A 60,948-nucleotide genomic window follows, 5' to 3' on the forward strand; every position below is an offset into this window, starting at 1 on the left:
CTGAGCAGGCGTCGAAGTCAATCAGAACGACATTCATATTCACAACTCACTAAATGGCTCCCCAAAAAAAAGAGCTATTATCGCACATGAATCACGTCAATCTAGGACGCTCTAAACGATCTCCGTCATCTCCATCAGAACTGCAGTCGGAGCAAATCCTCGCCAAAAAAGGACGATTCTTATCTATCGCACAGCTCAACATTCAAACACACGGGAAGCTGCGAACTCTGAATTCGACGGAACAGGAGGGAAAGACACAGACAAAGGCAGAAAAGAGCGAAAAGAAAGTAACAGATAAGACAGAAAGGAAGAAAGAGAGAGAGAGATGCGGGGAGAGAGAGAGAGGCTTATCTTTTAAACATACAGTATGCCTGCTCTCAGCAAATGTTAGGGGCAGATCCACGCATGTGTTGACATTTTGGAATGAGCGTCCGAGCCAGCAGCCCGGCTTTTTTCTGCCATTTGATGCGATAGGAACCAGAAGGAAAGACAGTGATATCACATCTGGCTGTATGGGCATCATCAAAACTGGGTTACGTCCATCTGAGAATCCTCATAGCCACTGTAGAAGCAACGTTTTATGATATGCGATGCTGATTTAGCTCTACTTTACAACGCTTCAGACAATAATTGGCTGTAGTTGCATTGATAGACGCACAATGGGGGGAAAACTATAACAATATAGCACATTGTTATACTGTAATTACCTCTGTATAACTGCAGAGGATGTGTGTTTATTCTGTTTATTCGTATAACCACTAACAAACACATAACCAATGTGTGTGTGTGTGTGTAGGTGTGTCTATGAATGCATGTGTATGTGTGTGTGTATGTATCCATGCATATAAAATGCAGTATTGGGGGTAATGCATTACTTTTTTCGTGGCAACTAGTAATGTGTTCGTTTTTCAATTCTTGTAATGCGTAATTAGTTACTTTTTAAAATTAGAATGTTGTTCCTGCTGCACCTGATGCCAACAACAAAACAATGATGAACAACACACTTGACACACAAATTGCTATGGCAAGTTTTTGAAGTGGCTAACACAAAAGTACTCTAACAAGTTCCTTTAAATAAAGAGTAACTTTAACTAAAGTCATTACCTTTTAAGATAAGTAACAAAGTAAAGTAACTAATTTTAAGAGTAACTTTTCCCAACACTGGCTGATTTAGCTCTACTTTACAACATTTCAGACAAAAATTGGCTGCAATTGCCTTGATAGATGCACAATGTGGGAAAGCTTAACACCGACCACTGCACATTGTTATACTGTGTGTGTGTGAGTGTCCATGCATATCAGATGTGTGCGTGTGGTGTGTGTGTGGGTGTGTGTGTGTGTGTGTGTGTCTGACCTCCACCCGTCGCGCTGCAGGTAGCTGAAGGCCCCGTCGATGAGGCTGGCGGTGAACTGTCCCCCAGTGATGAAGAGGGTGTTGACGGTCACCAGCTGCCCCCTGAGGTGCGGCGGAGAGGCCTCGGCGATGTACACCGGCACCGTCATGGAGGCGATGCCTGCGCAGCGGGAGAAGAGACACGTTACACAATGGCTAGTCTCAGCCAAGCAACCTGATTGGTCAAAAAAGGCTTTCTAAGCATACAATTCCTTCATTGGTTTCTGTGCCTTTGGTAACAAAGCAGCTTGTTACCAATCTGTTTTGTGTTTTCCTGTTTTTTGTTTTTTTTTCTTATTAAGGATGGGACGATATATCCAAATTCAATATATTGCAATACAAAAATGTGACAATACGTATTGTAGGGCAGAAAAATGAATCGTGATATTAGCTCCATTTTTTTCTGTTGTAGTAATCACAAATGAGACGCTTGACCATCACAATTTCACAAGCTCTCCATCCAAATTTTATTATTTGGACTTTGTAATGACATTTTTAAATTGTTGTTTACGATTGCTAGAAAGCTTTGTGGCTCAGAAATAAACGCAATTCTGCACAGTCAGACTTTGTTGTCATTGAACTTTTATTTATTACATCGTATCGTGGTTGTATTGAATCGTTACTCAAATGCACCTCGTATCTGTTGTATCAGCATCATATCCATAATCACTGTAAAAAAACATGTTTTCAGGTGTTATTATTACTATATTCATATTCATATTGTATTGATTTTGGAGCTGAAATATTTGAAAAGTTACAGCTCAACTCAGCTCTATTTGAATAGCGCTTTAAAATCACAAAACCAATGTGTGCCAAAGTGCTTTGCAAACTAGTGGGGATACACAGCAGGGAAAAGTAATATGTTTACTGAGTTTGAGTATTCCAGTCATGCACGTTCCTGACTATATTACTGATTAGAATTATTTCTCAGCATGTAATCAGTAACCAGGGTGACATTCTGAAAGGGGCCGTGACCCTTGACCCTGACATCAACAACAGCGACGGTAACAACGGCAACAAACAACTTGTGGATGTGAAGCGAATCCAAGACACACAGAGAAGCACTACAGTCCGTCTCGGTAATGGGCTCTGCACTACTCAGACCTGGAGACCGTCCAATCACACACACACACACACACAGAACAAACAAAAGTGTGTGTTTGCTCAGGATTTATCTGACGAGCTGCCATGAGACCGCCACTCTCTGCAGCTGGCTCCTGATAAGCTCTATTAATAGTCTCCCACTGCTTTCTATATCGCTCAACCCCCCCCCTAACTCTCCAACTCCTCCCCTCCCCCTCCCCCAACGGCCGCCATGACGACGTGGCTACCTGTTGCTATGGTAACGGCTCGCTGGGAAAACAGGCGCGCCGTCTCTCCGAGCGGGCACCGCGCTGTGGCAGCTCAGGGAAAACAAATCAATAACCAAGAAGCAGGAGGGTTTCTTTTCTGCTGTTTCACTAGAAAAATCTTTATTTGTGTTTTGAAAAGAGCTATACAAATGATGATGATGATGATGATGATGATGATGATTGTTATTATTTTATACTTGCAGGTTGGTGGGTTGCCATAGTTACCAAGCATTTCATACATACAGAAAATCTATTACTAAACAGTAAAAAGCAATGTAAGTGAAACGAAACACATAAAAGCACATCGATGAATATGAAAGCAAAACACAAAACTGGAGGTCAAGGAAAATTAATAAAAGATCATTACATAAAAGCAATTACATCAATATATTCCCCAGGCTGATAAAATAACAATTAAGAAGAGCTTATTGCACTGCACACACACACACACACACACACACACACACACACACACACACACACACACACTTCTTTCCATTACTCAACTGCACAAGCCTTTCCCACACCACTAATATCCTGTGGGGAAACCTAAAGGGAGTGGTTGAAAGCCTTTTGGTCAAGTCTCTGCCTGCTGTGATCAACCAGAAGACACTCAGAAAGCAAACAACCAAACCTAAACCAACGCTGAGCCATTCTCCAACTTGCTGTTACACCCAAAAACATAATTCCTATCACTTACATTTGAAGTTAAATTGATTTCTTGACCCTGCAAACATTCCCTGCTGGAAGAGAGCGCCGTGTATCTATAGATTCCTGTCATGCGTGTACCGATTGTTGAGATCAATATCGATTTTAAGGCATAAAAAGGCATCAAATGCAATAAATTGTTGCTTGAAAATGTTAGAAAATGCAGGATTCTAACATCATCATCACCTCAGGTTTTCTCGTAGGCAGTGCCGGGGGAGAGTTACTTTTAAAAGTAATGTGTTACTTTACTTTGTTACTTACATTAAAAAGTAACTGGTTATGTTATGTTAAGTCACTCTTAATTAAAAGTAAGTTTAGCGTTACCCACTTCAAAAACATGTGCTGTCCATGATTGTTTGAAAATGCAATGCAAGACTATCGCTCTGTTTTTAAAACAGTAAGCCAATCTCATATCAAGCAGACTTAGATTCTGTTTTTTTTTTTTTCATTTAGCAACAGGTTGTCTGCTCAAGATGCCGTGAGAATTTCACTTTTTTTCCACTTTTCAACATCAAAAATGAAACAATATGACAGAAAAATGAAAGTAACGACATTCTAATTTTAAAAAAAGTCACTAGTAACGGCATCCAAAAATTGAAAAACCTATGCGTTAAGTTACTAGTTACCACAAAAAGTAATCTGATTACACTGAGTGCTGTGTAACACGTTACCCCCAACACTTCTCATAGCTTATGGGAAATTCTAGTGGTAACCCAGCTGATCACGGTCTGGTTTCACTTCATAAACCAAATGCAATGCACAGAGGAAACGCACAGTAAATAATATGCTGTAAATCATTAAATGTGGTTTCATTCAACAAAGAGAGGAGTTTGAAGAGAGCTTTTTCATGTTAGAACCTGGATCAACTTTGAACTTTTGGAGCCGTGGATGTTTCAGATACAGCATGTGATAATTCCACAGGTAGATAGAGCAGTAAGTGGATTTCATGCCAGTCCAACCAGCAGCTCGACAGAGGAGACAGGAAACACGTTTCACCACCAGCCATGAAATCTGTTTACACTGCTGTCCGACTGACAGCTACATTGTGATTGTTTGTGTGTGTGTGTGTGTGTGTGTGTTACATTATGCAAATGGTGACACAGACACACACATAGACAGACACACACAGAAAGGTCCTCAAGATCCTTATCTGCTGTAACGCCCCTATCTGTATTCACCTCGTACAGCCCGGCCACTTCTCCCTCCCTCTTTCATCTGCGATATAATCCTGTTTTATTTCTTTCTCTATCTTAGCCATATGTATCACCAGCTTGTCTCCCTCCCAGCCACATCTGCTGCCATAGACACACGCGGCTCATATGCTTACTAATGGGGTTACAGCAAATGTTTATGCACCTTCTGAGTAACGCAACAACTACAGTTTTGCATTTTGTTGCGGGCGGTGACAGCAAAAAAAAATATGTTAAGAGTCGACAAAGCTAACGTCGTTACAGGCCGGTAAAAAGGTCAAATAGATGTTTAGTTTCAGTTTATTGACTTGGCGGAAAATAAATGGCCTTGGCTGGGAGTCTATTAGTGGGGAAGGAAATGTACACTGCAAAAAATGTCCGACTTCACACATCATTTGATGTTGCATTTTTAATCTTTAAACGTTTAATAATACTGGTTTAAAAAATCTGACAATGAGGTGAGATATTTTCACGTGTTTCTGATTTAGATAAACGTCATTAAAAAGTGGTAAATGTGATTTTTTACATTTTATTTTGGTGACATCGTTGGTGCTAAACAGTCACTGATGTTTTTGCACTGCACTTCCATTACTGCAAAGCCTTTTTTCATGGAGTTTCTGTAGGTGGCGCTCTTTTCTTCATCTGTTCAGCCATGGTGGCTGTCGCTGCTCATGCTAACTACCCAGTTCTTCTTCTTCTATTGATTCCAAACAAACGCATCACTTCCTCTGCGGCAGATTAATTTTCCCAGGAAAGAGCTACCAGGCACCAGATGTTAAGAACAGCCAATGTCAAAGCTTTCATCAACTGGATATAGGTTGAATCACTGTTGTGTTACATCAATCATTTATATGAAAATCTTAAGTATAAGTCTGGTATCAAGTGATATGATGTTGATAAGAGTGTAGTGATCTCAGGTATTCAAATTCTTCCGAAATTCCCTTCTGAAAGTGAAACTGCACTGGAAACAAGTGAAATCACCTCAACCCCACTGGCATATTTGAAGAAAAATACGATTTTAAGGCTCAGCTCAAGATTAAAACAACCTGCTAAGACGGACATTTCTGACAGCGTTCCCTTCACGGGAGCGTGGCGGTGTGTGATTCCCGTACGAAAAAACCCCCATCTCATTGTGTGTTCCCATTCTCTGTAATGAGCTCTCCTTTTCAGCACCAGGGACAGCTCCCCACTCCCCACACACACACACACACACACACACACACAGTCTGAAGTCAGCGTCTGGTCAGGCCGGGGCCTCGCAGCAGCACAGTACAAAGGGATCTGTCTTGTCTTGAGACGGCAGCTTTTAAGCACACAGAACAAAGCCTGAGACTGACTCACTTGATCAGAGAATGAAACACTGCAGAGGAAGATACTCGACTAGACTCCACATCACCGAGGGAGTAAAGAGACGGTCAGGAGGAGGAGGGGGGAGGAGGAGGAGGGAGGGTGGGGGGGAGGCAGTGGGAACATGGCACTAAGTAGCTGGTCGCTGATGGAGGAAGCTAATTAGACACTAATGGAGGATTCTCGGAACTCGGAAACACAGACTGAGGACAGGAGACGCAGAGCAGATACAAAAATAGCAAAAAATTACGACTTCCACGCAGATGAAGAGCCGCATAAAGCCGCTGTTGATTTTTAGATGAGTGACGCTTTGTCAGATTTCGTGGTCTAAAGGCTGAGCGCTGGGTGAATTCATTGACGAAAGCAGAAGAGGTTGTGTCCTTTCACAGTTTAAGGTAGTAGGGAGTAGGTTCCTGTATGGGTTGAGACAATTCTACGACCCCTTTGGCTTATGAAACCCTTTAAAACCCCATTGGATAAACTCAGAAATGCATAGTGATCAATCTGATAACAAGGCTGCTTTTTCAGTTTCTGAAAAGTTGACATTTTGGAGGTTTTCACACGACAGCAACAATATATAAATACACAAATTCATCACCAAATGGCCTGGTTAGGACAAGAAGTATGTCTTAATTACATAAATCAACCAATTAATTATTATAGGCCTCTAGGTAATAATTAAACGTAATCACAATGTAATTAACAGCACTATTTTTATCCAGACCCCTAATCTTGTGTTTCCAAGAACAAAAGGCTTGAGCAACAGCTAGATGTGTTAGCAAGAACACCTATTATTATACACACACTGTTTGCATGAATGTGTGCGTGTGTGTGTGTGTGTGTGTGTGTGTGTGTGTGTGTGTGTGTGTGTGTGTGTGTGTTTCTCTGTGACAGTGTGTGAGTGAATGGGTTACGACAAGTAAAGGTTGCGGATTTAGGGGATCAGAACTGAAATATGTCTGCTTCATTAGACTGTATCCAGAGGAGAGAGACAGGGAGAAGGTCAACATCATGAATACATGCTACGCTCAGCGACTGCTGCCGACGTGCCTCTGAGCAAGGCACTAAACCAATCAGAGGAACTGCTCTGTAATGCCAACAGTAGAAGACTGTGGTTGTGCTGAGAAGCTCTCAGGTGTGAAGCAGGATGTTGTTCAGCCAATCTTCCCTGAATAAATAAAACTTAAGAGGAAAAAAACACTCCAAAACACTGTTAAAAAAACAGCTATTGCCGATGTAGTTTGCATCCCTGGGCCCATTTAGCTGTTTGTGTATTTTTCTTATTCCCCAAGTAGATGATGTGACATCATGTTGAGATATTTTCCAGTGCAGCTACAATGAAGTTTGATAGCAGACAGAAAAACTGTCAGCGATCTAAAACATCAATGGTAAAAGTCAGGTTTTGGTGTCAGTCCCTCAGAATCAAAGAGCGAGGGCTTCTTTCTAGAGCTGCCATTTTGCACCAAGAGACGTTCAACAATCATACAGGGAGAAATCCATTAGAAGAGGCAGAGAGACCAATTTCTGCAGCCTCAATAGACCAGAATGCAATGCAGCCACAATGTTGTTCTCTCTCTACTCTCACTTTTACTGGACTGTCGCTATCTCTCTCTCCACTTTCATGTATCCAGCACAGAAAACTCCCTTCACTGGAGGCTGTCAAAAGTCGTTCTGGGGAAACGTAGGAAAACACTACCTGAAGTACAAGTAGAAGAGGCAAGCTGAGGGAAAGGGAGTACACCAAAATATTACACTTCATCGCAAAAAACATCTCCTGGAACGCCCCGAACATCACAAATCGATGAAATCTAACAGCGTAAACGTATCTGACGGTGGATTTCCCCCTTTCAGATTGAAACATCTTTGCACCCTGCGCAGCTAGAAAAACCTCCCGATTGAGATAAGCGGTGTTATGAAATAGCCGAGTTATGTACTAAAACCCTGTCAATAGTCATTCTGACAGTCTGGCTCAATACCGTCTGCTCAAACTAGCCAAGTCTGGTATCACACAGCAGACCCCGTGTGTTCAGGCAAAGGTCAGCTCACCAATAATTGGCTAGGAGCAGAAAACCAGAGGCTTATGGGAAGAAAGGGAGTGTATGGGGAAGGGTTGGTGGAGGGGTGTGTGGCATTTCCTGGTTTGACAAACAGCTCCGATGACCTTTTTGGCGCGTTCTGCTCAGAAATGCTAAGCAATTTCGCTTTTCCTGAGAGCCGGCCGTCGCGCAAACGCGAGCGGTCGGGTGACGGGTCCGGGCCAGAATAACTGCGGCTCGTTAGCGTCTCCGCCGACTAATTGGGGTGCGAGAATGTTCTTCATTATCTAGCGGGGGCCGGGTCGCGCATGCTTGTGTAATGAAGATCGCTGTGTGGGAAAAGACTGCGATGGTGAAAGGGAGGGGGTTGCCACTTATAATTTAACAGCCTAAATGACCTGGGTGATTAGTTTTCTCCCAAGGCCGGGGGACTATATTAGCCACTGCAGCTTGAGTGAGTAAATGATTGTGTCTGGATGCAGCATTTTCATATGTGTTCATTTTGAAGTGGAACAGGCAATGTGGCCTCCTCGCCGCCTGTTTTTTGCCTCTTTTTTTTTATTTCAATCTCTGAAATGAGTTGCCTTGGGGATCCACAGTTTTTTCTTTCATTATTGATAATTCCAAACAAAAACAAACCATTACCTAGGCATCTTTAGCCATGGTTGTTTGTGTTAGAAGTACAGTGTGCTTTATGGGCCACTGGTGGTGATTACAACACAGTCTTGTGATGGATGACTGTATAAAAGGTGTGCGCACTAAAACAACGGCGATATTCAAAAAGTTGACAGGATGACAGCGAGCAAAAGGAGGAGAAGATAGCGATGGGATTCAAGAGGTGGTTATGGATTTTTCATTAGTCTACTTTATCATAAAGCAGCACTCATTTCATGACACATAAAACATGTTTTTCACCATTTCAGCGTTCCAATTTCTGGAAAATTGGTATCATCAGGCTGTCTTTCTAATTCACTGCTTTGCTCCACATGACACAAGACATTCTATTTAGTTCCATAAGAGAAATTGGTAGCAGTTTGCTGTTATTAACTGAACCTTTTCTCCACTTGGAGCCGAGCAATTTTTTGTTCTCAGAATTACACTTGAGTTGTTCTATTGAGGCGTGCAAAGCAAATAAACGATTGGAGAGTGACAGGAAAGATAAGAGAGAGAGAGGGAGAGAGAGAGAGAGAGAGAGAGAGAGAGAGAGAGAGAGAGACAGGATTAACCAGAACTATACAGAACTATACTTTTGTTTGGGTGAATTTAAAGTTTTATATCAGTGGGTTTTTTTTTTTAAGTTTGTGTGAATGGTCTAGGTTGCCCCTCTACATTATTCCTGGTTTTTCTGCACACAGTCAGCGTAGTTAGAGATATCAGCGCTTGTTTTCCCTCAGAGGAAGCCATTTGATGCCATTCAGTCTTGTCCAGTATGAAAAATAACTTCCACAGAGCGAGAGAATCCATCACAGTAAACATGAAGCCTTCATTTGATTTTGTTAAAGATTCCCCTTTAACTTTATTTCATTGTGCCTGAGTTGAGTGTTTTCATATCATTGCATGCATTACGTTACGCTCTGCTTACTGTCAATCACCTGACACCCGAAATAATCTCTCAAAATGTCTCCTTACAAACTTTATTGTCACATCCATGTCTTTTTATTTGGGGCGTTTTTGATAGCGGTGGACGGTTACAGTAATTTCAAGCTAGGTTTGACACGGCGAAGTTGGTATTTGTAAAACAACGAAAAACGAGTAAATGTTAAAAAATCAAATTATATACGGCATATATTGCATAATGACTGAGAGAAATGTAAATTAGACGTAGACAGTAGTAAATGAACTATAACTCTTCCTGTTTTTTTTTTCTATTTATTAAGCAGCGATGCCACTAAATCCCCACGCTGGAAAATTCACCAAACTCCTACAGTAATGTAAAGACAATGCACATTCATCATCTGCAGATTGCTGATTGCCCCAAACAAACAAATATAGGGTAATTACAGTAAAGTTTGCTCATATATCACACAGTAAGAATCCAAATTAGAGCCATTTATCACAACAGGCACTGAAAATGACACTGGAAGTAGGAGTTCCAGTGATTCCGGCACCAATATTATTGTGTTTCTAAAGGAAGCATGCAGGGTTTCTTTACTTCAACAGTCTCCTAGCGAGCACAGCCTCCTTCCCTCTCTCATGATGGTTAACTGAACGGGGGGAAATGCGTAATTGGTCGGCCTGCAATTCCTCCACGTATCACCGAGGAGAGCGCTTACTATTCTCAAAGGAGGCGGCAGATGAGCGCCATCAGTGTGGAGCTCGGCCCGGAACGCCAGCCTCCACAGCCGTATCCGATGCAGCGTGGAGGATGTGACTCATGAGTAAGTGCGGTTACTATAAATAATTTTGGGTACATTGAATGCTGATCAAAAGGCGAGCAGCATGTGAAAGCATGCAAGCTAAAGAGAGACAGAGGAGGCAGGAGGAATGGGGGCAGACAGCTAGTCATTCAGATGTACGTAACCTTGACAACGGTCTCTCAGGCTCGGAGGCGACCTCAGTGACACTAAAAGTCTTCAGCATGCGATGTAGGTTCACTTTGACTTGGTTTAGGCATTTTAAGATGGCATCTTCCCTTTATTTATCATTTTTTAGTTTCCCTATCTCACTTAATGCTGAACAACCTCATAATAATCATCATAATCATAAAAACACCCAATGGCATGCAACTTGAGTAAGCAAATATCAGTGCTGAGTGAGTGAGTGAGTGAGTGAGTGAGTGAGTGAGTGAGTGAGTGAGTGAGTGAGTGAGTGAGGGAAGGAGGGAGGGAGGGAGGGATGGATGAAGGGAGGGAGTGAACGAGTGAGTGATTGAGTGAGTGAGTGAGTGAGTGAGTGAGGGATGGAGGAAAGAAGGGAGGGAGGGAGGGGAGAAGGGAGTGAGTGAGTGTGTGAGTGAGTGAGTGAGTGAGTGAGTGAGTGAGTGAGTGAGTGAGGGAGGGAGGAAAGAAGGGAAGGAAAGAAGGAGGAAAGAAGGAAGGTAGTGAGTGAGGGAAGAAGGGAGTGAGTGAGTGAGTGAGTGAGTGTGTGAGTGAGTGAGTGAGGGAGGGAGGACAGAAGGGAAGGAAGGAAGGAGGAAAGAAGGAAGGGAGTGAGTGAGTGAGTGAGGGAAGAAGGGAGTGAGTGAGTGAGTGAGTGAGTGAGGGAGGGAGGGAGGGAGGGAGGGAGGGAGGAAGGGAGCGGGAAAGGGAAGGAAGGAGAGAGGAAGGAAGGGAGGAAGGGAGGGAAGGAGAGCTGGAGGATGGTAGGAAGGGAAGGAGGAAGGGTGAGCAAGCTAGAGTGAGTGTGTAAGTGAGAGAGAATTTTTTTAAATCCAAAAAGTCACTTCAAGTTTATTTGTATGGCCCTTAGTCACAGTTACAGTCTCAAAGGACTTGACAATGATAATGGCCACATCATGAAGCAATAAATGAACCTTAGACCCTCAAAGAGAACGAGGAAAAACTCCCACGGAACCTCATTAGGGAAAAGCAAGCTCCCGAAACAGCTCCTCTAGCCTCCCCACTGGGACTTTCTCTGATCAAATTGTCACGCTGCCTAACACAAAGAGAACAAAAGTAATTGGCCAGCCCAATTAACCGACAAGTGGGTGTTCGCCTATGTGGGACGACCGAGCGGCTACGGGCTAGAGATCGTCCTTCAACAACGATCCAGGTTCAAACATACATGTCAGCAAAGCTCCGCCCCTTGAGCAAGACAATAAATCCCTCCCAGCCGCAGGGGCTTCAGCTGACCCTGGCCCTGACCTCTGACCTCGCTGAAGACAGAACCCCCCTCACAAATCGATATTTCATGTTATCATTACGGCAAAAAATTGATAATTTCACTTGTTTCAACTTGAATTTTCTTGAAATCAGTAACAACATCTTGAAACGCGCAGTGTGATCTTTCCCTATTTCAAGATACTGTCGCTTGAAACTGCATTGGAACGAAATGGAATTACAATACTCAATCCAGTGGCAGAATTGTTTACTTGTTTTCAGGAAAATATGATTCAAGACTCAATTACCTGCTGGATTGCATAACTTGATAGGATGGAGATATTTGTATGTGTCACAGGGGAAAAAAAAAAACATTAAAAACAGCCATTTAAGTGTACAATCACAAGCTGGGGGATGTGTCACACACAACATACTGAACACCTGTCGTCTTACCAAGCCCCACTCCGACGATGAGCCTCCCCACAAGGAGCACCTCCTTGCTGGGGGCGGTGCTCAACACAATCCCCCCGACGGTGAAGAAGAAGCTGGCCAGCAGTATGCACACCCTGCGCCCGAACAGCCCGTTGAGGAAGCCGCCCAGCAGGGCCGACAGGGCGGCCGCGGCCACAGTACTTGATATGAGCAGCTCCTGCCACAGGGCGCTCAGGTCCAGCTCCCTCTTCAGCAGGAGCATCGCCCCGGAGATCACCCCGGTGTCGTAGCCGAAAAGGAAGCCCCCCAGGGCGGAGAAAACGGCCAGGACGTACACGAACCCGGGCGTGACATCCTGCTGGAACTGCTTACGGGCAGCCCGCTCCAGGTCCCCGGTGGAGGAGGCTGTGGCTCCGGCGGCGGACCCCCCGGACGCCCCGGACCCCCCGGCCACTCCGGCGGAGGCGCCCTGGCTGCTGATGCTGGCGCTGGACGGAGCTTTGATCAGACTCCGCTCTCCTCCGTCGTTCACTTTCTTCCTCCGCTCGCCCATCAGGTTGCTCATACTACGGAGATTATAGTCATGGTCGCCCGGCTTTCGCGACATAGGGGAAATACAGTTGGGATGTAGGAGTTGTAGGCTGTTTGATGATTAAAAAAAACAAACACACACACATACACAACTAATTTATTCCCCCCCTCAGACTGAAGTTACTGCTGCGTAAAAAGCGTGCGCCACGCCGGTTATCCAAGCCACTTTATTCCCCAAATAACGCTCGCTGTTGAATAAAGTTGTCTGTCTCCAGCCTCGTGTACAGGCTATCAGCGCATCACATCCCTGTGGTCCTGATGGGGGAGTTGAAGAAGAGTGGGGAGGAAAGGTAAGATAATATAGGAGGAGTGTAGTGGACCAGTTCGTCACTACCAGCGTCGGCGTGACGCAAGAAATATTGTTTTGGAGGCATGATGCTGGAGTGGAGAGTAGGTCATCTGTGATGGAGATTTAGTCTGCTTTGTTTGAATGCCATTACTAAACTGAATTACAGTAATCCTATTATACATTTTATAAGGATACTATACAATTATCACAGCAAAATCATAAATCACTCTAAGAATATAGGATATAGGAATCAGTGATACCATAGGAGGTAAATAAATACCATTATAAGGTCACTATAAACCTACTATTGAGTATCACATACACACTATAAGTCCTTGTTGGAATATTATAGCAATATTTATGGCGATTTTTCGTTTTTTTTTATTTTTTATATATATTTTTCAACTGATTATAATGCATATAGAAAACATAAAATAATGACAATAATACTGTCATGTATTGTAATTTCTGTCCTAACAGCAGAATTTGTCTTGGTTAGAGCATTATTGATAGATTATTATTATTATTGAAAGCACACAATGTAGATGGAGAACAGATACTACCATTTTTTTTTTTACCATTAGTTTATACATGTGATGTATAAACTAATGCCTCTATAGACAGAAAACGGCTGCCCTCTGCAGGCTTGGCTGTAGTAGTACAAGTCCAAGTCTATTCAAGTCATGTAGAAATATCATGGATGTATTAAACTAGAGAAATACACATAAGACATAATTTGACCACCATTGACTACATTCATTCAGGTGATGTAACACGCCCTCTGGCGGCCATATTGGAGGTCCACAGCTCTTGGGCAACAGAGGACAGTTGATTGGGCAATTTGGCCATCTCAAAAGAATTGAATTGACCAATTTCTCTGCTGCTTTTGACAAGGAACTGATCATTTCGTCACCGCTGATACACCTTGATTTTGTGGTTAGATAATGAGCTTTGGTTTTGCTTCGCTGGTCAGTCAGCTAGCTAACTAAGCCATAGGCGCCGATTCCGTGGGTGCTTCCGGCCCTTAACCCCAACCGCTCCAGTGGAGCTGCTCAGTGGCCAGCAGATCAGACTGTGGTTGTACTGGTCAGCTTCCAGGTGTGAATGTGTGTGTGAATGTGATCAGGGCGTTCCTGAAAAAGAGAGCATTGCTCTCAGTGAAACTCCCCTGAATAAATAAAGGTGAAAAAAAAAAAAAAAAAATCAACCTTATCAGACTATTCACCTTTACATATAACATTACTGAATAAAGTTATAGCCACACCGCAACAATCTTATTCATGTTTCTCAAATTTAGCCATTATTTGCCCACAGCCAATGCTCCAGTGGTTGCTGGGAGATTTGTGGCACAACTGCAAAGCCTCTTCTGCACATCCCTAATCTTAATCCACTAATTTAATACTGATTCCACAACTAAACCCAAACCCTAATTCTAAAATTCACTAATTTTCAAGCTCAAGACCGAACAAAATGTCCCCACTTTCCCATAAAAATCTTCACCTTTTATGTCCAGAACTCTGACTCTTCCTCACAAGAATCGCAATGCAAGTACACACACAAACAAACCAATGCTCATCGTCACTACTGAAACCCTCTCCATTATTGATTAAGCTGAAAACACAGAAAAAAAAAATGTCTCATCTCTTTCAAATTCCTTCCACGCTGCCGGCTGCAGTCTGAAGAAATTACGTGGTCGTAAATGGATTGATGTGTGCAGGCGATCAATATGTGGATGGCGGTTTCACACAAAATGGAGAATGAGAAAGGCCTGATAATGGGCCCATTAGGGAGAGAGAGCGTTAATGGGAGATAATTCCTTTTTACAGATACGTTCCCTACATGGATCCAGGGTGGGATGGGGTCAGAGGTCAGCATCTATCAGACTGTGTAAACCATTTATGCCGGTCAAAGGGAAACCTACCTTGTGACCTCAATTGTTTTTCTTTTCAGTTGAATTGAACCCCAGGACCTATGAAATCCATTTAGAAAGCAATTGTTTTTTTAATGTGTGAATGTCAATGAGAAAATCACATATTTCTTATTTCCTGAGGAGTCAGAGAGAAATGGGAGAGAGTGAGAGAGAGAGTGAGAGACTGAGAGAGAGAGAGAGAGAGAGAGAGAGAGAGAGAGAGAGAGAGAGAGAGATGGGGAGAGAGTGATAGGAAGAGAGTGATAGGAAGAGGAAGAGAGATGGGGAGATCGGTAGATAGAGAAAAAAGAAGAATACTTTGTCATAAAGTATTAACTTGTGGGTACAGTCAATAGAAACTCTTAAATGCTATAGAAAAAATGAAAATGTATTTATAATTTAACAATTACTCTCTTCTCTTCTCTTGTATTATGTCACTTTAATATTTCAACTTACCATATGGTACTGGAACCTATACGTGGGTGGGTTTGGGTGGGGCACGAACGGGGTGGTGGTATATGTGGGGTGGAGGGGTGGGGGGTGGGGGGCTACTAAGGGAGGTCAGGTCTGTAATATGAATGTGTCAGTTCCATTAATTAATAAATGTATTTATTTATTTTGTATTATTATTATTAGTAGTTCTATAATTAATGTTATCTTATTTTATTTTCTTCTTCTTTTTTTTGTATGTATGTGTATGTATATATGTGAATTGGTATATGCAGTATGTGTGTGCATGTGTATCCACACGGGTACGTGTGTATACATGTGTACGTATATGTATGTTGTAGGAAATAAAATAGGACGCTGTGTCCTTTGCCCTCTGTGTAAATGTCTTATAGTGGAGTATCAGTGAGAAGGGCCTGCTCACGTTAAAGAAGTCATGCAGCCATCATGAGTGAGCTGTATGCTTCCACATGAGATCAGGAGCTTAGCCCTAGTGTTTACTGGAAGAGACAATCACGTAAGAATAGAACTAACGTTAGTGTGTACTGTAGAACTGGTTTTGACTAGTTTGGAGCTTCTTACATTGGCCATATGTTGATTTCTCAGAAAGGGGTGTACAAAGCAACTACACACACACACAAGAGTATAAGAGACTAACAATTCTACCTTTTGGTCAGAGAATATCCTGCAGCCTAATGAAATGTATGTGCTTGTAAGGTTTTCTCTCCATGCATGTCTGAATAAAGAATCTACAGAAGACTTCTGAAACATTGCTCATTTATTTGACCCACAAGGGTAAAAGAGTCATTTTCCCCCTACAATATTTGGCGACGAGGATGGGATGGACACATCACTGACCGCCGTCTGAGACTGATTTGAGGGTCAACTGCCAGCAGGAGTGTCTGGGACACTCAGGGAAAATCCGCTTCATAAAAAACGGAGGACTGGATCCCGCCTGACACCAGCCAGGGCGGCGCCCAGTGGGCCGTCCATCCGTTTTAGAGAGCAAGTGGTGAGTTTCTGTGAATTCTTTTTCATAAAAAGTACGTCGGTGAGAGTGTAAATTCCTCTGAGAGGTAGTCTCATGTTCAGTTGCAACGAGAGAAATAGAAATAAAATCCTAGGTAACAGTTAATGGGGACGTAATCCCTCTGAGAGGTTGTCTGTAATGGTAAATCCGGAGCGAGGGCAGACCTATTAGAAAAGGACAAGAAAGGTCCTAAGAGAATTTTGAAAAAAAAAAAAAAAAAAAAGGCTGTGATTGAATGGGAATGCTGCTGTGATATAATTGTCCTGTGGGTATTTATCCACACAAAGGGTATGCTGCTCGGAAATAAAGTGTCATACAAACTCCCTGGCTGGTGTCATGGTGCATTCCATTGGCGCTGTGTGAATGATGTTGTAAAAAGAGTGATGGGTCTATAATAGAGTATAGTGACATAGTAATATAATACTAGTAAATACTAGTAAATAGTAAAATAATATTTGCTATAGGAGATATTGTTGTATGGTCCACTCATCCAGGGTTATGAGAAAATAAGAAGAGCCCCTAGGTGGCCTCACCAAACTCATACTGGTTCTTGCCTAGGGATAAACCACAACTGAGAGCGAGATGGGAAACAAAACAGGAAAATTAGAACAACTTCCCGACCCACTCACGGGTCCCGTCAAAGTAATGACAGATAAATGGGGCAAAAGCGTAGTTGAGGATGTTCCACACTGGCACTACGCCACTGAAGGCATTTTCCCCATGAGTGTAAACTGATTAACTGTAGGACAATGTTAGAGGAAAGAGAAGAACAGGAGAGGAAAAAAGGGAAAGGTGAAAGTAAAGAAAAGGTGAATTGGCATGCATTCCAAAAGTGGGAACGAGAAGCAGAGACTAAAGCAGAAAAGTCCACAGCTATTGTGATGTTTTCAAAGAAGACAGAAGAAGTGAATCTCAAAAGAAAAAAGAAAGAGGAGTAGGGACAGAGATAGGGACCTGCCTCCTAACCAGCAACGCCTCCAGTGCTACAACTGCGAAGGGTATGGCCACATGGCTCGTGACTGTCCAATCGCCAGTCTGGCCTACAAAGAAGTGGGCATGCATCTGATGGATCCTGGCCACATGCACCTCCCTCAGGACTGTCTGTGAATGCTCCAGGATTCCAGTCAGCTAACCCACAGGAGACAGCAGGGACAGGTCAGATAGGTACACAGCATAGCTCAGATGAACAGACAGACAGTGAACCTATTATAACTTATGGTCAATATACTAAATTAGATCTACAGAAACAGGAAGCAGCAAAATTAAATCTGAAAGTAGGAAATGTAGTGGTGCCCTTTTTGGTTGACTCTGGTGCTGATGTTTCCGTTGTGCAGTCCAAATTACTCCCCAATGCACCCAAATCAACGAAATTTGTCAAAACAGTTGGCTCATCAGGAGTCCCGATGTTAGAACCGATTTCTGAACCCCTCTCCGTCACTTATGGTGATTATACAGAAGATTATCCTTTCTTACTGACAGATTTCTGTCCAGTCAATTTGTTGGGCCGTGATCTCATGTGTGCTCTGGGAATAAATATGCACTGCACTCCGGATGGCATTGTTCTCTCCTCTCACACACTAGGAATCTTCACCATGACAGTACATGATAGCTCCCATTACTATTCCTGGGATCTCCACAAATTAGACACCACTCCCTCTTCTTTTCTCATGCCTTTAACAACTGGAGAAGAGGATATGCTTTCCACAGTTCCACCTACACTATGGGCTACTAGTAAATTTGATTTTGGCCGTATGAAAAATGTAATCCCTGTGGTGGTAGAACCCAAATCCTCTTTCAGGCCATGTAAACGGCAATATCCCCTCAGCCCAGAGGCTGTAGATGCTTCTGTCATTGAGTCACTGATAAAACAAGGTGCCATTGTGGAATGCCCTCATTCTCTTTGCAACACCCCCATCTGCCTGTTAAAAAGCCTAATGGCAGTTGGAGACCTGTCCAGGATGTGAGAGTCATAAAAGATGCTGTCCAACACCCAGCACCCACAGTTCAGAATGTGGTAACTCTAATGTCTCAAGTCCCATCTGACTCTTGTTGGTTTACTGTGATTGACCTGACCAATGCATTTTCAGCATTCCTGTGCACCCTGACTCCCAGTTCACCTTCAATGGTAAGCGCTACACGTGGACCCGTATGCCTCAGGGTTTCTCAAGCAGCCCCACTCTGTTTGCTCTGGCTGTAGCTGAGAACCTCTCAGGTTGGGAGCCCCCTTGTGGCAGTACATTGATACAATATGTAGATGATCTTTTGTTGTGTTCTTCCTCTGAGCAGGCCTGCAAAACAGACGCTGTCTCCCTTTTCTGTTTCTTAGCAGAGAACGGACACAAGGTCTCAAAAGACAAACTCCAGCTGGTTTCACAGTTCGTACACTATCAGGACATATTGTCACACCTGAACGCGTTACAGCAATCTTGGAGGTACCAAAACCTCGAACAAAACAGCAAATGATGCCGTTTTTGGGTCTTGTAGGCTACTGCCGTCCATGGATACGTGACTATGCAGAGATATCTCAACCACTGTATGACATCACGCACGGTGGTAAACATTTGGCCATGACGGACCCTCTGACTTGGACTACTGAGGCTGACATAGTCTTTCTAGTTCTCCCTGTTTAGGACTCCCTGACCACAACAAACCCTTCAATCTGTTAGTTTCCGAACGTGATGGGTTCATGTCAGCTGTCTTAACTCAGTCCCATGGTGACAAACAACGCCCTGTTGGCTATTTCTCTAAACACCTGTCTACCACTGAAAGAGCAATGGTCCTGTGCCTCAGGTCTGTTGCTGCAGCTACTGAAGCTGTCCTTGCAACTGCTGACATTGTTGCTATGTGTCCTCTAACTGTTCATGTACCACATGCTGTCCATTCTCTCTTTCAGGCTAAAACTGCTCACCTGACTCCTGCAAAGATGCTACACTGGCAAAACGTTCTACTCACTATGTCTCATGTTACTCTGAAGCGCTGTACTGTTCTTAACCCTTCCACACTTCTCCCTACAGCAGAAGATGGTGAACCCCACTGCTGCCTACAGGTTGTTGACATTGCTGCCAAACCTCGTGATGCCTTGTTTGACACACCGCTGACTAACCCTGACTTTGTTTTCTTTGTAGATGGTTCAGCACAGAGAGAAAATGGTGTCCCTTGCGTTGCTTATGCTGTTTGCACTGCTTATGATGTTGTTGAAAGTGCTAAGCTCCCAGGACACCTTTCTGCCCAGGCAGCAGAACTCTTTGCCCTAACCTGTGCTTTCATTCTAGGTGCTGGAAAAGACCTCACAGTCTACACAGACTCTCAGTATGCTTTCAGTGTGTGTCATAATTTCTATGCTCTTTGGAAAAATCGTGGTCTCATAACCTTCACTGGAAAACCTATTGCTCACAGGTCTCTCATTGTCAACCTCCTGTATTTTCGTCAGAGAATATCCTGCAGCCTACTGAAGTGTATGTGCTTGTAAGGTTTTCTCTCCATGCATGTCTGAATAAAGAATCCACAGAAGACTTCTGAAACGTTGCTCATTTATTTTGACCCACAAGGGTAAAAGAGTCATTTTTCCCCTACAATGTGTATATGTATGCATGTGTATATATATGTATATATGTGTATATATATGTATGTATGTGTGCACGTATGTATGTGTATATGTATATATATATTCTTCTTTTTTCTCTTGTATATATATATATTTTTTTCACCTTTATTTATTCAGGGGAGTTTCACTGAGAGCAATGCTCTCTTTTTCAGGAACGCCCTGATCACATTCACACCTGGAACCTGACCAGTACAACTACAGTCTGATCTGCTGGCCACTGAGCAGCTCCACTGGAGCGGTTGGGGTTAAGGGCCTTGCTCAAGGGCACCTCAGTGGTGGTAATGAGGGAGGGGCAAGCGCTGCTTTTCACTTTCCCCACCCAGATTTATCCTGCCGGTCCGGGGGATTAACCGTCGACCTTCCGGTCACAAGCTCGCTTCTCTAACCTTTAGGCCACCACTGTTTGATATGGTCTAACCACCCAATGTAAAAAAAAGAAAAGGGTTAATAAAAATTTGGTCACAAAAAAAACTGGGGGTACAGTCTACTAATGTGCTATATAAAATGTGTGCTCGTATTTCATTTTCAAAAACTATGTGAATAGATTTAAAACATAAATATAATAGATCCAGTGCAACTGTTGACCGATACTCTACCATCCCTCAAGTCTGTGTATTGACAATAGTAGAGTCCATTAGCTCTCAATATGTCAGTTGTCAGTTGATTCTTACTAATAATAACACTATTCGTCAGTAGCTGATGCTTTGATATCTCATACCGTCAGTTTCTTACCTAAAGTAAAATGTAATCAACAAATCTGTCCATTATACCTTAACAAAAGCCACATTCAACTAAATATCTGGCTGATTAAACCAAGTAAATTCAACTAATTATGTCATGTGAGTGAAGTCAGTTTGAAACTTTCTGCAGGAGCAAAATCAAGCACACGCTTTAAGAAAACATGTGCACATTTCATTCATTTGAACACACAACTTAATTTGTTTGCGCAAATTACCAAATTGTGCTCGCAAAATAATGAATTAACCCATACGAAGGAAAATGAAATGTATCTTCTGCACTCATCAAAACAAAGGGCATGAGGTCTGGTGTGCATGCAGTATCATCTTGTACCCTCGACATAATAAATCATTGCCACAAAATCTATATTTTGTTCTCCTGTGGCCACTACTGGGCTGTGTGCAGACCTCTCTATGGGGGGGGGGCAAGAGACAAGAGACTTTCCCAACCAGGACTGATACAGTATCACATCATTCTTATTAGAAGTCAGGGCAAAATTAGAATCTCTTTACTGGGACGTTACTCGCAGCTCTTCCTCCGGCTCGCTTTCATCTGTAATGTTGTTTTGTGTTTTAGCCGAGAGGAGAGAGCAGACATCAAAAGATCGGTTCCCTTCTTGAGGCTGTTCTGCTCCTCCACAGCCCTAATCCTCTGGATAGTGCTATGTTGTACATTTACATAAAACACCTCTCTTTAGACCCTCACTCATTTTTGGACCAAATAGCAACCTCTAAACAAGATCTTAACTCCCGATCAAACATTTCTTTTCAACTGTTGGTGATAAACACGGTCAGTTTCGGTGTGTTTGATCATAGTTTCACTATATCCACTGCTGTTATCTCCCCACCTAACAACAAAAATCAGTAACCCTTTAAACTACAGGCCATTAATTATGTAGTAATGACTGGTAATAACTAAGTAATATCTAAGTACAATAGATCTAATAGTGTGTCCCTATTCTCTGGCCTACCCTCGATTGACTCCCACAGATGGACTCCCTAGTCTTTGTGCACCTGGAGTCTTCGTGCACAGAGGCTGACAACAAGAGGCTGATGCTACAGCTGATGCTGTAGAATGACTGTGCCAAAAAGTGCCGGTTCACCAGAGGAGTTCAAGCCACTCACAGCAATTAACAACTACTTGAACACCAACTGGCCGTCCCCAGCCAAGCACTTTGAAATTTAACCTAAACTAGTTTCAGCAAAACTACTCAGCACCAAACCAAACACTTTCAAATTAAACACAGATTTAACTAAAACAGAAAGATAGCACAGTAACAGACAAATAGCTCACCAAGTGCTGCTAGATCCCAACAAAAAGTGCTCTACTGAACCATGCTGAGATAAAAACAAAAGATTCTACACCGCAGACAAAATGTGTAAATTTTTTACTGGTCTAGGTCTGTTTTCTGTTGTTATTTGTGTAGAGTTGGTATGGAGTACATTTGTATACCTATGTGAATATTGTACATAGTATTGGTATGCCTTTTCTAAAATATATAATGTATTATTGTATGTATTCTTCATTATAAGTCAATGAAAACCTAATGAAAAGACATTGTTTCTGCACGGCTGTGGAAGATAAGTCAAGAGACGGTGTGTTCCTTCCTTTTTGATCTAGTTTATCCTTCGCCTCCAGCACCTTTCTAAGTTTTCAAAACTATATATTACTGTCACTTATCTAACACAATGACTGGTAAAAGGACCTGGATAAAAGGGACGTATAAAGTGTACAAGGGTTGAACAGGTAAAGGTTTTAGGTTCTTGTAAAACTTGCTGATTCATTGTGAATTACGCATCTTAAGCATTCTGACACAAATTGCAGCTCCAACTGCAATCTTTACATGTGAACATCCAAAATCGATGTGTGGCGATATCGTCTAGCTCTCCATTTGGATAATGATAAACTGACTACATCCTGGTTCATTACCTCAGCCATAAATATTATTTTTCCCACCGGTCCGTTCATCATCCATTAACCTCGAAGGCATTGTCTGGTTCCCCTAAGTGTTTGACAAAGGTAAGAGGATAGAAGAGTAGTGGAGGCCTCCTCAGTGGACAGGAGAAAGAACTGCTCGGCTGAGGGAAGCGAGGAAAGGATAGTAGAAGAGAGCGGGGTAGGCGAGAGAGTTTTTAGGTTGCGCCGGGTGGTGACAGTGTGAGTGGATGTTGAGTGGGAGGTGGGGGGTGAGATTGGAATGGAGAAGGTTATAAAGTGATGGTCAGATACAGGAAGGGGGGTAACAGCAAGGTTGGAGGTGCAGCAGGATCTGGTCAAGATCAGGTCAAGGAGGTTCCCTGCCTTGTGAGTCGGAGGAGATTGAGAAAGGGAGAGGTCAAAGGAAGAGAAAAAGTTAAGAAAGGCCAGAGATTGCAATTTCTCTGGCTGGATGTTGAAGTCACCCAGCACTCAGCACCAAACCAAACACTTTCAAATTAAACACAGATTTAACTGAAACGGAAAGATAGCACAGTAACAGACAAATAGCTCACCAAGTGCTGCTAGATCCCAACAAAAAGTGCTCTACTGAACCAAGCTGAGATAAAAACAGAAGATTCTACACCGCAGACAAAATGTGTAAATTTTTTACTGGTCTAGGTCTGTTTTCTGTTGTTATTTGTGTAGAGTTGGTATGGAGTACATTTGTATACCTATGTGAATATTGTACATAGTATTGGTATGCCTTTTCTAAAATATATAATTTATTATTGTATGTATTCTTCATTATAAGTCAATGAAAACCTAATGAAAAGACATTGTTTCTGCACAGCTGTGGAAGATAAGTCAGCAGACGGTGTGTTACTTCCTTTTTGAACTAGTTTATCCTTCGCCTCCAGCAGCTTTCTAAGTTTTCAAAACTATATATTACTGTCACTTATCTAACACAATGACTGGTAAAAGGACCTGGATACAAGTATAAAGGGACGTATAAAGTGTGCAAGGGTTGAAAAGGTAAAGGTTTTATGTTCTTGTAATACTAACTGATTCATTGTGAACTAGAAAGGCACTCGGAGAGCGCAGACCTCTGCCAAGGCCAGTAGTCCATATGATATGCAAATGTGCAAGCGCAACCAATATACGAAAATCGGGCCAGTAGTTTTTCCGTAATCCTGCTGACAAACAGACAAACAAACAAACTGAATACATAACCTCCTTGGCATAGGTAATTAAGCATCTTAAGCATTCTGACACAAATTGCAGCTCCAAAAGCAATCTTTACATGTGAACATCCAAAATCGATGTGTGGCGATATCGTCTAGCTCTCCATTTGGATAATGATAAACTGACTACATCCTGGTTCATTACCTCGGCCATAAATATTATTTTTCCCACTGGTCCGTTCATCATCCATTAACCTCGAAGGCATTGTCTGGTTCCCCTAAGTGTCTGACAAAGGTAAGAATCCCTCCTCAGTCCTTCCTGCTCCAGTTTATAATTTTACTGTTTATATTCGGGGGGGGGGGTTGTGTGGAGAGAATGAGGAAAAGCCAGAAAAAAACAATACTAGGGAAAGCAGCAGTTGTGATGTAATCTAAAAATCCCCCAAAATATTGAATATGATTTTTCTGTGAAATTGACTGTTATAAAAGTTAAAGGAAGTTAAAGTTAAAGGGAAAGGATGTAGCCTTTAACACAGATTTTTGTTGTTTTGTGTTCCAGAGCGTGCATGTACAGTATGTGTGTGTGTGTGTGTGTGTGTGTGTGTGTGTGTGTATGTATGTGCATGCCTGTGTGTGTGTGTGTGTGTGTGATTCTTTCCTGAATCATCCTGATATCAGGCATAATCTGGCAGTACAACACTAACACTTCAATAGAGAACAACATAATATACCGATATAATATAATGGTATATCATTTTCAATGTAAAAAGATATCCAGGAAAGTGGCAATGATTTTCCACCCTGTCATTGTCATTTAGTTGAATGTGTAATCTGAACTTTGTTTCCTGGTGTTTATTCAAATCAGGTTGTGTGTGTGTGTGTGTGTGTGTGTGTGTGTGTAGGCAGATATAAGCAGCGCCATAGGCTGTTTATTTGGTTACTCTTTGATTCAGCTGCTCTCCCACCGCGAGGGAGAATCAAGCAGCATGGATCCTCAGCGATGGATACTGGCTGTCTGCTTTTTTCTGGCCTCAGGTACCTTTTATTTACTAATCTGAAAATGTTTTGGTTTTTTTTATTTTCCTTTTTTAAAAACATTGAAATGGAACATAAAAAACAACATTTAGTCACATTTTACCACAATAAACAGAAAAGAGGTGGTAAAATCAATAAGTTGTCATATTTTGTAACAAGTTTTGTCGCTGATGTTATTTTCTCCAAGGGAATATAGCCATTTATTTCTCATTCAAATTAGCAGGGGGATATCTGATTTCCATTTCAATTAAATGAAAGTTTTGGCAATAGCTTCACAAAGCTTTAAAGCGGTAGATAGCTACTTATTATCATCAATTGACCCTTCATGATCAGTGCATTGAACAGTGGAGATTGCTGCCAGCTGTCCCTTATTTCACAGGATTTTCCCTTATTTAAGTTAAATTTGAACCTTTTTGTCCATCCATATCAGCAGGTTTTAATAAGAAAATATGAAGTAGAAATGAAGCCCTTTTCTTTCACCACTCAACTTTGGTAGATTGGAGTAATATTACTGATATTAATTATATCTACACATATATCAGTTACTGCTATCTGTTACCTAGTACCTTATCTATTATAACTACTATCATATTTCTGTTCCTATATGAAAGGTCTCTGTTTTACATTATTCATGTTTATTTCCACCTCAACGTTGTTGAAACTAATGTATTTCTGTCCTAGTCCTTGGGCCAGGTGAATCAATGTTAACCCCAGAAGCACATATAGGTGAGTACAAGTTAACTAGGTTTGGGTGGTAATGAAATACATGTAACAGGATTACAGTGATCAATAGTCTGTAATTTGCAATCAGAACGTATGATCAGTTACTGCAAAAATAGAGCAATCAGATAAGACACTGCATTATGATTGTGAGATTATAAACACAAATAGATACAAACATCATTTTACACATCTTGAAATAATAATTGATTGTGTGGTAAATTCAATTCAAAAAGCTAATCAAATCACAGTCTATAAATTGGAATAAATTTGTTTTATTTTTAAATCATATTCTATGGATTTTGGAGGCAGAATAGTCCAGAAGTAACTGAAAGTAATCAGATTTCACTACTGATTTTGAGTAATGTGGTGGATTACATTACAATTACAGTTTGAACCAGGAAAACAGAAACAGATTGCATTCTGAAAATAACCTATCCAACCCTGAAGCAAAACATACACAGCAAAAAAAAATAATGAAATTGATTAATTGCTTGATTGATGAATTAAATCATGCCCTCTGCCATTGCCTACATTCAAACATGAAGTCAGTCAGCTGACTTTGTTGTTGTTGTGATCAGACACATGCAAGACCTTCGGCAGTGGCGTCGTCCAGACTTTCAACGAGATGTTTTTCTACGTGAGATCCACTTGCCCTTTCACCCTCACCCGCTTCATGCACAACCAGGTGGAGTGTGACATCACCATACAGCGGGACAACAGCGGGCTGCTGGTCCGAGTCGAGATCGTCATCAATAGAATCAGAACCGTTCTGCAGAATGGAAGCATCCTGGTGGAAACGAGAAGGTTTGGCCCTGACACTAAATGTAGCCATAGAAAAACATCTAATAACACACACACAAAGTCAAACAAACACACATCAGCGTTTCTAATGTCATGAATGTCAGTTAAAATTTGACACCTGACTTTGGGACGATGTACATTATTAATTCTGTCTGTTGGGTTGAATTGTACCAGTGTTGAGAACATATAGTACAACTGAGTAGTCTTCACATTCTGTAAACTTTTACTATCCAAATATAGATGTAGTAAGAAAATAAAAAGGGCTATACAATGCTGTTTTGAGGGAGGTGGGAAGTGTAGTATTTTACCAAAGTCATCAACAATACAATTTTGTCAAATTTGAGGAAGTGAAAATAAAAGATCCGGTCAGTCAGGTGTTCAAATAAAACAAAACTGGTCAATCAATCGGTGCTCTTTAGGTTGTCCGAAAAGAAGAGCTGTTAGGGCAGAGAGCAGAGACCCAATCCTGAAACTAATGTGCTATGTGGAGAATTCCTTGAGACATAATGATATAAACCAATATCCACACAGCAGGCTAGCTCTGTTGCCGTTTTCACCTCTTTTCTAAAGCTTGTTATAAAATTCTGGTCCGGAACGAAGCCCCACCCGGGCCATTCAGTAGCTTTTAATTTTCTTCTAAAACTAGTGTCACCACTTTTTTTATTTCTTGGGCAACTGGCCCACTTCAATTGACACCTCCCATTTCAATCCCCAAGACACACAGAGACAGAGTAAGCTTAGTACAATTTATTTATTAACAGTTCATTAGAAAATTAGACACACAGAACTAGGTGGGTTGCCCTGCTCTTCCCCGTAACCTTATTGTTAGCCCACACTCCTCAGTAGCCTGTCCAACTATGACAACCTATGCCAAAGATAACACGAGCAGGCCTACTTTAATTCACTCCACGCCAGTGTACACCGCAATTCAGCAAACCTCAGAACGTATATTCTCCTTCACACTACATGCATAAGATCAAGCTAAATCATTTAACACCATTTGTTTAAGAGATAAAGCACATCACACCACTTTCAGGCTTCGATAAATTATCTTGGATGGGGCTACTATATTGGGGTCCACTGGCAGCGCAGGCCACCAGCCATTAACGGGCAAGTAAGCAGGGGCCCACAGCTACAGACCAGACAACAGAAAGAAGTAAAGAAAGATAAAAACATTCCAATTTGGTCAGCGCCATACTGACCCAAATTGGAATAAGAACATTAAAATAGTCCCTTATTAGAGTCTCTCTGATGCCTCCAGCACGGCTTACCGACCCCAGAGCCGTTGCGCAGACGGTCGACGCCTTCTTCCTCGTGCTCAAGCGGGAAGCGGACCGGAAGCCTGCGGCCGTACAAAAACTTCCGTCCCTCCGTTTGGTCGGTTGCGTGCGTTGCCTCCCGTAAGTCCCCGCCAGCCCAGGGGTTCGGACTCGTAGTAGGCTGTGTCTTGGCGAAGTGGCGATCCTCCAGCTCCAGCTGTGGGGGGGATACAGGACAGCAGGGATGAGAACTTGGATTTACCACAGAATCCCTTCACCATAAGCCTTGTGAAGGAAACGACCATCCCTTTGTCGGTGGACTAGCGTGCGGAGGATCTAAGGCCGTCGCTCCGCTCCCAGCTCTCGGTGTTGCTCTCTCTCCCCCTTCTTGCCTGACCACCTCTCCTTTTCAGCGTCCCGTCCTCTTCTGCCCCTCCCTCCTCCACAGGTGCGCCCAATCAGCCTAATTAGGATCAAGAAACAAGCACGGGGCACAACCAGGATAATCTCCTCCCCCCTACCCCCAGTCTGTCCATAATACAGTCTTTCCCCGCCCCACAATCTTTTCAACCCCACATTGAATTGGCTGTATAAATGTACAGTTCAAACATAATACATAGGGGGTATTAACACACTTCTGACCCGCGACACTAGCACGTCTCCTACCTCGCTGTTTAAAAGCGTCTCACCCCCTCCCATTCCTGAAAACAATTCCCATAATGGCAGAATCGATGAAGTGAGCGAGTAACCTCTTGCCAGTGTGGGACATGTAGCCTCCAGAGGGAGAAAGTTCTAGCAAAGCAAGACTGGTAAGCAGCTCACTCTGCAGGTATAGGCCTACTAGCCTAGTGACTAACTGTCAAAAAGGGCTTTAGTTTTTGAGATACATCAGCAACAAAATCTTGGATTTCTGGGTCAAAATGATGTCATAACGTCAAACCCTCTGGCAAAAAATCCCGGGATTTTTGGGAGGGACCTGGGGGCTAAATTCTTTATAAAAGGTCCATAGAAGTCAAAACAATCATCAAAACATCTTAGCCGGAGAATGGTCACGGAATTGAGGTTCTGGACCCAATTAGCAAGCTCCTGCCATCGTGCCCTCAGGCCTCTCCAGTGTATGGCTGTGTGTTTGTGTATGGGGTGTTTGGATGGGTTACATGCAGAAGATTAATTTCCCCATGGGGATTAATAAAGTAGTATTCTATTCTATTTTATTCTATTCTAATTTATAAAGAACAATTTAAAGCAGGGAAATTGGGAGGTAGTGAAGCAGCATTTCTAAGTTTGCTGCTACCCTATGATTTGAGTCAGTGGAGGGCAGATTGATTTACCCTAAAATAAAAAAATTCCTTCATCCAGATTTTAACTTAATCAACTCCATAAGATTTCTTTTCATTGGATGAGTTTAGTTCTCAAATAAAATTAAAACCTAATCCAGTGAGACTTCTCACCATAGCCAATATTTACAAAAATAGAAGGTAGTCTTATTCAAACTCAAACTGAAAAGTGACAACACTATTATTTTCCATTCTGTAGTAATGATTTGGCCAAAAAGAAACTAAAATGGATGTAAATATTTCAATAAAGGTGTTCTATTTCAATTTCAACCTGATTCAATTGTATCTTTGTTTCCATATATGAAATGTATCATAAATATATTAACATTATAGACCAGCACTTTTCCTCAAGTGACTTTTCTTTGCAGTAACATTGAATTTGTCAACATTCTTCTCACCACTGATAATGGGTGTTAGACTGGAGACTTCATTATGTCAATGTTTCATTTTCTTTCGTTTGGGACACTTCATACATTTAGTGATGTAACTCCCTGATTATGCAAGCTACATTTACACATGTGATATTGCTGGATTCAACACAACCATTTCCAACAAGCCCTCATCTGTGTTTCTATAACAATCCATGGCAGAGTTACTACAAAGTAAATGAGAACATTCTGCATAGATATAAATTTTTTACATTTCCGCTTATTTTAGGTATGTGTTCATAGGTCTATATTTCCTACATGCATCAAGATATTCACATCCAGTTTCTTCTGTTAGGTTAAGCAACTTTCTGACTGCTAGCATGTCAAGTTTGAAAGCTCTCGGAGCTTGTATTTTTAATCTACATGAGTTTATATGTCTCAACTCCCATACGGCCAGGCCATATTTTGGTTCTTTTTTAGTTTTGGGGTGTATAACAATATCTATCAATTTAACCATTTTTGCAGTAAAATATTTTTATACAAGAATCCATTTCATATATGGGAGACCTTAGAGATGAGGAAAAACATTGTTGTGTTTTGTTCTACCTCCAGCAGGGGTATCTCAAGATTTTGGGGGCATTGTCACTAGCCTATATGTTTAGCTTGGCTGTTAGCGTTTGTCCTTCCATTTGTCCTTCGTAGCTTCCGTAGTGCAGTGGCTTTGCTGTGTGTTATTTACAAATACGTTGCAGCTTCTGACGCCCTCCATTGGTCAGAAAGATCGCTTATTGCAGCTTTAAGTTAAATTGTTTTTTATTGTATTTTTGTGGCATCCGCTTAGCATGCTCCTATCGTGGTGGAGTCATAATTCAAGCAAGTAATCAACATTTGAGTCAGAGTCGTCTACTGGTCAGCCATCCAGGCCTCAAATACGCTTATCACTTGAGTTATATTGTAACTTCAACAATCAATTTGTCCTTCTGTGGTTTTTAATAATGTTGAGTAGGTGTTTTAGCACATGCCTTACCAAATCAAGTCTAGTTTCAACAACAGATGTTATGGTCTATCTCAGGGATTCCCAAACTTTTGTTTGTCCCCGAGACTCCCATCTCAGGATATTTTTGTTCTCAGACTTGACTACAGAACTGTCCATACTGTAGGTGAGGAGATAACACATAAAAGAGAGTGAAATCTATCCCGGCAAACGATTTTGATGTTGAATAGACGTTGATAGGATGGCCTGCAGCAACGGTAAAAACCTGTGTTGGCTATATAAAGTGCCTAAATGAAAGTTAAGATGACGTCCTTAGGCATCCAGCTGCATCGTTTTGTGAAATCGGGAGATAGATTTCTTTCTGATATCGGTTCAAAACAGTTTCCAAAGCGAAGATCTGACCCCACTTTCACAACCTCTGGCCTGTGTGATACTAAGCGCTCTATATGTTTTATTATTTGCTCGCAGTGTTTCCCTTCCCTACGACCACACCTACCAGCACATCTTCCGTTACGGCATCTACACCAGACTGAGGAGCTCTCTGCTTCCTCTGACCGTCACCTGGCACAACGTACCTGGAGGAGTTGACACTCTCTGGGTGAGAAGACAGAGACACACACCCTACACAGACACACACATGAAAACATAAATGCAGGCATACAAACGCACGCACATACGTACATCAGTTGTGTTGAGTTGTAATAGTTTCTACATTCACAGTAATATGAATATACTGTAATATGAAGCACTATTAACAGGATGGGGCGGGACATAATGCAGCGAGCGATCATTCAAAAGTCTAAACCAATGGGATATGAGTCAGGGAGAGAAAGGCAATTTTATTTGATGGGAGGGGAGGGTTGTTCAAAAATCTGATGGTTTTATTGGTTAGAAATTTACGCCTACTAGTGCAGCATGAGGTCACCATGAAAGATACTGTGTTTTCCAAGAAGTAATGGGAGTTCATTTCATGGGGACTTTAACACCCTCTGAAGCTCTCTTATGACTTAACTTGTTAAGGTGGAGCTGGAGCAGGATCTGAACAGTGACTGGAATGGACTGTGTGGAACGCCCCATGTCCCTGGTATGGCAGCTACTTGACAAGTACAGGCACTGGAAGAAGTAGTAGTAGTAGTAGTAGTAGTAGTAGTAGTAGTTATAGCAGTAACAGCAGCAGCAGTAGTAGTGGTGGTAGTAGTAGTAAATTCCCTAAAATGTGAGTCACCACAATTCTCCTCTAACTTGATGTTACACCCAAAGTCATCAATCCTGTCAGTTAAGTTCAATTGATTTCTTGACCCTGCAAATATACCCTTAGGAGTTTGAATCAAGTCTCTATCTCTGTTAGTTTCATAGTTATAGCTGAAAAACAATAATTGTCTAATGGCAGAAATCCCAGATCACCTACTCAGGTGAATTTGAAGACTCTAAATTGCCCTTAGGCGTGAGTGTGTTTGTGTGTGTAGTATGGTATATGAGGTATATGATTTAGTACATAATGTAGTATATGACGTAGTATATGATGTGTAGTATGTACTGTATATGAAGTATGTATATGACCTAGTATAGGATGTATATGATGTGTATATATATGTGGTATGTATATGTACGTATGATGTATGGTATATGATGGCATGTAAACTTCACTTTGATAAAGGGCTATATAAATAAACAAGACTAGACTAGACCAAAATCTAATGAATTGTTCCTTAGCTTATCTGTCCATGGAAATCTGTTCATACTGTAGGATTTTGAGATATCCTGCTGACAGACAGACAGACAGACAGACAGACAGACAGACAGACAGACAGACAGACAGAAAGCAGTAGGGTAAAGCTCACAGACAGCACAGAAAACATCAGTAACAGGGTTTCCTGATGCCTTTTCATGACTGTTCACAGCATTTTTTCTTATAATGCAGCTGATTATGGGGACATACATATTTTGCATGCATGACATTATATCACAGTTTGTTGTTTCTAAGAATGGACTGTTTTTATAATTAGGCAACACGGACCAGTTGATTTTACACAGCGAGCTTCCTGACAACATGTGCCAAACCGAAGATGCTCTCGTCACTGACAATGAAGTTGAAGTGAATGTAAGTTGACTGTTACAGAACACAACACACCATCCACTGCTTTCCATTGCTGTCTCTACTGTTGGCCTTTGTAGAGTGAGTATGAAGGGCTTGTGCTTGTACTTAATGTGTGGTTGCACTGTTAGTAGTGGAGCCATGTTCCAAGACAAAGAATCACATTGTGACTGTTGAGGGTTTTTTCATTTTGTAAAACAGAAAACAGAAGCAGAAAATCATTCAAGAAACTGATTTTCTTTTCAAAAATCGGAAAGCTTTTGGCACGAGGGGGTTGTCATGTTCAACCTCTTATGAAGTTACCAATAATGAATGTGACAACAATTCAAAATCATCAAAATCAACTCAAAGAACTCAAAGAACAAACTCACTTGAATATCTTTGAAGTTATTAGGTCTTGTGAGCCCCCTAGTTATATAGCAGTGACATTTTAGAGGATATAATTAGTTAGTTGTTTTTTTTTAAATGGATAGATACATTTGGGAATCAAAACCATTCAGTTGATTTTTACATTTTAAATATGAACTCAAAGTGAAAAGACCTCAACTTCGCTCAGTGCGCTCACACAAGTTTCACAATAAGTCATTTGGCATAATGTTCAGTTTGTTTTTCTGATGATTTTTGTAGCGTTGCCGCGAGTTTGTGTCCCACGCCATCGATTGTCTGCAACCCAATCAAACGGCTTTCCTGCAACTCTGTCAAGAGAATATACGCGGCTATGAAGTCAGCAAATACATTAGATGTGCTTTCTTCGGAGAACTCGTTCACCTGTGTGGAGCATTCAGCTTCGTCAGGATCATCTGGAGAGATGTATTCGGTTGCGGTAGGTGCTCTGTTTCATTTCAGTGACATACATGTGTCAAGTTTTTTGAAGTTAAAGATTCAAAAACCATTGAAATTTGAATGACTTTTTGCACACTTATGTTTTGTCAACTTTTTAGGCCCAAAAAATGATGTGAATACTATAAATATGTGCACATTTCAAACGACAGTAAAAATTGTAACAATTTTTTTTATTTTAAAATCCTAAATGCATTAAGGAACATTTTCGACAAAATACCTAAAAAGTAAGACTTTGTTGGCATGGTGGATAGTTTTTGTTATCTTACATACATGTAGTTTGTGCCTACCTATTTTTGTAACTGCCTATTTGATGGACATCTCCTTTAGTTACAGACACTTAAAGTCACACTGAAATGATAAATTACTTTTTTGCCTTTTTAGCTCTTTCTATCATACCATACAGCTATTTGACAATTTATGCCAAAACATTGACAAAAAAAATATGTTATTGTATTTTTATATCAAAATCTCATTACTTTTACTTCCTGGAAAACAGAAAAAAATTCCAACCAATAAAACCATTGCAGATTTTTGAACAATCCCGCCCCTCCGCCCATCCCATCAACTAAAACTGCCTTTCTGTCCCTAACTGATCTCCCATTGGATTCCACTTTTGAATGATCCCTTCCCACGTTACGTCCCGCCCCAACATCCTATTTCAACAGCAAATACATCACATTAAGGAAGCGAGATGCTCTCAAAATGCGGTTTCATTGTGACTTTAATGTGATTGTCTGTCTGTGTGTGTGTGTGTGTGTGTGCGTGTGTGTGTGCGTGTGAGTGCAGATGTAACATGTCCGGGGGAGCTGGTTTACGAGGAACAGGGCAGCGCCATTGTTCCCAGCTGCTCCATCCCAAACCCCAAATCCCCAGACAGCACCAGCACCTGTAGCTGCCCCCAGGGTGAGCGCCGTACGATTTCCATGGATGATTCTGTCCTATAGTTTTCAGCCATTTCAGCACTTGATTTGTGTGTGTAGTTTTTGCACCTAATGCAGGTTACCAGAGCTAGTACCGAGTGCAGCTCTTGGTCTTGAGTCCAGTCTCGAGAACACTTTTCCAACGTCTTGGACTTGTCTTTGACTTGGACTTGTCTTGATCTCAAAGTACAGAGCTCCTGTAGATAGATCTACATCTCTGTTTATCCTAAATAAACTCCTAAAGCATTATTTGTATAGTTGGAAAGACATGTACAGTGCTTGCTGCCAATTTTGGTCTTGGTCTTGAATAGGATACAATTTACTCTTGTCTCGGTCTGGACTTGAACTTGACTAAGGTGATCTTGACATCCCTGTACGCTACTCTAGATTTAATTTGATTTATTTGGCAATCAAACCATCCATGGTTTCACAACAAAATCAGAGTCTTGTCACTTTGGTCCGTATGATGTAAAGATGGCAAAGCAGGATGGTAACATGCATTCAACATTATCAAAGACCATACAGTCATAAAGTCAATTACATAAATACAGTTCAGAATATACAACATAACCAGAGTAAGATAACAGTGTCAGCAAACTACCTGCAGAGTGAAATGAATGTCATAAGTAGTAGTAGTAGTAGTCATAAAGTAGGCTATCACATCACAACACAGGTCCATTTCACATCAGTTTAGTTCCACAGATATTCTGCTCTGATTGATAAGAGGTTGATTGATAAAAGGTTTGCATACCTGTGTTGTAGATACGGTGCTCACAGACGGCGATCGTTGTGTGAGTCTGTCCGATTGCACCTGTATGTTCGCCGGACAGATCTACCAACCTGGACATGCACTGAGAACCAAGTGTCAGACATGGTAAGAGGGCAGATGAAGCTTGGTATTAATTATTCATGTTATATCTCCCAATTTGAATTTATTTAATCACATTAAATACACAATATGTCCACTGAGTGTGTGTGCCAATACCTAAATTCCCCTTGGGGATCATCTTAAAACAACATCCTCATTTCTCTCAACAGTACATGTGTCAATGGGAAGTGGCGATGCTCTGAAAACTCGTGCCCAGGAAAGTGTGTGATTGAAGGGCAGTTTGTGACGACATTTGATGGAAGACAATATGCCGTTCCTGGTAAATGCACATATGTGGCCTCGCAGGTAATTTTTTTCCCCCTCTTGTATTACTGTAAGTGACATTAACCCATGTCGCCTGCTTGTCATGCTAATTGCAACCATGCGTTTCTTTTTTTTTTTGGTCCATATTCAGCATATCAACTGGAAAATATTAATTCAGTATTCTGAAAGGACAGCCACTCTGAAAACAGTCACTCTTATGCTTTTCCAGGTACAGTAGCCTCTGTGGTCTTTGAGTACTAACTTCAGAAGTATATAATCCGTAAAAGAAATGTCAAGCGAGACAGCCATGACTGAATATCAAATGTCCTACGTTTGGTATTTGCAGGAAACCTACACATTCTCACACAACATGGTTAAATTTGGGGAGGTGGAGATTGGTGAGCTTCATCAGACTGGTAAGGAGAAGAAAATGAAAACAAAGACACATCTATATTTCCCATGAACTCATAACAATGGAAATACTTTTGTCAACTTAAACAATACTGTCTGAGAAGTGGTGGAGTGATTGTCATGAATGTTGATATTAGGTGCAAGGCAAACCTACAATATAAAGAATTATGCAATTCTATACAGAACTAAAACTAGAACTAAAACTCCGCCAACGTTGAACAATTCTCCAACTTGCAAAGCTGCAGCCTTCGTAATGGTTTATGTTTGAGTATCGTTTGTCTTCCAGGTTTGACTTTCTGAGAAAATAGCATGTGAATGCAATGGTGTGTAGAAGCCAACTTGGAAGTCCGGATGTCGGACTTTCCCACCTGCGCATAAACGCAGCATAATAGTTATGGTTAAAAAATTATAATCGTCTAATGGCAGATGTTGCTTTTGCCGACATCTTGCTAAGAAACAGACAGACAGGGATGAAAACAGAAGTTCCTATAGGATCAAATCTTATCAAATGTTGTCTAATCCATATCTATTTGGGGGTTCTTGGGGTGGAAAGTTTGGGAGCCACAGATAAATCATGTATTTGCATACATAATGCACTTGTTTGCTCACCCATCCGCCCACCCACTCACTCACTCACTCACTCACTCACTCTGTTCCCTGTCAGATCATGCCACGGTTTTCTGGCAGTGCTCCATGTACGTTCAGGTTCACACAAGCTTTGGCATGAAGGTCCAAGTCCAGATGTCTCCTGAGATCCAGATCTATATCACCCTACCTGAAAGCTACATGGTCTCAGGTTAGGATCTCATTCACACATTCATATGGAAAATTGTTTCGGCCAACAAGGTCTTCGTCAGACAATTCCATACTCTCATATTACTGCAAAGAGACGTTCAGGGTGTTGTAGGCAGCAATTATTGGTAGTCATTTATCACAAGTTGCTTCAAGCTGTTCAACCATTTATCCTCATCACTAGGGACGGGACGATATGCTTATCTCACGATACGATTCGATACACGATATAGGATTCACGATTCGATACAAACACGATATGATGTAATAAATAAACGTTCAATGACAAAATGTACCTAATATTGCAATTCATTTTTATGCCTCAGAGTACGTATTGTCACATTGTTGTATTGCGATATATTGAATTTCGATATATCGTCCCATCCCTGCTCATCACATTACCAAAAGGAATATTAACACTATTTTTCACTTTGGCAGGGTATTTCACTTTCACTGCTCACACACTTTCATAGACGTTCAGTAGCAGTCAACATTCGCTTCCCTAGGGATTCAATTTCATCACAGACCAACACATTCACATTGTTTTCCCTCAGCTCTCCGTATTGAAAACTACAAAATTTCTTCCGGTTTATGATCCAGGACACAATGAAATAACATTACCTGGATCTACTTGTTTGTAGATGTATTAGACATTTTTTTAGATTAGCTTTTCATTTAATTTTCTAACAAAACATATATTTTATTTATATCTGCAAGAGGGATTATCTAGAAACCTGGCAGTACTAGTGCAGGATAGATTGGGTGCACTTTTGAATAGCACCCATGATATAGAAACCTTTAACGTTTATGGCATAATTCTCACCAATTATACCTGTCAATCTGTCTCTGAAGGGCTTTGCGGCAACAATAACGGTGACACCTTGGACGACTTCACTACCAGCAGTGGGATTATTGAGAACTCAGCCCGACTTTTTGCTCTCTCCTGGAGTGTGGACATGCATTGTCCAAATATACCACCCTGTTTCAACACAGAAAACGGTACCACTGAATGTTACCATAAGTTCACCCAAGTATCTTTGACTGACTGACGTTTTTTACAGCAGGGATGAGAAATTATTTTAAGCATTGAAAATAAAATATTTATCATTTCCTTAGATCAAGGAAAAAGGAAAAATATCATATTTATACGACTTAATACACATTTTTTCCCCAAAAAATGTAATAGATATCTACGTAATGCAATCTGTTTTTAAATTTCATGACTTGTTATCAGTTGCTTGACACTGACGTTAAACACTGGCATTGACCCACTATGTTGCAAGCCTCTCTATGGTACAAGACACAAGGAAAAATTCTCTATTTAGGCTCCTTAACTTATTTGCAAAAGTATTTCCTTAAGTTAATACAGTAATTTTTTTTCCAGAAATATTTGCAGAAGAAAAGTGCTCCGTGTTAACAGACCCAAGAGGGATATTTGCCAAATGCCATGGGCACATACCGACCGATTACTACCACATGGTAAGGAGACTGATACACACCAACCAAATTCTCAATTACCGGTCTTCGTACATTGTGTAACGAATACTGGACTTATCTTTACAAGGAATTTGTTTTGCAGCATGCACTCAACTATTAAACATTATTTCAACACTTCAGAACTGACTTATATATTGTAGACACCAGGAGGCAGAAATCAATTTGCAATGAATGCACTCAACCATTCAAACTTATTTCAACAGAATTTAGAATTTCCTCTTAAATGACATTAGATTATCATTCATTTTATGCAAATTGCAGCCTCCTGTTGACAAGAAATGAATTGTTGTTGACAGGCTTGCATCAAGAGAACCTGTGACTGTAGCAGCAGTGGTCTACAGCAGTGTGTGTGTGTGGCTCTGGCCAACTATGTCAAAGCCTGCGCCAGCCAGGGCGTTTCAGTTGGAGACTGGAGACAAGCCGCCAACTGCAGTGAGTTCAACTGCGATAAAGATGAAACTGAAAAAGCTTATCGTCGCTGTCGGGTGAAACCCCTGCATCTCCAAAATGTCAACTTTTCAGAAACTATGAGAAAAACAGCCCGGTTTGTCGCTTGACCACCATGCATTTTTCAGTTTTCAGTTTAACAGATTTTGAAAGGTTTTCAGAGGCCCAAGGTTTTTAGAACTCAATCCACAGAAGAGCATGTAATCCTTCAATTTGACCATGTAAATCCTTCAGTTTAAGTTAGAACATAAAAATCACCAAAATTGGAGTTGTGAGGTTTTCACCTGACAACGACGTTATGTTAATCTTACACTTATTTGTCCCTTGAAACAGCGGAAATGTTGAGCTGTGAGCTATATTCCACTGTACAGACAAATTTTACATCCATACTTTATACCTCACAGTCAGCTGAAAAGAAATTCTGAGATTTTGAACGAATGGTCAAACTGTCTTAAATGACAAAAGCCGCAAAAAGCCTAAACCAGATCATTGGGGCTTCTCTCTGTCTATAAAAATGTGTTTTAAAGTGGTAATCCACACAGTTCTTGTTTTTTATTTACTTTAACGACATCGTTGGTGGTAAAATTGCTATGGTCTTTTTCCTTGCACTTCCCAGAGATCACTTGGCGATCAGTAGTGTCACGCCTTTTTCTGTGGATTTTCTGTGGATGAAGTTTGAGTTTCTGTAGGTGGCGCTCTTTTCTTTGTCTGCTCAGCCGTGGTGGCTATCGCTGCTCATGCTAACGACCCAGTTTCTTTCTATTTATTCCAAACAAAACGCTTTTGCTGCTTTATTAACGTAAAATGCATCACTTTATGTGTGCTTTTCCCAGTAAAGAGTTGACATCTGACACCAGGTGTTTAGAAAGTAAAAAAATGTAAAAGCTTTCATGAACTGGGTACAGGTTGAATGTGTGTATGAAAATGCCACAGATTATTATGTTGAGAAGTTATTTAAACTTTGAAAAAATAAAAAATAAATAAATAATACGCTTAATGTTAATGCTGTTTCCCAGCTGTGCTCTGTCCAAACAACCAAAAGTTTTCCTACGACATGCGGGCGTGCAACACTACATGTCTCTCCCTGTCTGGCCCTGACCCTCGGTGTGCCTTGGACGACTGCCCTGTGGAGGGCTGCGGCTGTCTGGAGGGAACTCACCTGAACCAAGGGCTCACCTGCACCCCAAGGACACACTGCCCATGTCACCACCAGGGCGGCACAATGCCACCAGGGACTGTTGTCATGGACGGCCGACTGTGGTGAGTCCCACTGAGGATGAGTCATGAGTGGAAGGTGATCGGAGAAGACTAAACATTGTCAGATCTGTAATTCAGAGCAGGAGAAAAGAGGCATGATGCACATATTTTTAGCCACTACAATGCTCAAATATCTTTTGTATTAACATTTAACTTTTTTTATGTTACTTTTTGTTTATATTTCACATTTTATCCATTACCTGCAGGCTATTTTTCAGAAAGACAGCTCAAAGACCAGTTCTGCCTCATGCTTGACCACCTGCCTCCGAATTAGCTACAACTATGGCTTAATGACACCTATATATTGTATTAACAATAATAATAATAATAATAATAATAATAATAATAATAATAATAATAATAATGATAATATATTGTAATTCATAAGTTATTGTTTCATATGGTTTTGTTTCAAACCAAATACTGTGTCTTTTGCAGTGACTGTGAGAATGGAAAGCTGAACTGCTCTGGGCTTTGTGGTAAATATATATTTTTACATAATTTGGTGTAACAGAGAATCAGCAGATGCTCCTCCATCTTTCAACTATATTCATTTAGAAGTAGTGGGAAATCACAGCCAGAAATGTGTCGCTACTGCCAGAACAACTAACAGAAACTGTAACTATAATTTAGCCCAGTTTCTGCCAAAAACCCACAGTAGGCCCAGTGTTTACAATTCACACTGTTGTCATAGAAGGTAGTTTTAGCTCTACAACAAATTTAGGATGGAAATTATGCATTAAACCAAACCCCCCCCCTACACACACACACACACACACACACACACACACACACACACACACACACACACTTTATTACACATTACAGCCATCCCTCCAGAAAGATAATGGGGAAACACTGCACCTTTAAGCCGTGCAAAGTGTGTTGAACACTTGGAAAAACACTTGACAATTCCTTACCATAAGATTGTTCATAAAGCATGTTGAAGTCAAACGTTCTGAAGTGTAATATATTTTATGCAATTTGTTGTATGCTTTAGATTGCAGGAATGGGAAGGTTTGTGTGTACTGCTCACACAACTCAGTTAACACAGCTCAGAAAACCTGTTACAGTCTCAGCAAACCACTGGTAGGTCAACAGATAACATGTTACAGTCATGATGGCATGCTATTAGTCTGCTGTTATTATTCTTTCTTGGAAATGAAAAAATTCCCTTACATTCCCCTTAAAATATTTCTGTGCACCCTCAAATTTTATATAATCCAAATGTACAGATATTCATAACTTAAATATAGTGTAAGTGATATGTATCAGCATGAAGTGAAGGCTGTATTATTAATATTTGTTGTGGTGTTGTTTTGTACCTGTTTTTTTTAATTTACATGCACTTTCTGTCTGCCAATGAATTCCAATGTGTTCTTGCACTAGAGAGATTTTTTTTTCATTGAGATTGAGCAATAAAGTAAACCTCAACCGTGACCTTATGGATTTGTTTTGGTATGATTTCCAGCATGCTGCAATGAGCTGTCAGAGTGGCTGCTACTGCCCAGATGGCCAGTATGAGGACCACCACGGTGAATGTGTTTCTGAGGACAACTGCACCTGTGCTTATAGCGGCAAAGTGTACAGTGCAGGAGTGAGTGTCAAAACAGATTGTAAAACATGGTAAGAGTAAAATCCAAGATGCTGATGCTTTCTCTGTTCATTCTACTCCACAAATCAATATAGAATGAACTAAACCATGTTTTATGAACCAAACAACCATTTTTTCACATGACACAATTAACATTCATCTGGAGACTTTCATCCCAACCTTCACATGGCCACACAGTTAAAAGAAAGACTAATCTTGGAGGCGCTGGGTGTTGAGTGGACTAGCTAACTGGCTAATTCATGCTTCACTCCCCACTCTCTTCTTTTGCTGAAAGTAATAAAATGAAGAGGGGTGGACTGCCCGCTCTTTCCAAAAAGACAGCACTTTTGTCAGCTATTATTCAGCTATTTTTCTTGCAGAACCACTTATCAGTGAAATTCCATTGTATACCATTAGCCGCAAGCTAGCAATGAGCAATGCTAACAATGCTAGGCTGTTTTTCAGTTAATGCTAGGCTAACTGACGCGACAGTGCCGCTTTGTCACCACATTGTGAAAACTGCCTGGTGAGGAAAAGCAAGAGACTGAAATTCAAAATATTAAAGTTATTAAAGTTATAAAATAGAAGATTATTATAGACTATAGATTAAATGTGTATATACTGCTCTGTCTCCCAGTCTCTGCAGTTATGGCAAGTGGCACTGTGAATACCAGCCTTGTTCCAAGAAGTGTCAGGTGTACGGGAACGGACACTACCAGACCTTTGACTCCAAATGGTACCGCTTTGATGGGGACTGCCAGTACACACTAGTAGAGGTGAGACAAAAAGCATGGTAGCTGGCGTAAGAGTAGAAGAAGAATGTGACAAAGGGCACATGAAAATATCCTGTCCTGATAGAAAATCCAGATACATAATAGGAGTTGTATTGTTATGTGATGTGGTTTTATGATGCTTGTAGGCCAACTGAGTAAGGTTATAAGCAGTGCTTAATTTGTGCCGGATCCTGCCGGAACAGGATCCGTACCTCACGGTTTTGGACTACCTGCATTCCGGTACTTGTGTGGACCCGGCACCTCTGCTGGCATGAAAGTTTTTTTTTTTTTTTTTTTTGTAATAATCCCAATAGTTGACACTTCCTTTCCCCTCCCTTCCAAAAACCTAATTGGCTCATTTCCATATGAAGACAGGTGATTACCCTATTAGAAAGTAGCAACTAGCGCATAGTGATCACGTCACATGAGTGAGCTGCTCTGCAGAGTGTGTTATGGTAAACTTCAGACATCGTCATGGCTAAAAGACAGTTGAATTTGCTGTCCATATATCCGCTGTGTGGACTATTTTTGGAAAATTAGACAAGGCAAGCATGTTTTTTTTGTTTTTTTTGTGTAAACGTGTTACAGTTCTGTGCTGGGACAATAACATCTAAATTCATATTTGCAAAGATGAAAACAGAAATTATTCGAGTGCGGACCTGTAAGTCCCGCAGTTAAATATGTGGGCAATTGCGCATGTTATGTTGAGTGTCCAGAAATAATTGGTAATATAATTGGTTGAGTGAAGGGCTGTAAGCCCCACATCAATGTGGGCATTTAAAAACCAACGTGGTCCAGCTGAGTGTCGCATTTAGGTCGACTTCTAGCTGCATGGCATGACCATGATACGTTTTATTTCTGTCATTTCATTATTCAACATTGTTTCCTACTTTCAAAATAGATATCCTATGAAAGTATTTGTGTTGAATATTAATGCGTAACTACTCAAGCCAGAATTTGTCTGGTAGGCCTAAATGGTTGAAGCCATTGCAATTTCCTTGATGTGTTTATGTATGATTAGGATGTCTCACAGGCAAGTGTGGGCATTTTTATGTTGTGCACAGCGCAGTTATATCTTTAGTCCACTTCTTGAAGGGCAGGTTTGTAAAAACCCATCGTTTTGGACAAAATGAGCATTATGTAGCCTATGCAATAATCAAATATTGTTATAGCTCCCCAGTAGTCTGAGCTCTAAGGTCGTATAGTCATTTAGTAATGTTTAGGCTGTTGTTCTACAGTAAGCTATATGGCTGTACTGAGCACCACCGTGCCTCCAGTGTGCTTGTTGTCTTGATATGTTCCAGAACCTTTTCCCTCCAGACCGACTCGCGGGAACACCGACCACTTGGTGTTCCGGGACCTCATCATTTACAAATTAAGCACTGGTTATAAGTAAAAGTGAATAGTTTAATAAGGTACATTTACAAATTCAGATCACTGTAACAGTAAACAACTTGTCCTTACTCCAAGCCTCTACTACAAAGCAGTTGTAACTTAAAGAGTCAGCTCAGTTAACGTGAACAAAGACTGGTTTTTGGCTTTGATAGCCAACTAGCCTGCAGCCTAAAGTCAGTTTAGAACAGCAGTTTGTTAATGTTAACATGACACAAACTTCCAACTCTAGTTTCTACTAGATATCAGGGTTGGGGTCATGAACTCATCAATTCCAGTTCAACTGAGGGATTGGAATTGCAATTGGAATTTGAAAAACACTTACAGGGAACAGAATTGGAATTGAATTGGAATTTCATTGATTAAATTCAATGGAATTCCATTGAATTTAATTCAATGAAATTCTGTGGAATTCCATGTTTGTTTGTTTTTTGTTTGTTTTTTCTTACCACATATAGTGTTATATATTATCAATACTGAATATCATAAAATGTTAAAGGTACCTTTCAGGTGGTATTTGATGCATAACATGTAATCATAATACATATATTATGATTGAATGTATGTGATTAGTTTAACTGTCTTTTAGTTGATTCATAATGTTTGATGTTTAGCAAGTCAAGCCAACCTCTCTTAGAAGTGGAATTTCATGGAATTCAATTCTGTTTCCTGTGATTCCAATTCAACTCCAATTTTGTTTCCTTAGAGCTGCATTCTCAATTCAATTCATGAATGGCCCCAACCCTGCTAAATACATTAGCTGGGGTACATATCAGATGTGCTAATAACAAGACAGTGATGGTTAGCTAGCTAACAAGCCTACATTATCTCAGCACAAAATCCATCAGATGTATCAGTGGTGAAATGATCAGTTCCTACTCAAAAGCAGCACAGAGTTGGACTACTTCTATTATGTCGTATGCTTAGAAACGCAATCAGCTGTTCACATCCATCGTTGCCCAAGAACTGCAGACCTCCACTATGGCCGTCAGAGGGCATATATCACCTGAAAGCCCTCTATTGAATATGGTTTAATGTTTTTGTACTTTGCATAACTCTGCTGCTCTCCTTCAGGATGACTGTGGGAATGGAAATGGGTCCTTCTCTGTCAGAGCGGAGAGCGTACCCTGCTGTGATGAGGCTCTTATCTGCTCTCGCTCTATTGTTCTAGAACTGCAGGTAGACAATTTTTTTTGCTTCGAATTCTAGTTCTTCCTTAGACGCTCGGCTGTTGGCCATATGTTTATGCATCCATTCATTCCCTAGTTCATTTATCCACTGCTTTATTCACCATTTGTAAAGTTAGTTCATTCAGTATGAACAGAAAACATGCGATTCTTATGAGAGATATTCTCTTGTCTTGTCTTGTCTTGTCCTGTCCTGTCCTGTCCTGTCCTGCCCTGTCCTGTCCCGTCCTGTCCCGTCCCGTCCCTTCCAGGGTAAAGTCACCCTGACGTTGAGTGACATGAGAGTGACTAAACGCCTCTATACAGGCGTGTCTGTGAAGGTAGAGCTGCTCTACTTCGTATACACCGTGGGACTCTATATAATGATCGAAGTGCCCAGCAAAGGCCTGATTCTCATCTGGGACAAACACACCAGGATCACCATCAAACTGGATTCACGCTGGAGGGTGAGCAGAGGGGATATTGACAGAGCTTTTGAAATTTAGTCGTGTTTCTTGTCACTTGTCACTTTATGTGGTAAAGGTTTACACACTTTGTTCCTCAATACTGAGTACTGCTGCAAGCAAGCTGTTCTGGCTTGAATTGGATATGGAATGCTAAACTGCTAACATGCTGTTTTTCAACATAGAAGCTACATCTCCGCATTGTGGCAAGTGCCCGGTGAAAATTTTTCAATGACATTTTTAATCTTCTGTCCTGTAGAACCGAGTGTGTGGCCTCTGCGGGAATTTTGACTCCAATGAGATGAACGACCTACAGATAAGTGGCTCAACAGGTAAAACGGGTTTTAGTCAGTATTGGTTTTCTATGTTTTATTAGGATGTGGCAACCCTCCTGTCATGGTGGTCAAAATAACGGCACACTCAATACAAGGGTTAAAAACTGTCGTCTCAATGAAAGTCTCCTTTTCGTAGTGGGGTCCAGTCCCCTGGCCTTTGGCAACAGCTGGAAGACGCCTCCTTGCACTGATGTGACCAATGAGACCTTTCCGTGTGAACGCCACTCCTACTGCTCAGCCTGGGCCCAGCGGCGCTGTATGATCATTAAAAGAGGCATTTTCGAAGACTGCCACCTCAAGGTATGCATTACTGTACATTACTGTACATATAGGTCCTTTGTAAGTCAGTGGGCAGAGCATGGCACTAACACCACCAGGGTTAGGGGTTTGATTCCTATGGGGGCCTCCTCCACTGCAGAAATTTTGGGCAGGAGGGTGACATAGTGAACAGGGAGGCCATCCTTCCTTGATTTATCCATCCATGTCTTTGCTAATTGTTAGAATGTTTTCTTACCATGGTCTGCACTTTACTTTTTCTTTGCAAATGTTGTCCTGTGATTAATGTTCTGTTTCATGAAGGATTTGCAGCAATGTTCGTTCATATTTTTCAATTTTTCAATTGTCCATGTCCCTAACTTAACAAACTAAACTGAGGCAGCAATACAGTCAGACAAGGCTTAAAATTTGCCTTTAAAGTCCCCATGAAATGAACTCCCATTACTTTTACCTCCTGGAAAACACAATATCTTTAATGGTGACCTCATGCTACACTAGTAGGTGTAAACATAAATTTCTAACCAATAAAACCATCAGATTTTTGAACAATCCCGCCCCTCCAAACTTTCTCTCCCTGACTCATATTCCATTGATTTAGACTTTTGAATGATCTCTCACTGCATTATGTCCCGGCCCAACATCCTGAAATCCAGGAAGTAAACATGCCATTTCATGGGGTCTTCAATCAATTAGATTGTGGACTGCTTACAATATTGGACTTTTGCAATGAGGGGGTTATGACCTCCATCCCTGAGCCCTTTAAAAACACCACTAAAAGGCGTATTTTTCAGACTGTTACCATCTGCTGGGTGTTATCCCCAGGTGGACCCCGAGCCCTACTACCACGCCTGTGTGCAGGAGTCCTGCTCCTGTGAGTTTGAAGGGAAGTTCCTGGGCTTCTGTACGGCCGTGGCTGCCTACGCAGAGGCCTGCAGTGACCAGGGTGTCTGTGTCAACTGGAGAACACCTGATATGTGCCGTAAGTAGAAATTCTTTTTTATCTCAAACAACATCCGCTTTGCAGTCTCTGTCAGTCACTGGTCAGTATATCTTCCTTCAGTGGTTTAGTTTTTCAGATGGTGAAGTTAGAAGGGAGAAGGGAGTAATGTGACAGAGTAAGTTGGAAGTTAAACCCATACAGAGAGCGCAGACCACAGCTTTCATTAAGACACATACAATAACGAATGACACTAAACAATCCATGTGCAGAGACAAAACATTTGTCTTCATTTTCACTTAAAGTAATGCTACTACTACTACTACTATAATTCAGCCTGTGTAATAATTTTACCTTTACTAATTTAAACCTCAGCGGTGTACTGTGACTACTACAATGAGCAGAGCCAGTGTAGCTGGCACTACGAGCCTTGTGGTCAGATGCACATCTGCGGCAGAAACAACCACTATGGCAAGCTGGAAGGTAACCAAATATAACCAAAATTCAACTTCACTTGTATTCAACCACAGAATATTGATATATATAATTCCTATCATCAGTGAAAGATTGATGGTGATGATTGAGGGATAACTAAGGTATAAAAATATATGCTATTTCCCAGAAATTATTTTGTTATTATATTGTTAGCACCTAATTCTGCCACTGTTGCAAGTGCAGCAATGTTTATCCTCTGTGCTACAAAGGCCAGTTTACAGACATGGATCAAACCCGCACAATAGAAATCTCTAATATTTATATTATTATTTTTATTTTTAGTCTAGAGCTCGGTCTCATTAGTGTCTGAAAAAGCCACCTGAGCCCATTAAATAAACATTATTTTCCTCTGTGAAAAAGGCTGTTACCCCAGATGTTCAGCAGAGGCGCCGTACTATGATGAAAATACTGGTGAATGCTCTACCCTGAACAATTGCACCTGTTATTTCAATGACACTGTCATTCAACCTGGGGCAGAGGTGTGGATAGAAGCTGTGCACTGGTAAGATGGGCCGTTTATAATAGATAGGTCTAAATATGTATTTACAGTGTAACTGTCATGATATATGAGAAACTGCCTACTCTAACCCCTGTATTTTCCTCTAAGCTCCTGTGAAGAGGGAATAATCTACTGTGAGTATTTTAAGTATAAATAACATTACTTGGAGCATATTTCTTATTATGTTCTCGATAAGTATATTTCACAATTACATACAAATATTGAAAAAGTTTTGCATTCATCTTAAGTGTTTTAAATGACATGTGCCTTTACAGGTTATGAACATACCACTACTATACCAACAACTCCACCTACTACTACTACTACTACTACTACTACTACTACTACTACTACCACACCTACTACTACTACTACACCTACTACTACTACTACTACACCTACTACTACACCTACTACTACACCTACTACTACTACACCTACTACTACTACTACTACATCTACTACTACACCTACTACTACTACTACTACACCTACTACTACTACTACTACTACACCTACTACTACTACTACTACACCTACTACTACACCTACTACTACTACTACTACTACACCTACTACTACTACTACTACACCTACTACTACTACGCCTACAACTACTACGCCTACTACTACTACTATGCCTACAACAACTATATATTCCACCACCTATACAGGTAGGCCTACTGGTGCATATCATGTAGTCGTTCTGCATACACTGCCAAAACTGTTATTTTATCTTGTATCCAGACTTAACAAGCTTATTTTGGGATTTTTTTTGTGTGAAATCATCTTACTGCACAGGCAGATAATTTTACCGGTTTCAACAAATTTGACTTTTTTTTCCAGGAGAATGTAACTTGTTTCAGGACATTTACTTGGTAAAAGTGAAATTGTCTTGGAGAGAGTTTCTTGTTTCTTCTTCATTGTGTTTGTTCATTTTTTTTGTGATGATTTCTTGAGAGAAGTCATTTTGGCACGTATTAAGTGAAATTTGTTGAAACCGGCAAGATTATCTGCCGGTGTGGTGAGATAATTTGACTAAAAATATCATGAAATAAGCTTGATAGGTCTGGAAACAAGATAAAATCACTGGACTTGTCATTTTTTTGCAGTGTAGGCTATGACTTTGTTTCTGACAATTCATGGTTGAGATCTTAATGTCGGTGTAACAGAGTACTATCCACACACACACACCTGTGGATACACGTGCACATACACATACAGACTTGCACAAGCAGTCATACGCCTACTTGACGTTGACCGCTTTACCCCAGCATTCAATTCTTTTCAAATGCACCAAATGAGGTTTATATCTTTTCTATGTCCACCGTCTTCCGCAGTGTGCGAGTGTAAGGATTTGAAGAGGAACCAAAAGTGGCTTTGCGGTGAGACGTGGACAGAAGACTGCTACCATAAGTATTGTACATGGGATGGGAAGATAGAGTTGACTCCAGTGGTTTGTCCAGATGCTCCATATCCCATTTGCCCCAGAGGACAGGTCACAAAGGTCTCGGATGGATGCTGTGAAACGTGGAAGTGTGACTGTAAGTGATTTTTATCTGTCTATCTGTCCTCTACCAAAGCTCTTGTTAGCCCCTCTGTCTTTTACATTCCCCCCCTCTCATCCCCTCTTTGTCTTTTATTTTTGCCGCTGCATGTTTATGTCTGCCTCTCTCACTCGGTTAGTCTCTCTCTGTTATTTTTATGTGTGGTAGTTTGCAGTGGTGGAAATCGTTCTAAAATATCATACTCAAGTAGAATTATTGTTACTTTGCTGATATTTTACTTAAGTAGAAGTAAAAGTACTGGTGTAAAAATCTGCTTAAGTAAAAGCAAAAAGTAACTCATTTAATATGTACTCAGAGTAAAAGCTCCTGAGTTAATTTTTAGAAAAGAGAATGTTGTTAGATGTGATCTTTTCCATGTGACTCTAAAAGGACGAGAGGACAGAGTTCAGACTAGATTCTTTTAATTGGAAAATTTGGAAATTGCAAAATAAAGTGCACAAACAGAGTAAAGCCAGATTACTCTTCTCTTCTTTGCTGACTGACCGTTCACTGCGAACGGCTTCAGAATTTGTCAATTTACGATTGTCCAGTTTTTGTTGCTTATGGACTAAAATGTAGTGAAGTAATACTTAAAAACATACTTTACAAACATAAAAACATACATACTTGAGTAAAAGTAAAATTTCTGGCTGAAAAAAGTACACAAAAAAGCATTGAGGCATTGAGTACACTGATTCATAATTCTCTTGAATCAATCCTAACTGATATATCTGTCCTTGTAAAAATATATCATACGGATCTCTCTCTCTCTCTCTCTTTCTACATTTACCTCTCGTCTTTTCCTGTCCCCTCCCCAGGCCGCTGTGACCTGTACGGCGACCCCCACTTCGTCACCTTCAATGGTGTGTACTTTGACTTCCTGAAGGACTGCACCTACGTCCTGGTGGAGGAGCAGTCGCCACACCATAACCTGACCATCGCCGTGGACAACTACAACGGCTGTATGCCTCCTGGCCTCATGATGTCCTGTGCTAGAGGTGTCATCCTGAAATATCAGAACACCACAGCCACGCTCAGTATCGTACCAAATGAGTCTGCAATAAAGGTACGATGTAATGCAGCTTTCTGTGCCAATGTTGAACTCAAAACAATAGCAAAATGATATGACATATATTTATATATATAGGACATGATATAACCCCAAAATCATTGATTCTCTGTTATTTGTTGCTCCGGTAGAGACGATTAGAGGATTACGTTTTTTTTCTCTCTCCATTCACTGCCATTATATGTCGAAACAGGTCTGAAAAATCACTCTTCTAGCACATAAATAAATGCAAACAAAGCAGATTATAACAACATATAAAAAAATCATTCTGCAGATTTTTTTTTTCGTGAATCGCTTTCTTTATGTTTATAAAACGTTTTGGTTTAAACAAGTTGTAACGCTGAAATGCTTCCAACCGGATTTCGGTGTTACACTTGTTGGTTTAGAAAGTGCTTCACTTAAAAAAAATTCTCTCTCATGCACTTGTTGCTTGTTGTTTTTCTCTCTTGAGCCTTTTTCAGAACCACCCAGAACAACTCTGCAATACCAACACTTACATTTCAACACTTTAAGTCAGTATGTGTGACTCCTCTCTCCCTGAGGCTGCTCTTCTGAGTCTGATACTGTTCTCCTCTGCCCTATAGGCCACCCTGAACCATATGACCATACAGCCGCCGTATGAGGGGCACGGGCTGCGGTTTGAGACGACGGGCTACGAGGTGTCAGTCTACGTCCCGGAGATCCGCTCTCACGTCTCCCTCACTCCAGCCCACAGCTTGGTGGTCACTCTGGCCATGGAGCACTTCTTCAACAACACCCAGGGACAATGTGGTGGGTAACGGGTGGGCAGTGGTGTGGTTTGGTGCAGATGCCCAATCAAGTGTGTGTGTGTGTGTGTGTGTGTGTGTGTGTACTATGAACAGCTGATTGCATTTCTAAATGTATGACTCAGCTGTCTCAACAGAATTCAACACACATGGTTAATGTGTATGCTGTTTTTGATTGGGAACTGATCATTTCACCATTTTTTTTTCTTTATTTATTATTTATTTAACCAGGAAGTCCACTTGAGATTCAGAATCTCTTTTGCGAGGGAGACCTGGCCAAGACAGCAGCAAATAAGGAGTAATAAGAGCGCAATTAAACATTATACAAGACAATAAAACAAAACAAAACAGTTAAACACATTATAGAAACAGTGAGTTAAAACGCATAACACATCTGACCCAGCAGAGGGACAGTCACAGAGACATGGAGCAGTGAGGAAACAACCTCTAAAAAGCAAGAAGAGTGTGTAGATAATTTGTCAGTTTCGGGTCAGCTAACCATTGCTGTCTTCTTGTAAACACGTCTGATTTGCATACAGGCCAACGTATCTAGGAGAAGCTAGAAGTTAGTAATGGCCACAAGTTGCATGTTAACATAAACATCGGCTGCTTTGCTAAATTAGCCTGCAGGCTAGTTAACTTGCTAACAAAGCCAAAAAGTTTGTCTGACTCAACTTGTAGAGCTTGTAGAGTAGAAGTTACAGACAGTTTATTGTGTTTATTGTTTATTGTGTTACAGTAACCTACATTTGGATCTTAATTCTACCTTGGATTTTACCTTATCAGAATATTCACTTTTACGTGATTTTTTATAATTAATTGATGTATAGTTACTGAATGGACCACATCTTGTTCAGGTATCTCTCTTTTTCTAGCCTGTTGTCATATATTTATAGTTGTTGTTAGATATTTAGCCATTATTTGTACTCAGCCAGTTCTCCAATGGACCTCCATGATGGTGGCAGCCGTGGGGCATTGTACGTGTGTGTGTTTGTTCGTACACACATTTCGCCTGCATTCGTATCGAGCGTCACACATCTCCTTCTCCTGGGCTCATCTCATCTCTTCATCCTCTCTCCAGGTGTATGTGGCGGCGACTCGTGTATCCGCAGAGGAGGGCAGATCGAGGACGACACGTGCTGCGAAGAGACGGCCCATGACTGGGTGTACCCCGACCCGCTGAAGCCAGCCTGTGACTCTGAACCCAGGGACATACCCTGTCTCTGGCAGACCCCCACCCCGGAAACCGTCTGCCCCGGGAGCTTTCTGTGTGACGTGCTATATGACCCGTGAGCTCCAAACGCACACACGCACGCACGCACACTTACAGGACTAAAACAAAGAGGGCCAAGAGCGTGTTCATTCCTTGTCATGTCTAACTCACCTTACACCAATATACATATACAATGCACTTTACTGACTGACTGATTATAGAATGACATTTCATCTTATTAAATGTTCTTTTTTATGTGAAAATTGTGGGATCATTGTTGAAATAAGAGTTAACTGGGTATCTTGACTTGATTGTAATCGTGTGTGTTTTTTACGTTGCACAGCAAATTGCCTCATTGGGGACATTTACATTTTCTAATGTAATGTAACGTAATCTAATCTAATCTATTCACACATATACACACACAGGCTGGGAATTGGTGCCGAATACCATGTTTTTATTATTTTATCTATATTTTTTGTTGTTGTACATTTTAGCTACTGTATAAAATTGGCTCAAACTGTATGTCATGATTTTCAACATACAGGCAACCAAATCTTTCCCAAAGTCCTGTTCTATTCTATTCTATTCTATTTTCAGGGTGTTTGCAGAGTGCAGCAATCTTTTGGACATCGACATCAAACTGAAGAATTGCCTGTTTGACACGTGTGGGAATCCAGATGCGGCTTGTTTTACTCTGGAGCAGACTGCTGAGGAATGCAAGAAAGCTGGTGTCTGTGTCGACTGGAGGAGACTCACTAATGGAACCTGTAGTAAGTAAATGCATGATCCTTGCTTTTGTTTTTTTTGCAATAATGTAAACTCAACCAGACCTGGGCATGATAGAACCTGGCTGTAATGGCTGCAGGTATCCAAGTCCATGATCTGTGAATCCTTAATAAATATTTATAGACATCCTCCTCCACCTTATTCATGTTTATTATGATTGTTTTTTGGTTTGATTGACTTAATAGCAGAACCATGCACCATGCACACTGACTAGTCTCACATTTTGCTACATGTTTGCTGAAATACTGCTGCACTTTGGCTCCATGTCCAACTTGAACTGTTAAGAAAAACAAGGTTGCAGCTGTCAGAAGTTTCACATTAGAGTTTTGTGTCCCAGTTTTTGAAGGCCGATACTGATACAGACATTCTTAAAATGTAGTTGCCATAGCCAATATTTTTTACCCATATCCAGTGTCTTTAAATTGGACTATTTCCTGCCAAAAGTTTACAAAGATTCAGTGTCTTCTCCAGAATTGTATTCTTGTCAAGGTGGAAAAGCTTCTGAAACAGCATTTAGACCATCATGATACTATACACTACTAGACCTATTCAATGCTAGGGATACATTACTGCTTTTAAATGAAGAATTCCAAAAGTATAATTTAAAAATTAAAAGAATAAATGAAATGTGCAAACAAATTGTTGCAGGTTTTACAGATTGTTTTTCATGTAGCTGTGGTGTCGTATCAGCAGTGGGCGACATGACTAGCTGATATCCAATATTTAATAAAAAGCTAATTTCGGCGAACTATGTCAATCTAACCCTAGTTCCAATATACTAATTTGGTTCTACTGTATAACATTCAAGAAAGAATAGTATAAATGCAGTATAGATGCAGGATAAATGCATAAAGGGCGAGTCGAACATCTAAGTCCAAACCCTACCGCTGTCACTCCAAACATACTAAGGCAAAAATACAGTACATACTAGCAGAGCACATTTGAATTAAAAATTAAACCATTCTGACTCAAACATGTGCACTATATGGGCCGAAGCGGTATGACCTGTCAATGAGTGAAAACTGATACGAGCTTCATTCTCATAAAATGAAAATTGTAAAGTCTCCAATAAAGTGTGAAGCGATAGTCAAGTGGTTATTTCCCCCCACTACATTCCCACTGTCTAAATAAAGAATGCTAAAGGTGAATGGACTGCCCGCAAAAAAATAACTTCCATTAAGTGCCTTGTCTTAAATAAATGGCTGTTTCTAATAGTGGCCTGGGAGAACTTTATGTTTTGGCAAATAAATGTGTGAATAATAAACCCCTGGTTAAAATCATACATTCATAACATCTAGCCTTGCTCATGTTTCAGACGTGACGTGTCCAACGGGGATGGAGTACAGAGAATGTCACGACAAGCTGGATGACTACTGCCTTGGAGGGTGAGTTGGCTTTCACGGCAGAACCTCCTTACATTTGTTTGTTTGCTGTGACATTTATTTCACACACCAGCGTTTCATAGGGATGGGACGATGTGCTTATCTCACGGTACGATTCGATACGCGATATGGGGCTCACGATGTGATACAAACACGATACGATGTAATAAATAAAAGTATTCGATATATTGTCCCATCCCTAGCATTTCAGATATAGTGCTTATTTCTCTTGAATGACATTCACTAGCCCGTAGACAGACAACAGGTGGTGATCAATTATCAATCAGCAGATTACAAAACACAATCCATAATTAAATGCATCAATAGAAAACATATTTTTCAAAGGACAATAATATCCACAACAGAAAAATACAGAATTTCACCCACAATTCTATTCTCTCAGTAATACAGTCAATGGGGCTGCATAGAATATACACACACTAGTCATGGAGGTACATACAATGATAAAATTCTACTAAGCATTTCACATATATAGCATTTAGTCACATGCATATACACTGTCAGTCAAAAGATTGGACACCCTTGTTTTTCTTAATTTTTTACTATTTTTCACATTTTAGATTAACAGTAAAGACATCAAAACTATGAAATAACACACATAGAACTATACAGTGACCAAAAAAGTGTTAAACAAATCAAAACTATCTTATATTTTAGATTCTTTAAAGTTGCCGCCCTTTGCCTTGATGGAAAGGCAAAAGGCTTTGGAAAGAAATTCATACACAGGCATCAACTTCACTATTTATATTTGTCCAAGAAACAAATGTCAAGCATTTAAGCATAAGCCTTTAGATCAAAATGGCTTTAAGATAATGGAAAAACATAGTACATTCACTCAGGTGGGTCCAGACGTTAGACTGGTAGTGTATGGGAGACACTAGAGAAAAGGTCTCAAATATGAAATCCACCATGCTTCCCTTCTCTCTTGTTTTGGCTCCTCAGAGTGCATCATCCTGGGCCGGTCCTGGAGAAGTACAGTGCCGGCTGTTTCTGTCCCAGCGGCCAGGCCAGGGCAGGGAGACACTCAGAAACCTGCGTGTCCGACTGTTACTGTGAGTGCCGGGGGCCTTTGATCGTCCTCCTCCTTGAACATGACATTGACTCTGAGCAGATCTTGGTTTGAACTCCCAGTATAATGGCTTCTGCTTTGGAAGTAGAGCTGTGTGCAGTAGATTAGTTCATGATTTACAGGCTAACTACTGTAGAACATCCAGTTCATCCAGTAGAACATCAGGTTTTAATTAACATAATCATGGGGATATAAAGATGTGATACAGTTAGCGGAAGTGTTGATCCTTTCTTTTCTTTTCTTTTCTTTCATTTCCTTTCTTTTCTTTTCTTTTCTTTTCTTTCCTGTCCTTTCCCTTTCCCTCCTCTTTCATTTCCATTCTTCCCTTTCCTTCCCTTTCCTTTCCTTTCCTTTCCTTTCCTTTCCTTTTCTTTTCCTTCCCCTTTCCCCTTTCTTTTCCTTTGCTTTCCTTTCCTTTCCTTACAGTCTGTAAAGGACCACTTGGTGAGCCCAAACTGGTAAGAAGTCTTGACTCCATCAACACAACAACACAACAGATTATAATCTCTCTAATTCTGGATCAGAAAAAGCAGTCGGTGTGTTTAATGTTTCCATCTTCCTGTCCCAGCCCGGTGAGAGGTGGACGTCCAACTGTCACCTGTGTACCTGTAACAACCAGACCAGGACAGAGGAGTGTTATCCAGTTGTTTACCGTCATGTGGATCCTGTCTGCAGCTACGGCTCTGTACTGGTTAACACCTCTTGCTGTGGTGACCAGGCCTGCGGTAACGACTGGCACTTCATCTTACTTTAAAATATTTTTCACCAATATTCTGGTTTTATTTTATTCACATTTATTTTGTTTATTTGCTTTATTTTTGCAGGGTTTGCGTTGTGATGTGCATCATACTTATCAATAGCTGTTTGTGTTATAATGTTGTAACAACTTAACTAATAGTGTTGTATTCAGTAATGTTATTCAACTTTTCATATCAATTGCACATTTATTTGTTAATGGGCTAAAATTACTTTTCAGTTGAGAAGACATGCAGTCATAATGGAATAACATACATGGTATGTTGTGCCTCATCTCATATCAATCTGTATATGCCAAAGAAAAGTGTTTTCCATTGGTTGCATACATACATTTTGTTACTATCAATAACATATCGACATTTGCTTGGAAAATAGTTGCATGTTAGGGAGGTTTTTGAAATATTGAGCAATGAACATTGGGTAATGTTGTTTAAATGTCTTTAGCAACAAAAACCTTCTTTACTGATGCTAACCTGTGTTGTGTATGTTGTAATTCTTTACGTGTTAATGTGTATGTATTGTGTTGTAAACCTTGCCTGCAAACCAAATTTCCCATGCAAGACAATACAGTTTTGAATTCAACTGGACTGAATTGAATTACATAGTCCATTATAAGCTCTTTTTGTGATGTCTATCTATTCATCTGTCTGTGTGTAGATGGGAGACACATGGAAAGATGCCGCCTATCCCTGTACGTTGTTCAGCTGTACAATAGAGGGTGTTCACACTGACACTAAGGTGTGTCCCAACGAGAGCTGCCCAGAGGTATGATACACTATCTGCTGTCTTCCCATAACTAATAAGATTACCATCTTACAGCAGCCTCATTCCACAGTAATGACCAGTGTATTAAGTTATGAAAAAGTGACTGTACTGCTTAAAAGATTTGTATGTAAAAATACACCCGCCTTATCAGCCTTAATCACAAATTGGGGCTACAACAAAGAAGAGCGTCCCATCCCCACTGACTGATAAGTAGTAGATTCACCCTATTTGCCCAAATTAATTTTAGGTGCCAGGTATGGTTATTGGCACGAAATCTTCCCAGCAAACAGAAAGTGACAAATCAAAACCCATAAACAATGGCTAAACCTTCTGCAAAACGACTTTCTCAGCATCTCCACCCCTACCAACCACTAAGAAGAAGAAAATTTAGGAAATTGTGCAGTTTACTGACATCACATTGCATGATTTCTGGATAATGAAGTCCTTCAAACCTTCAAAAATTCAAAGTTATTTCCCCCCCCCCCCCAAAAAAAAAAAAAACCTAATGTACTTAAGCCTTCAGATATTGCACTTACAAGGTTGATACACTGGAATAAAGCCATTGTTAAGTGTTACAAAAAATATAAAAATATAAAAGTATAACAACAAACACTTTACTTTGAGCTCTTGTGATTTGTTTTCCAGGAGGATAGGATTTGGGATGACCAACACTGCTGCTTTTCATGTAAGTTAAGTCAGAATGAATCAACAACTGTAGTCATTTACCATTGAAATAACAGTGACACAGAATGAAATAAGATTGCCCGGATCTATGTTTTCTTGTTTGTTGATAGCTTTAAAGTACTATTTTTATACTAGCTTTTCAAAATGAGAGGATGAAATCAGAGGCCAATTATAGCACTGATGAAATTTTAGCTGGTTAGCTGATGCTCTTATCAGAGGTGGGGACTCGAGTCACATGACTTGGACTCGAGTCACATTTTGAATTGCTTGAGACTTGACTTGGGTTCTGGTAACTTGGGACTTGACTTTGACTTGTACTTTGATGACTTGAAAAGGTTTCTAAAGTCTCGACAAAAGATCTTGTGTTTGTGTAAATGACTTAGATTGAAAGTGATTAGGTTTGTTCCAGCAGACGACTGAATTTAAATTCTGTTTTCTGAATTTGTATGGAATGACTGAATTTATTGAAGTTGAAACTGATTATAGAAATCAAACTCATGATGCTCTTACCAAGTTTTTATCCTATTAAAACCATATTGCATTGAAAGGTCCTAGATATTTAGTTTTCTTTAAGATATTAAATTGATATTGGACTCTTGATTTGTTCTGACTTGACTTGGTGCTCTACATTTAGACTTGAGACTTGACATTAATGACATGGACTTGACTTGGACTTGACTTTGTAATCTACATTTAAACTTGAGACTTGACTTGAGACTTGTGCCTGAAGACCTGAGACTGACTTGGGACTTGAGCAAAGTTGACTTGGTCACACCTCTGGCTCTCATCCAGAGTGACAGTGAGTGAACAAGTAGTAGCCCAGCCTCTCACCCTAACACTCAAGCACACAGCACACACATGGCTGTTGATGGACACTCATTGGCTATTGAGAGGATCAAACCTGTGACCTTTCAGTTACGGGACAGTCTGTCACACTCGTTGGCCACCTTGCTGCCTCTAACATCTCTCTTCCTCTCCCAGGTAACCACAGCTGTGCTCCCAGGGTGACCAGTGCCAACATCACCCTACACGGCTGTACCACCACCCTGCAGCAGCCATTGTGTCAGGGCTACTGTGCATCTCAGTCCAGGTGAGAAAAAGGACACAGATGGGAAGGGGGGGCAGGGGATATGCATGTTTAGAGTGAGTGAAACTACGTTGACATTACAGTAAAAACTCCTCCTGTTAACACCGAGGCGCTGTGGTAGCACCGTGTTGTTGGAACTAAGAGAATCGCTGAACAAAATACTTAATTAATGTTTTGATTTAGGCATCACAGTTAGAAAATCACAGAGCTACTTCCTGGTATGTGAACGTACAGCACACCAGCCTTGAGTTGGTTGATGCTTGTGTGACTTTTACCGTACCGCCTGGTGTACGAGCGCACGCTGTATTTCCTTTATACAGGGCTCTGCACCGCCTAAACAGTGCGTACCATAATTCCCCTAAACACTGCACATTGCAAAAAGCGTTACACACGAACATGGAGGTGTTCTCGAGCATTTAATAACAGGCCGCTGTTTCACATAACAGACCGCTATTTTACATCCAATTTCATCACTCTGCAGCCAAGAGGTCCGGTCCATTTTGTTGATTTCTAACTTGCGACACCTTGTTCCAAAAAAGACGTTACTCCTTGGCTACTGGGCTATTTTTTGGTGGAAGCTTATAAATTACTTTAGCCTGTATTAAAATCATTTTAAATCAATATTTTGTGTCAAATGATTAACATCTTTGGTAAGTAGCCATGTATTAAGTGGAATAATGTACAGAAAGACTTGATTGCCATGTTGCACTAATGACAGGCTCGCTTTACATTATCCCTTGTTTATATCGCCTTTTACAGACCATGATCATGATTAATTACTGTATTACTTCATTTGTTCTATATAGAGAGTACATTGGAGATTTATATCATAAAGGTTAGCAATTTACAATTATCAATGTCAAGTCATTCATCTATAAGAGAGTGAGGGTGCATTTCAAAATGTTAACTGTTATTGAATCTCCAATAAAATAATGTTTTTGTCCAGCACAAGGCTTAGCACACCATGCCATGCACCAACGTTGAGCCACATATCAATCTCTCTTTCTCACCCTCTCCCTCCCTTTGCTTCCTTCCTTCCTTCCTTCCTTCCTTCCTTCCTTCCTTCCTTCCTTCCTCCACCTGTTTCCAATCTGCCCTCCTCACCTCTCTGTCTCGGTCCATGCCAGTTGGGCTCTGGTTAATGATGTCCTGCAGGTGGAGCAGAAGTGCAGATGCTGTTGGATAAAGAGCTCGGAGAACCGATCAGTGTCCCTGCGGTGTGAGGAAGACGGCTCTACCAGGCGCTACACCTACGAGCATATCACCGAGTGCGAGTGCAGAGACTGTGACACACCGCACTGAAAAGTACTGAGAGCACAGTCCAGAGCCAACGAATTGAATCAGCAATGATGGAAACATATTACCAGTTTTATAGTATAGTTTTGTATTTTATCCCTTAGTGGTCATATTGTTGTACAGTAGAGAAAAATAATTGTAGTTGAATGACAATATAATGCTATAATGTCATCTCACCAGTCTGCCGTCATACCAAAGGATGTGTGTGCATGTGTATGTGTGTGTTTCAGGGTCATTCATAAATTGAATTGAGAATGCATGATAAATTCCAATTCAATTCCTGGAGATGGAATTAGAATTAGAATTGGAATGACAGGGAGCAGAATTGAATTCCAAAACAAATCAAATACATTCAATCATAATGTATGTATTCCGATTACAATGTTACGCATCAAATACGGGTGCTGTGGGTGCCTGGCTCCCATGGCCCACAATGTAGAAAATCCCTGGGAATGTAGTAACTCCTCAAATAAATAAGCATGCATGAACCATCATCAACTATTTTCCATAGGTAAATCACTCATATAACCTTTATCAACACAGTCATTGGCAAATTTGCAAAGATGAAATCTAGAAAAATGAATTTGGTTGCTGCAATATGGCAGATTTGAAAAGAAAAATGTTGATGTCGTTACTGTGATATTGATGCACTTTACTGTGAATTAGTAAATAAATACGCCAGATTTTGGCTAAACGCATATGTTGCTGTTGTTTTGTCAGGTCATTGGGAATTACT

At 40.8% G+C, this 60,948-nt stretch overlaps 2 protein-coding genes across 7 annotated transcripts in view; one reads left to right on the plus strand and one right to left on the minus strand.

The window, feature by feature from the left end:
- LOC139914296 (proton myo-inositol cotransporter-like) overlaps positions 1–12,823 on the minus strand; it is an 81,636-nt gene extending 68,813 nt beyond the window's left edge. The window contains exons 1-3 of one of the 6 annotated variants that reach the window (XM_078282110.1): positions 12,671–12,823; positions 12,238–12,598; positions 1,355–1,514 (exon numbers count right to left, since the gene is read on the minus strand). In XM_078282110.1, coding sequence (XP_078138236.1) covers positions 1,355–1,514; positions 12,238–12,598; positions 12,671–12,823 — 674 coding nt within the window. Of the gene's footprint in view, positions 1–1,354; positions 1,515–12,237 lie in introns of all 6 variants that reach the window. The other 5 variants (XM_078282109.1, XM_078282112.1, XM_078282111.1 and 2 more) reach the window with 5 other exon arrangements.
- Positions 12,824–24,911: 12,088 nt separating this feature from the next.
- On the plus strand, positions 24,912–60,218 carry muc5e (mucin 5e). The gene is made up of 43 exons (XM_078282254.1): positions 24,912–24,960; positions 26,262–26,487; positions 30,911–31,040; positions 31,463–31,526; positions 32,449–32,531; positions 33,165–33,360; positions 34,167–34,315; positions 34,775–34,790; positions 35,063–35,174; positions 35,339–35,474; positions 35,584–35,661; positions 35,779–35,848; positions 36,508–36,639; positions 37,488–37,634; positions 38,020–38,114; positions 38,429–38,564; positions 39,596–39,839; positions 40,275–40,315; positions 40,837–40,925; positions 41,308–41,462; positions 42,068–42,206; positions 44,670–44,774; positions 45,034–45,228; positions 45,485–45,557; positions 45,697–45,860; positions 46,659–46,815; positions 47,149–47,256; positions 47,629–47,770; positions 47,876–47,905; positions 48,218–48,269; positions 48,728–48,731; positions 49,108–49,311; positions 50,133–50,380; positions 50,968–51,154; positions 52,232–52,439; positions 52,964–53,136; positions 54,468–54,537; positions 55,498–55,672; positions 56,193–56,309; positions 57,038–57,145; positions 58,622–58,628; positions 58,811–58,919; positions 60,044–60,218. Exons 1-43 carry the CDS (start codon positions 24,912–24,914, stop codon positions 60,216–60,218), a joined length of 5,298 nt encoding a protein of 1,765 aa, XP_078138380.1.
- The last annotated feature ends 730 nt before the right edge of the window (positions 60,219–60,948 follow it).

This window comes from Centroberyx gerrardi, chromosome 24 (genome assembly GCF_048128805.1).
Source record: "Centroberyx gerrardi isolate f3 chromosome 24, fCenGer3.hap1.cur.20231027, whole genome shotgun sequence".
Classification (NCBI taxonomy): Eukaryota; Metazoa; Chordata; class Actinopteri; order Beryciformes; family Berycidae; genus Centroberyx; species Centroberyx gerrardi.

Bases quoted from the DNA above. Each gene is read 5' to 3' on its own strand.
- muc5e (XM_078282254.1), top strand. From the start codon at position 24,912: ATGGATCCTCAGCGATGGATACTGGCTGTCTGCTTTTTTCTGGCCTCA. The intron at 33,361-34,166 runs GTAGGTGCTCTG...GTGTGAGTGCAG, and splicing joins GAGAGATGTATTCGGTTGCG to ATGTAACATGTCCGGGGGAG. The intron at 36,640-37,487 runs GTTAGGATCTCA...CTGTCTCTGAAG, and splicing joins TGAAAGCTACATGGTCTCAG to GGCTTTGCGGCAACAATAAC.